Genomic DNA, 72089 nt, shown 5'->3' on the forward strand with positions numbered 1-72089 from the left:
GACGCCATACTTAACATGGCATACGTGGGACTGGCGTAAGGTTACCCCTCATATAGCAGGGGTAACCTTACGCTTACGCAAACGACGTAAGCGACGGTTACGCAACGCGATTTTGTTCGGGAATTGGCGTATCAGGCTCGATTGCATAAACAAATGAGACCTGAACGTAAACGCCACCTAGCGGCCGGCGGCGAATTACATTTAAGATCCGACAGTGTAAGTGACTTACACCTGTCGGATCTACAGCGTATCTATGCGAAAATGATTCTAGGAATCACTCGCATAGATACGCGGGTCAAAAAACAGGGATACAACGGAGTTTCCTGAGATACTCCATCGTACCTCTTCTGAGAATATGGCCCACTGAGCTTTGTGTGACAGAACAATCTGTTTTTTCATGCATATAGTACTCAAATTGCTGGTACTTTTACCATAAATGACATGCTGCAGGCTGGGGTGCCGTCAGCAGCAGATACATTAAAACAATGCCAATACTGCAGAGCCCTCTGTTCAACCCTAAGTAAAGCAGTGGCATCCACCTGTGGGGATTGCTGCTCCTTCCACTTTTTTGCAAGCTGACCCTACCCCTGGACAAAATCTACCCTCAGTGCTGATCTGCTTCTCCGCCTTAAACTTTCCTTCGATCTATTCGCTACAGACAATCGGCCACCTCATCATCCACCTCTTCCTCATCTCTGAAGTCCACTTTGCAGTAAGTTACAGCTGCTGAAATGTCAGTTCCTCTTACTACTACCTGCCTGCTGTTTCCAAACTGCTATGTGACTGAACTTTTTTCTCATGTTCATAGTTCATGGAGCTATCTTCTTCACTCTTCTGCAACAATTCAGTAATTGTGTGATCACAATCATCCTATGTGCACCCTCTTGAAAGTAATATCACTTTGTAAATAAGGAGGTGATTGTCCTGAAATTGGCACACACACCCAGGGCTTTTTTTCAGGGGGAACTTGGGGGAACTCAGTTCCACCACCTCTGGCTCAGACCCTTTGGTGCCCGCTCACCACAATCACTTGTAAACACAGAAGTGACAGCTTAGTAACCCCCTAAACTCTGCACTCTGTATGTAATGCAATTCTGGTATTAAATGCCCCTTTAACACCCTTCTACTGTTTGTGAATTCTGAACGGGTCGTGGTTGAGTTCCTGCACCTATTTTCTGAGAAAAAAAGCTCTGCACACACCTGATAACCCCCTGTCAGATAAGAGTTGCAAAGGATGTTTGGCTGGTAAGTACAGTGGGTTGGTAGGTGTAGGAATTAATACCAAAATCATAGAAGTGAATGCATTGTTATTAGAGAAAAATCACCTTCAGAGAGGTATGTAGTGAGGGTTCTTTGGGTAACAAAAGTAACCTTTGGTGGCTGCTTTCAAATATGACTTTTATTTTTATACTTGAAATTAATTACATTTTTTTTATAAGCACATATATCTTATGCATCTTACTGTTCTTGCATGTCTAGTGGGTAGTTTTTTTAGTATTGTACACACTGCTGCCTGCAGCTACTTATCATGTTGTAGCTAACTAGTTCATATACTTAAAACAAGCACTACTTGGATTTTTTTTATATCTGTACAGGTGTTTATTCTGGTTGAGTTAATGAAGGAGTAGAAAGTGGACATTTGGCAAAGTGAATCTGTCTCTAAGTAAATCAGCCAATCATCTGCAAGGCAAACCCTGTTATTTGGAACCTTACATATGACTGGATAATTAAAGTGAACACAGCTGCACTACTTCTTTTCTGAGGAGGAATGAGCTTGGGTTTAACTTGGGTTCGCTTCAAATCCATGTTTGGATAAACCCAGAAGGAAGCTGTCAATGCTGGGCCAAAGAACTGTGGCCAAGGATACCTGAAGCCCCAAAGCCACTAACCCAATATGGCCATGTGGCCATATTAGGTCAATGATGTCAAAAGCATCCCCGCCCCTTTGTGTTCATGCAGCTACTTATCGAACCTAAGGTAAACGCAAGCTCCCTATTTCTTAGTAATTTAGACCCACTGGTTTGCATGTAAATGGTAATAGTAATGAGTGAGATCAAGTTTTACAATCCTGCAAGTGTGTGTGTGTGTGTGTGTGTGTGTGTGTGTGTGTGTGTGTGTGTATGCATTTATTTGTGTGTTGTTTGTCCCTACAGTGTACCCGAGCCTTATGTACTGTTTAAACTCCGCCTTCACATGTTTTTTTTTAACCACAGCAGCTAATACATAGTGAAGAAATAATTCTTTCAGAGCACTACTTTTAGGCTAGGTTCACACTTTTGTGGGTGTTTTAAGTTGCAGGAAGCGCACCTGTTTCCACACCCGCAACCACCGGCAGCCAAAACATGTTGCTTTTTTACTGACGCATGGGCTGCCACACATTCTTAATAGCACCCTCAAGCATCTAAACACGCAGCACATTGCACAGTGCCATGCAATCTCCCTGTTGCTGCATTTTGAAAAGGTGTAGGGACCTTTTTCTTGCATTTCCCGCAGGTACAGCCGCCCATTCAAGTGAGTGAACCAAGCCTTAATCATATGTAGGTAGTGCATATAATAAAATGTGACTGAGATTTTGTTACAACTTTGTCTCAACTGGAGCTCAGCCAGTTAGTTTTAAAATGTTCATTTTCTAAAGAAAGATAGATGCTGATTGGTTGTTTTGGACAATGGCACCAGCTGAGAACATATCTCTACCCCTTTTCATTAATTCACCCCAATATGTCTGATGTGTGCAGGGGATTAAGAAAAGTCGAAGGATTACTGAATTAAAACTGTTTACTTTTTTGTTTACCAAATTATCAGTGGAAAAAATGAGAAAGGCTGACCACACAGAGACAAAGACGTGCTTTAATACTGACAGGCTTTATTATTATACGATCAGGGAGTAGCTGTGTACTGCATGATTAGTAAAATGATAAATTATCTTTCAAAATAGAAGATATTTTGTTAATTCATCATCATAACACCTCCTGTCAAAAATGTTTTTTTCAAAATATATATAGGGCACATTGGACTTGAGTTACTAAAGGCAAGTGGGCTATTATCGTTGCAAGTTTCACCCTGCAAGTGAATATTCCCCAGAGCTTAGTGAATGCAGTGAAATTCGCTTTGCAAAGACTACCCAATTATGTGCAAGGAAAATAAATAAAAATGCATTGCATATGATTGGATGATGGAAGTCAACAGAGCTTCACCCCATTCATCAAAGTGACACTAAACACACAGTGTTTATTTTGCATTGTCCATTCTATTTTTTTGTATATGAATGATGGCACTGTAATTATAAAAGAAAAATAAGTACCTTTTTCCTAATTGATACACAGCTGTCACATGGCCCAGATCTTTCCCAGCCTGTCTGCAGGGAAACATAAGCAGGAGGAGCTTCTAGTCCTCTGCTGTTGGTCACATCATATGTTCAAAATAAAAATAGCAGCCTTTGGAAAACAGAGTAAAAATAAATAAATAATATCAATCAACCTTTTTAAATTGACATACAAATATATATTTTAAATCTTTATTATTTTGTGTAAATAACATGGTATGAGCGGATTTCTGCCAGTCACAGGCTCTCTGACACACCCCTCTAGCCTGTGTCTTAGAATAAGAGGGAGGCGAAACCTCCATCAATCTACATGTAATATGAAGCCCCCATTGTGTTCACCTGGTTAGTGGGTATTAAGGAGGAGGAGGGAGGAAGTGGGCTGTCATTTAACACTGTGTATACGCCCACTTATGTGACTCTATGGTCACATGGGCTGCTCAGATGTGATAGGGAGAAAATGCTCAGTATAGATATTGACTCAAAACTGAGCATGTGCAGAGTTGCCACCACAGCTGTAAAATCCCTAGCTCAATTGGGGACATGAACAGAAGGTGGAGATAGAGAGCAGCAAGATCAACCAGGTTTTTTGCTGAATACAAAAAACAATTCCCATAGTGACTAAGTGAGTATTTGAGTTTCTTTTTGATGTGGGTTTAGTGCTCTGGGGAAAAGTCCGTTGAAGAGTGCACCTGCACAGTGAACAGTCTAATTGCCTTTAGTAAATTAACCCCCATTCAGTTTCATAATACCTATGTCTATATGACCCTCCCCAGAAGCCTTCTGCCATCTGACATATCCCTGGCCGTCCCGGGTCTAAGCAATATTTACATTTTGCTTAGAGACCATACCATCTGCGTTTTTTTGCATAGATCAGCTCCAACCATTGAGAAAGATGACTGTCCATGTCTTAGCAGTGCAGGGAAAGGGGGGGACATATCAATGTGTTTATCATTAATCTACAATTTTCTATAAATGCTTTCCACTTTCAAGTAATTTTTCTTTACAACGCAGTGCAATTATATTCCAAAATGAATCATAGATGTAAGTCAGGAGCCAGCTATGATCTTCTCTCTTCAGTTTTCCAGATGCAATAGACTGGTGCCATATTGCTGTACGCTGGCCCGTCTGAGCATCATGCTGCTTTTAAAAGACCAATAAATGACTGGTGAACCCGGCTGTCATTTATACCCGTGTACCCATAGCATACATCTTAGCAGTTTCTGTCAATGGAGGAGAATAAAGCTTGCCCATTGAACTTCTTGCACGAAAATAATTCTTCCGAGAATAGTATGATTGGTTTCTGTTGTATCTTCCTTCTGAAAGGAAAAATAAATAATAAAAAAAGAATTTATATACAGCCAAAAAGTGAAAAAATTATTTATCAATTCAAGGACAAGAGAGAAGAGTAACTGTTTAACCCCTTCATGCCTAAGGTCGCGTACACACGGTCGATCCAAACCGATGAGAATTGTCCGACGGACCGTTTTCATCGGTTCACCGCTGAATCGGCCTGATGGTCTGATGTGCGTACAGTATACACCATCAGTTCAAAAACCGATCGGGTCAGAACGCGGTGACGTAAAACACACGATGTGCTGAAAAAAACGAAGTTCAATGCTTCCAAGCATGCATCGACTTGATTCTGAGCATGCGCGGGTTTTGAACCAATGCTTTTATGTACTAACCTTCGGTTTGGACCTATCGGGCAGCGGTCCATCGGTTCGATTTTAAAGCAAGTTCTAACATTTTTGACCGAAGGACAACAGACCGATGGGCCGTACACACGGTCGGTTTGGACGATGAAATTGGACTTCTGGCCGTTTTCATCGGTTTGGACCGACCGTGTGTACGCGGCCTAAGGGTAAAACAAATCTTAATGCCTAAGCACAACTGTGCAACTTTGACATTTGTTATTAAAATCGTACATATCATCACAACTACTTTGTATATCCAGATGGATTATACCTTGTTTTTTTTTCAGGACAAATTGGGCTTTCATTTGGCAGTAAATGGTTATGGATATCTCCTGATTTTTTTTTATTATCAAAGGAATACTGGCCCAAAATTGTTAAATTAAGTTAAATTTAGCTATATATTTCTTGTTACTACCATAACCTACCACCAAAAAACAACCCGAAATAAATAATACTGCTCCTGACGATCGCAGCTATGCCACATATGTGTATGTTATTTGTTGTTTTGTACACGTAGTACAGGCCATTTTTTGTTTTGCCCTACCTAAAACACACTGACATTAACTGACACACGCTAATTTAAGGGGAAAAAAACCCTGCCCAATATATACTGACATTGACCTTTGACCTTGACACTAACCCTGACACTGACCTAGATTAAACCTTGGTCTAAGTATTTTCTTTTTTTTTCTCCATTCACAGAGAGAGAGAAACACAGGGGCGGGTTTCACAGAGGCTACCACAGCGATTAGGTGATTCTGAATTGGGAGGTCTGGGTCCTGATCATTAGTACAGGGCCTGGGGCTATTGGTGAGACCCCAGTCTCTTTGCTGGGAGCATGCTTTGCAGAAGGGCTGCATGCATGTGTTACGTCGCAAGGAAGAGGATAAAGTCTATGTGAAGTCAACAACTTAATTTTTTAGTTCTGCATAGAGTGGAGAAGAGTAATGCCGCGCACACACGACCGTTTCTTGGGATGTAAAAAATTAAATTTTTTAATGGTCTAGAAAAACAAAGTTTTTTTCAACCCGATTGTTAAAATGGCCTTGCCTACACACGATCGTGAAAAAAATGCTCTAGCAAAGCGTGGTGACTTACAACACGTATGACGGCACTATAAAGGGGAAGTTCAATTCGGATGACGCCACCCTTGGGGCTGCTTTTGCTGATTTCGTGTTAGTAAAAGACGATTTGCGCTTTTCAGTCTGTTACAGCGTGATGAATGTGCTTTCTCCATTACGAATGCTAGTTTTACCAGAACGAACGCTCCCGTCTCATAACTTGCTTCTGAGAAATTAGAGCATGTTCTAAATTTTTAATGGTCATTTTTTACGTCGTGAAAAATGCTCCGGAGGTCACACATGAATGTTTTTAATGACATTAAAAAAAACTTAATTTTGTACAACCCGAAAAACGATGTGTACGCGGCTTTAGAACTCCTGTTGAGTGTCAACTGTTATCTGAGGCTCCACTAGAGAAAGTATTATGTCTTTCTGTCCTGCTATCAAAGGTTTCACCAGACAGAAATAAAAATCTGGCAAAGTACAGCCTTCCCCTACTCTACTAAAAAAACTATTTTTTTTTTGTCTGTGTTGCTGTTGGAGACATCTCCTAATTTTGTGTTGAGTATGTTGTCAGTGGGGCAGAAAGTGAGGGTTGATATCTATAAGGCCTTGTTTAAACTTGAGATTAGGGGGCTGTAAAAACAGTCGACTGAGTTGAACAGACACTTTAAGCTTTGACGTTACAAATGGCCTATCGCCAAAAGGTGAGGACTTCTCAATACTCCCATGTGACAAAATTGGGTGCTTAAAGGGATTGTAATGGTATTTTTCCCCCTAAATAGCTTCCTTTACCTTAGTGCAGTCCTCCTTCACTTACCTCATCCTTCGATTTTGCTTTTAAATGTCCTTATTTCTTCTGAGAAATCCTCACTCCCTGTTCTTCTGTCTGTAACTACACAAAGTAATGTGAGGCTTTCTCCCTGGTGTGGAGAAAGCCTATTGAGGGGGGAGGGGGGAAGCAGGAGGGTCAGGACACTCTCTACTTTGCAGATAGAGAAAGGAGCTGTGTGTTAGTGGGTGTCCTGACACTCCTGCTCGCCCCCTCCCACTCAAGAGGCTTTCTCCACACCAGGGAGAAAGCCTTGCATTACTGCGTGTAGTTACAGACAGAAGAACAGGAAGTGAGTATTTCTCAGTATAAATAAGGACATTTAAAAGCAAAATCAAAGGATAAGGTACATGAAGGAGGACTGCACTAAGGTAAAGGAAGCTATTTAGGGAAAAAAAATCCTTTACAACCCCTTTAAGCACCAAGCACTAGTGCTCTCACATGAGAGGTAGAGGAGTGAGTTAATTTCCTATACTCAGAACTTCAGTACCAATTATTACTCATCTTTTGCAGCCAAGGTGGACAACAGATCACTTTAAAAGAGCACTGCCAAAACAAAGATAGCAGGATTTGTAATTAACATGCTGTCTTGGCGTCCTAAATGTCACAACAAACAAAACTGGCTGACTTGTGACAGAATATATTATAGAGCTATTCTTTAATTCAGCATTATTCAGTGCAGTCATTGTAATTAGATGCCTCCCCGTTTTTTGTTTTTTTTTGGTGTTTGTTTTGTAAAGCAGAGGCATAATTGCTTACTAGAAATGTGTAGAATGTTGGGCATTGCTAAAACATGAGAGATTCTAAAAACCTGACAAAATGTTAAATCAATGCAACTATATCTACCTTTGCTACTTCTTACAGCTTGTCAAAAACAGCAATCATGCTGAAAGACATTTATCTTGGTAATGTTATATGGATTTTTGAAAAATAATCTTAGTAAACAAGATTCTAAACATTGACAGGAAACACTTTCCTGAACAGTTACAGAGAAATGGTGTGAATAATGCATTGGCGCAGGATATCAGCATGCTGTACATCAAGTTCAGTCCAGCATTTATCAAGGCAATTGGTAGTACCAGTCGGTAATATTACAGAAGTATGAAGTCCACCATGACTTGTATATAAAGATATATTTCAACACAGTTTGTATGTAAAATTATGCTTGAACATAACTCAACATGAAAATATGAAACATGTTTATTTAATAAGTAATGATGTCAGCATTTATATCTGAAGATTATTGACGACACACCAAAAATATATATTTTAAAAGTGTTGATATTACTTTAACATAAACTTAGGAACTTAAAGAGTAACTCTACCTTTTTTAAGAAAAAAAAAACAATCCACTCTGGGTGATCAATGTACAGTGCAAGGCTTTTAACCTCCCTAGCGGTAAGATTATTTCAGAGTTTAGGTGCTGAAAGCGGTACCATTATTTGCAAGGAAATTTGGCATTTTATATTGTAGGCCTGTAATTCTTAGGAATAACTCACCTAAATCTGACCAAACAAGAGTCTAGTAGGCATCCTGGGTATGACATTTTTTTAAAAACAAAATTATAAATTATAATATAATAAATAATTATAAATAATTATAACAAATAATGATATAATTATAATAAAAATGTAATCAACTCAAAATCACTGAAATTTGCTCAGTTGCAAAATTGTCGCTGTCATTACTTTTATTTTTTTATGACGAATTTCCCCACTAATCGCTATCGCACAATTCTGCAAGTGATTATAATTTATTATCGCTGTTTTCTAGCTGCTCTAAAACTATTTTTGACATAAAGGGACACTTTTGGTTGCTATGGACAATCTACAGTTTGTAGGCAGAAAGAACAGTTTTTATTATATAAAAGAATATGTAGGGCACTGGGCAGACCACTAGGGACAAGGGGTGTGTGTATTTTTTACATACAGTACTGTAATCTATAAGATTACAGTATACTGTATGTAATGTGTTTGTTTAAGTTTTTGAATTTGGCGCCGTTCTCCGCCCCCCTGCGTCGTAACGTCGCAGGGAACAGAGATCAGCGGCACACAGAGGCACTGTGGGAATCGAGCGAGCACCCGCTCGCTCACACAGCGCAATGGCATCGCTGGATCCAGGGACAAGGTAAGTAAACCATGCCTGTGGATTCAGCGAGGTCGAGCCCGAGTCTGACTCAGGGTTACCAATCACAGCAAAAAAATGTAACCCCGAGTCGGACTAGGAAACACCGCCAAGGGGGTTAATAAACTTTGCAGCAGATTCCAAACTTTTTTTGCTCTGAAGAAATAGCTGCTTGTTTGACAATATCCTGTGCAGACTGATTCTGAATGGGGGGGGCCTGGTTCATTATAAACACCTTGTACACTCTCAGTGCTCTCTAAAGAAAATTGCAGTGTCTGCATCCCTTTAAGAAATTAACCTTTGGGGAGTATCTCACCAAAAAAATTTTATTTAGTTGCAGAGGATGCCTACAATCTGACTTGTATCTTAAGCCCTGTACACACGGTCGGACTTTTGGCCAACCAACTTCAAAATCTGCAACTTTTCAAATTTGTCCGACCGTGTGTACGCTCCATCAGACAAACTTTTTCTGATTTCATTCAACAAAAAGTTGGGTCTGCGAACGGACCAACTTTTTGGCAACAAAAGTCTGATGGTGCTTTGTGTTACCGTGTGTACAGCAATCCAACCAACTTTTGGACAAAGTGCAAATACGAATGCTCAAAACCAATGTTAAAAGCAAAAAACAATAGCAGAAGTTAACCAAAGGGTGGCGGTAAAGAGCAGAAAAGAGCAAAAAAAAAACACGTGATGTTAGGAAACTTTTAGAAAAGTTTGCAGAAAAGTCTGACTATGTGTATGCTATGGGTGTGGCCGGACAAATCAATTAGGAAAAAAATCCAAGGGAAATTTTGTTGGATGTCTGACTGTGTGTATGAGCCTTAAGTGCAAAGTACTGGGAAAATCAATAAGCCAATAACCAAAGAAGTTTTTATATTTTTAAAGGTGTTCTGTATACCAAAGGAATCCTGTGGTTATTGTACAAAAAAAACATTTTGAAATAAAACCATCCCTGTAAATGAAAATCCAATTGTGTTAATCTACTGGATCTTCTGCGGCTCTCACTGGTTCCTCCTGCTGACCTCAATGCATTACAGAAGACAATAATGATGTGGAGGTCCAAAGGACCAACCAATAAAAGCTCTGGAGGACACATGATCGTAATTTCAGATGGAAAAAGTCAGATGGACTTCTTTCCATCGGATTTTGTGATCGTGTGTAGCCCCATTGGAGTTTTTTCATCGGAAATACCAATGAATTCCATCGAACTTTAGATATAGAACATGTTCTATATTTTTCCGATGGAATTCCGATGTGATTTGACCGGGCAAAAGCCTGTTCGTGTGTACGTGGCTTGACAGTCCTGGAAGTGGCAGTTTCCCTTCAGATTTTTGTAGCAGATTACTTCGGATTAAGGTGGTGCTTTATGCGACAGGCAACAGGAAAACAAAATATTTACACTGTCCTTTTACAAGTATGGTTTTTTTTCAAAATCACTTTCAGGGTCACATTGGAAAAGTCACATAGGACATTGTGATGAATATCTTAGCTACCAATAAATGGAAAACACATCTGGATATAAGAGCATTGACACAGAAATCAGTCTTTGTTTTAAACCTAGCAGTTTTTGTTAGCAAACCTGGTGGTTGCTATTACTGACCTTCTCCAGAAAATTCTAGTTGCTTGGCTGTTGCTGATCCCCTAGCTTTCTAAATTACTGAACATAAACAATAATGTAGATGTAGACTATGAACAGAAAACCCACAAGTCATAATCTGCATTCTTGTTCTGGATCAATAATTCAAGAAAATAAAGTCAAATAGGGCAGCTTGACAGTTGGGCAACTGGCAGGAGAATAGCAATAATAGCCTCCATTTTTATCTAATGAGAGGTTTCCTTTGTGATGTGTGTTCTATAATATAAAACGTAAAACCAAATCTAAAGTTCAAATATTACTGGAGTTACTTTAAAATTCAATTCTGTTCTATGATGACCTCCCCTTAATAATTAATATTGGGTAACCTGTAGCTCACAAGTTATTACAAATGGCTATTTTCAGAATCATTACCTTCTATAAAAACTGTTGGAATCTCCTGTGCCAGAGAGTCAGGAATATGGTGGCAACGTTATTTGAAAATGGTATGTTAAAATAAACTGATAGGTATCTTACTTAAATGGACAGGTCCTTTTATTACTAGAAAAATAGACGGATACATTTCAATTCTAAAACCACTTATCTTAACACATTACCAATAAAACAAAGTATGAAACACTAAAGAGTGTATAAATATAATTATGTTCACCTTGAAAAAGATAATGACAAGATATGAGCAGAGCACCACATAAAAAACACCCCAGTGATCCAATCATTCCAAGCCAGCAAGACCAACCAAACTTGTACTGGATTCCAAGGAAAACATTGTGTAATTCTAAGCTTGAGCGTTCCACATAAACATCAATCGCATACCATACTGAGCCAATGATCCCAGGGACACCTGATGGAACAAGCACAGAGATCATTTCTATTTAATATAAACCTATATTACTGATACTCTATCATTGTATACCCATCATTTTTTATAAAGATAAAAGTTTTGATGACCAACATACTCTTTAATATAAATGTTTCAGTCAGGGTTTTAGGGTTTTATTGTAATACCAGGTTCTTGACATCTTAATAATGAAACAGAAATATGCTCGAATTTGCACCAACATCAGATTTCTTCTTGGTAGCCCTTTAACCACCATCATATTATTCTTAAAATCCCCTTCCCTACATCAGATTATCCTTATTACCATCTTCTGCACCACCATATTATCCTTATTACCCTCTTCTACACCATCATATTATCTTTTTTATTCCCTCTTTAGCCACCATCTGATTAGGCCATTACCCCCTTTCCTACATCTGATTATCCTTATTACAATTTTCTACACCATCATATTATCCTTATTACCCCTTCTACACCATTATATTATCATAATTAGCCCACTTCACCCACAATCAGTTTATCCATATTACCTTTTTATACACTAGGATATTATCCTTGTTACCCCTATCTACAACATCATAGTATAAAGCCTTGTACACACGATAGGTTAACCAGAGGACAACGGTCTGAAGGACCGTTGTCCTAGGTTAACCGGTGAAGCTGACTGATGGTCCATCACGCCTACACACCATAGGTTAAATAACCGATCGTGTCAGAACGCGGTGACGTAAAACACAATGACGTGCTGAAAAAAATGAAGTTCAATGCTTCCAAGCATGTGAGCATGCATGGATTTTTAACCGATGGTCGTGCCTACTAACGATCGGTTTTGACCTATCGATTAGGAATCCATAGGTTAGTTTTAAAGCAAGTTGGCTTTTTTTTAACCTATGGTTAAATAACCTATGGGGCCCACACACGATCGGTTTTGACCAATGAAAACGGTCCTTCAGACCGTTGTCCTCTGGTTAACCTATCGTGTGTACGAGGGTTTACTATTACCCTCCCTTGACCCACCATCAGTTTATCCATATTACCCCCTTTCCCACATTAGATTATCCTCTTTGCTCCTCATTTTCTCACCATCAACCTATCCCTATTACCTTCCCACAATCATATTATTCCTACTTGGGGAAGTTGAGGGTCACCCACCCACATACAGGTAGCAGAAGAGAGTATCAGCTGTCATTGGAGCAAGGTACTATAGTAAATATTTAATGATGTATGAATGATTACAGAGCTGCATTAATTTGTGCCTTTTATATCTGACTAGAGTTTAACTTTTACTGCTGAAAAAAATAATCAGGTCTCTTGTCGTGCTAGACAGGGCTCATGCAGCAGAGCTGTGCATCTCTCAAAATTTGCTATAGAAATGTACAAACCCTTTATATTTTCAGGGACAAAGTTGATGATTATGAATAGGATAGATTGCTTGCATTTAGGTTTTCTGATGTGATTATTGCTGCACCAAAATATCACTTGAAAAAGTTTTGAACCTTTACCCTTCTACGAAAAAAACAACCATGACAATTTTCATTAAAAAATAAATTGTTTCCAATAATTCTCATTGGTAAATTCCAGGTAGTGCATATCAAACAAATACGAATGTCAAATAGAGAGAATGATTATCCATCAAGATCAACCAATAATAGCATTCAAAACAGGAAGAGGCCTAAGAATAGGCCTTTACGCCTACCCCTACTTAAATAGAAGAATTCCCAGGATCCAGATAACCAGTCTGGGCTAGGGATGAGCCGAACACCCCCCCCCCCCTGTTCGGATCGCACCAGAACCTTTGAACGGACCGACCGTTCACACGAACATTTAGAACCCCACTCACATCTATGGGACTTGAACGTTTGAATTCAAAAGTGCTAATTTTAAAGCCTAATATGCAAGTTATTGTCATAAAACCTCTTTGAGAACCCGGGTCTTGCCCCAGGGAACATGTATCAATGGAAAAAAAGTTTTAAAAACGGTCGTTTTTTCTGGAGCAGTGATTTTAATGATGCTTAAAGTGAAAAAAAAAAGAAAAATTCCTTTAAATATCATACCTGCTGGGTGTCTATAGTATGCCTGTGAAGTGACACGTGTTTAGAACTGTCCCTGCACAAAATGAGATTACTATAAGAAAAAAGTAATTTAAAACTGCTTGCGGTTTTAATGTAATGTCTGGTCCCTGCAATATGGATGAAAATCATTGAGAAAATAGCACAGACACAGACAGTACACACACCACGTAGCTTTAGGTGCACACTGCAGAGGACACAGGCAGTACACACACCATGTAGCTTTAGGTGCACACTGCAGAGGACACAGGCAGTACACACACCACGTAGCTCTAGGTGCACACTGCAGAGGACACAGGCAGTACACACCATGTAGCTTTAGGTGCACACTGCAGAGGACACAGGCAGTACACACCATGTAGCTTTAGGTGCACACTGCAGAGGACACAAGCAGTACACACCACATAGCTTTAGGTGCACACTGCAGAGGACACAGGCAGTACACACACCATGTAGCTTTAGGTGCACACTGCAGAGGACACCACAGTGAGAATACTGCAGCTAGCACAATCACCTGCCTGCCTGTCAGTAAATTAGGAAGAGCGGATCTAGCTAAACTATACAGTGTATAAATATATGTACAACACCTGGGATGCATATATATCCTCTACACACTGTAACTTTAACTGACTAGCCTGCCTGCCTGCTCTATATACCTACTAAAAATGACACTCTCTCTCTGTCTTCTCTCTATTAACCACCGCAACACACTACACAAGGCCGACCTGCAGGCAGCCTTTTATAGTGTGGGACATGTACTAAACCCCCTGAGCCATAATTGGCCAAGCATGCGGGTCATAGTGCATGCTTGGCCAATCATCAGCCAGCAATGCACTGCGATGCCGCAGTGAATTATGTGATGTGAAACGCCACTCGAATTTGGCGCGAATGGCCCAAAACTTTTGTAATTCAATGAACGATCGAACGTACAATGTTCGAGTCGAACGTGAGTTCGACTCGAATACGAATCTCATCCTAGTCTGGGCGTGCAGTCAAGAAAGAAAAAGAAAGGAGAAAGGGTAAGTAATGAGTTTGGTGCGATGATGATGCTCCAATCTTGGACTCCAAAAGCACCTTCAGACTCTACAAGTGCCCTATCAGGTAGTTAATCCAAGGTTACCAAATCTTTTCAAACTGTGGAATTTCATCATTGAGGATGGCTGATAGTTTCTCATTGATCATTATGCAGGATAGCTTGGCCTTAACAGGTCTAACTGTATCATGGGGGACCTCCACGACTAAGCTAACGCAAGCCGCCAAAAAGACAAAAGAGGAAACTTTCTGCACACATCGTGAAGCTTCCAAAATTGTGCAGCCCAGCAGTGTCTCTTGTGGATTCTTTTTACGGTTCATGCCCATTAACGTGTAGAAAAAAATGTATACCCTTATTCAGAATCTACGGACTTTTGGGCACTCCCACCAAACATGGAGGAACGATCATTAAAAAAAAATGTCAGTAGATAGAGACACCAATTTTTAACATTTCTGTTTAGAGGCACCCTGTCACATTTTAAAATGTTAATTTAAGCACATAGTTGTAAAGAAGAAGATTCATACTTACCTTTCCTGCCTGCACACTGCTCAATGCTGCTCTGTTGCAAAGAACTGGTCCCCCCAAATCTGCTGGGAAACTGGCACTTCCATGGGTGTTGATTTCCATGGTCCCCCACAACTCTCACTGGGTTCTCCCTCTGACCTTACATTATTCAGAAGTGAGTAGATTTGTGAGGTCAGAGGGTAGGAACCAGTGAAGGTTTCAGGGGGACTATGGAAATCAACACTCTTGGGAGAGTTGGTTTCCCAGGGTAACGGTGCTTTGCAGGAGTAGTGTTAAGCAGGACAAGTGGCAGGAAAGGTAAGTATGTGCCCTCTTCTCTATAGTGCTTGGATAACATTTTAGAACTTGACATGGTCTCATGGAAGCAAAAACTTGGATTAGATTTTTTTTAATATAACAGGATTACTTTAAAGCCGTGTACACATGATCAGTTTGTCTGATGAAAACAGATCGATGGACCATTTTCATCGCACAAACAGATTGTGTGTGGGCCCCATTGTTTTCTTTTTCCATCGGTGAAAAAAAAAATAGAAAATGTTTTACATTTTTCCTATGGATAAAAAAACGATAGAAAAATCTGATCATCTGTGTGGAACTCCATCGGACAAAAATCCACGCATGCTCAGAATCAAGTCGACGCATGCTCGGAAGCATTGAACTTCATTTTTTTCGGCTCGTCATAGTGTTGTACGTCACCGCGTTTTGGCACGATCAGATTTTTGACTTATGGTGTGTAGGCAAGACTGATGAAATTCAGCATTCATCGGATATCTGATGAAAAAATCCATCGGATCAGATCCGATCATGTGTACAGGGCTTAACAGTTTTGTCAAATTATGAAATGGCTTCCAGTGAACTGATTTTTAATCCCAGTCCAACACTTAGTGGAACTTTTGATCTCCAGATCATAAATAGGCACAGTTATCTTTGAAAGTAAAATAAATATGTTATATGTCGCAATAAAACTCATCAGAAGCTGAAAACAAAGTGTCCATATTTTCTATGAGCTTTCATACCAGTTTAAGAGAATCCCTGTAGAACAATCTGTGATTTTTTGAAGAATATCATATGCAAAAAAATGAAAAGGTTGCCATAACTTCCTAGAATATATTTCTTTAAAGGGGCTTTTAAAGATCCTGATATTTAAAGTTTCAAGTAAAATATCTTTCTCAACCGCAAATCCCCAGAGAAATGTATGAAAACATTTTTTCCCCCTTCATTTACTTTTCTAACCATCTCCGACTGAAGAAATAAATTGTTCATAATAAAGTATTCACTTCAGCTCTCTTCTTTAACCATTACCCTAGAGTGAAATGTGTTCCTATTTATTGTGATGTAAGACGTTGGGCATGTTTATCATGAAAAATATATGAATTGTCTTAGGCTATATGTGCAGCAGGTGTTAGTGAGTGGAGCAATTGTAATGCATGTAGAGCACGCGTAAAGCAATTCCTTTAGGCGATAATGTGTAATTAAAGTGATATTAAATGCAGAAAAAATGTAAAACAACTATCCTGAGACATCATAAATGGGCAAAGAATTCTGTAAAGAGCTGAAGGTTTTTACATGTTATACAGCCGAATCGGCGCATCTACTTTAATTTGAAAGAGCCAGTTCTGCAAGGATAGGCTCAGATATCAGTAGTTATTGTATATAGACTATATTTTATGCATTTTGTTCCTAAAAGGCTTTAATCACATTTACGTTATTAAAGTTAACCTGTACTTTGCACAGTTACACAACAGTAAATACTCCCCTCCTTAACTAATTCATTGGAGGTGCTCCCTTGAACTCTTGTGCCAACTTACAGAGGGCTATGCACACTAATTGTTCCCCCCTGCTACTTGAGCCTGGTAAATTTATACAAGGCAGGATGAAGTTTTAAGTGTCCCCCATACCAAGAAGAATTGTGTATTTCTCAAGACTTCAGTTACATACATGGCAGGAGAGGGAGCGCAAGGATAGTAAGTACATGTTGCCTATGGGCAAAATACAGGCCCACTTTAATAGGAATGTGGAACCTAATATTAGTGTTGTTGCACATACAGTTACATAACAGGAAAATAACTAAACTTTTGCAAATGCCAAAGCGGGGTGGGGGGGTGGTATGGAACCGCTCTTGGCAAAAATGTGGCTGACCAAAAATGGGTTACTTAAAGCGAGTTGTGATAATGACATTAGGCTGTTTTTTATTTAAATCCTTGCCGTACATACCGTTTTATCTACATTTTCACGCGGCTTCCGTGTATGTAATCTGCGGGACTGGGCGTCCCTAATAGATTGACATGCTTCCAACCGGCGCATACAGCACGTCACGAGTTGCTGAAAGAAGTCGAACGTCAGTGCGCAGGTGCCGTATAGAGCCGACTCGCAGTCCGGCTTCTTTCGGCAACTCGTGACGCGCTGTATGCGCCGGTCGGAAGCATGTCAATCAATTAGGAATGCCCAGTCCCGCAGATTACATACCCGGAAGCCGCGGTGAAAATGTAGATAAAACGGTATGTACGGCAAGAATTAAAAAAAAAAACAGCCTAATGTCATTATCACAACTCGCCTGAATGTAATGTTAAAAAAAAATTTGGGGGTTAACCCCCGCTTTATTAAAATGTGAAGGTCAACACAAAAACCATTGGAGTTGTGTTACTAAAACTGGAGAGTGCAAAATCTGGTGTAGCTCTGCAAATTTAGCTTCCAGGTTTTGTTTGTCAAAGCTTAATTAAACACGCTGAAGTTAGAAGCTGATTGACTACCATGCACAGCTGTATCAGATTTTGCACTCTGCAGTTTTAGTAAATCAACTCCAATGTATTCTTGTAGTGACAAAAACCAGTCCAAGGCTGGCTTCACACATATGCAAATCAGATACGGATTTCCATGCATCCAATTTACATGACGGCCAAGTGTGACCGGCTCTCAATGAAGCCAATTCACACATGTCCGGGGCGGCCACAGTCCTGATTGAAAAAGGGTTTGGTGCGTCTTTGAGTCCGATTCAGGTGCGAATTCAGGCTAAAACTGGGACCTGAATTGCATTATAGGGTCGAGGGTAAAAAAAAGTATATATAGATATACCTATATATATCTATATAGATATATATATCTATATATATCTATATATATATATCTATATATCTATATATATATATAGATATATGAATCTCTCTCTCTCTCTCTCTCTCTCTCTCTCTCTCTCTCTCTCTATATATATATATATATATATATATATATATATATATATATATATATATATATATATATATAATTGTATTATACATATCAGTAGACCATTGTAAACTTTACATACAAAACACAGAGAGTCCGAGGATTCAATGAGAGATAGTTGGGTCTGAACGCAATCTACTTTTGCTGAACTGCCTCTTTAGCTAACCCATTTAAGTAGTCCTCTGAGAATCCTTTATCATGTATTAATGTGTATTTGAAAAACAAAAACCAGACATAAAGCAGAGCTTTAAATAATTATGAACTATTTTAAATAAGTTAAATGGACACAAAACAAGAATTGTTCCTGTTTCCTTAGAGCCATTAAAATCCAGTACAAGCTAAAAACTATATGTGACCAGCTTTGTAAGAAGTGCCACATGTTTACATGGATGAAGAAGCAAGGTGTTTCATATGAAACCTATCAGTTTTTTTTTAATTGCTTCTGCATTCTGTTTAATGGCTCTAATAAAAGATACATTTGAAAAAAAAGGACTTCCTTGAAAATGATTTCTACTTAGACTTGTCAGTACTGGAGGACAGAGGCTTTAGAGTCATCTTTTTTACATGATAGACTTTTAGTGATGGCTCCTTCTTAAACTGTACAACTACAGTTACTGCTCAGTGAGTGGCAGCACATTTGCTATTATCTACCTTAATGGATTCTGTGACAATGGATATATGGGAGCTGCTATTTCTGATTTTTTTTTTCTTTTTTTTATGCAAGCTCCAGATCAGTCATCATGACCCTGGCTCCACTACTTCGTGAATCATTGACCTGAAACAAGTATGTAGAAAGGTAGTTCAGACTTATGTAGTATTTTTTTTATTTTTTGACAGCCACAGAGCCTGCACCATTAAAAAGTAGTCAAAAGCAGCAACACTCATAATTCTATAATCTCAGGGTAATTTTACAGAATGTTACCCTATGGCTTGATTTGTTTACAATGCAACTTTCCAAAAGTTGTTTTTGCAAGTATTTTGGCATGTCCGTCACCTCATATGACATGGGTGGAATGTGGTTGTTAAGGCTCCATACATTTTACAGTGCAATGGAAGGTAGACAGTATTTATAACACAACAGTGGATAGATTTCAGGTAGTGCTAGGGTTACAGTATCTGGATCACATGATACCTGCTGGCAGCTATTACTTTAGTCATGAGTAAAAAGATTTGCTTTAAGGTCAATCAGCTGCCCTCTTCATTTAATCTATACATAATTCAGAAAGAGGCACATGTCTGTTCACATTTGTTAAATCAAAGATTTTATGAAAACCTCACCTCTTGGATCTCAAGGGGGTGTATCAGGGATAGGAATGATGTTCTTAGTGGCTTAAAGTTTGGGAATGGTCAACTATATCATCAACTTATGGGTACATACACACATTTTGCTGAGTGCTTTCTGATCATTTTCTTTTAAAAAAATATGTTTTTTTTAAATGTCAACAGTCAATATACCTGCTGTTATCCATTATGGCTGATGGTGATCATCTGGTTTTAACAAGCCGGTCAATCATTGATGCACTGATATGCCAATTCACATTCTGAATGCATCCTAAGCTTACCTCCAATGACGAGTGTAACTCCAGCTACATAACAGATTTTTAACTTGATTTGTGATTCATCTGTTAGGAATTTTATACAATCAAGCCCCAGGAGGAGGAATATGAAGCCAAATCCTGCCAGAATATCTGCTGTTATCATGAAGACACGAGTTGCCACTAATTTCACTGAAAAACAGAGCCAAAGGGAATACGACTTACTAAATAGTATAAAACTGTTTAGTAAATTGGAATATGTTGCAATCATCATATCCTGCTACACAGGACTCTGGAATCAGTTAACAAACTTTAAATTAGCCCTAAAAGCAACAACCATACACAATAATTACATGGAATCCAGAGCATCCGAATCTGATTAGCCCCTGCATGACCTGTACGGCTTTTGTGTCAGCTTCAGTTTGACAGGGTTTTTCCAATCAAAGCATTTTATGGATAAACAGTTCCCAAACAGAGAGGTTGTCTGATGCACTGACATGTTAAATGCTCTGCAGAAGTAGATAAATACAGATAAATACGATAAAGGACTGCTGAAGAACCCCTATTAAATTATATTGAACAGTAGATGGCATTATTTTTCCATATCCTTTTGTACCATTTGCCCTACCCTATTAGATTGTAAGCTCTTCTGAGCAGGGCCCTCTTAATCCTTGTGTATCTTATTGTATTGTAACTGTATTGTCTTCCTTTTATATTGTAAAGTGCTGCGTAAACTGTTGGCGCTATAAAAATCCTGTATAATAATAATAATAATAATAATAATAATAATATTTAAGTCATATAGTTTCACACCTTTGCTCATACACACTCTTATGAATATTTCTGTACTTTACATGTATGTATTCATACAGGAAGGTCCATAGACAAAGAACCTAGGGCCAGATTCACGTAGAGCGGGCGCAATTTTACGTAACCGGTTTACGTTACACCGCCGCAATTTTTCCGATTTAGTGCCCGATCCACAAAGCACTTACCTGGAAATTTGCGGCGGTGTATCGTAAACAGGTCCGGCGCAAGGCGGCCCAATTCAAATGGGGCGGGTACCATTTAAATTAGGCGCGCTCTCGTTCCGGACGTACTGCGCATGCTCCCGTTGCAAATTTCCTGACTTGCTTTGCGCAAAATTACGACGTGCCAACGTTTTGTGAATCGCGACGTGAAAAACGAGTTACGCCGGCAAAATAAAAAATGTAAAAATAATTCAAAAGCGACGCGGGAAAGACAGGCATACTTTAACATGGTGGAGTATTTTTACACCATGTTAAAGGTGCACTATCTTTGCGACGGAAATCTAACACTCGCGGCGACGTAATGACGGGAAAAAGCTTTGTGGATAGCCGTAACTCCTAATTTGCATACCCGATGCTGGTTTACGACGCGAACTCCCCCCAGCGGCGGCCGCGGTACTGCATCCTAAGATCCGACAGTGTAAGTCCATTACACCTGTCGGATCTTCTGCCTATCTATGCGTAACTGATTCTATGAATCAGTCGCATAGTTAGAAACAGAGATACGACGGCGTATCAGGAGATACGCCGTCGTATCTCTTTTGTGAATCTGGCCCCTAGTACTCAGATGACTTTATGGTGCAGGAAGCTCCACCGTAAATGGGTATAAATATATCTTTGGATTCAAAGAGGTTAAATAACAAAAACTGCAACCTCTACAGTCTACACTTCACTACTGATGTATTGCACTTTAGAAAATTACAGTAAATTTGAAGTGCGCTCACAGAAGGATGTTTAAAGGAATAGCCTGGAAGTTGGCCAGAAGACTGACCAAGAGGAGGAGGTAAAGGGATTATGGCTTGCACTTTTGTAGATTCAATGGCTCTGAATTGTTACATAGAGGTGTCTGTGCTTTTAGCTTGGGTTGATAGTGGTAGTAAAAGGAAACCGGGTCAAAAGACCAGCATCTAAGGTATTCAACCTGTTCTTTCCAGAAAGAGAACAAGTGTTGAGCTGCGAAAATGATTCTGAAATGACTTAAGAGTTCTGTGAATAACTAATCAATATGGCCTCAACAAGCGATGCACCCATCAATCAGTGCAATGATCATCTTCACACAAAGAGTTGTGAATAACAATATATAATATTATCTCAATTGGGTTTACATCACCTTAAAGGGTCGATTCACCCAAAACTTATATTTCACTTTTTGGTAGTTGCTGCAAGGGTAATGAAAGAGAGTATCCTATAGTCTCTGCATACTCTATTGGTGGCAGCTGGAATAAATTTACATGCATACATGTGCGTTTACACATATTTTTGTGCTTATGTACATAACTTATGCCAGTTCCACCCTCTTTCAATACAGGTTTTCAGCGTTTTTTTTTTCTTTCATGTCTGTGAACGCTGCTCTAATGTATGGAAAAATGCCACATGGACACATTAGCTGAAATACAGCTGCAATCAAAAGCATTCAAAAACTAAAATGCTCATATGCATGCACAAGGCTTAAAAAAGATGTTCCTCTGCAGTTAAAGTATAACTAAAAGAAAAACCTTTTTTAAGTTTTAGTTAGAGTGGAGAGGGATTAGAACACCTGCCAGGTTTGTATTGCTGTCTGTGCACCAGGGATGCTGTATTGTCACTGGGGATTCCTAATTTTGGAAGGATTTCCTCAAACTTCCTGCTTTGGCTCCAGGACAGGAAGTGAAGGAAAATCTCCCCAATGGATAACAGATGGTCAAAAAATGACAGGGGTTATACCTTTCCCTTTACGCTGTCCAAAATGAAACAAACATTGGGCCAGATTCACAGAGCAGATACGACGGTGTATCTCCTGATACGCCGTCGTATCTGTTGTTCTATCTATGCGACTGATTCATAGAATCAGTTACGCATAGATAGCCATAAGATCCGACAGGTGTAATTGTTTTACACTGTCGGATCTTAAGATGCAATACCGCGGCCGCCGCTGGGGGGAGTTTGCGTCGTAAACCAGCGTCGGGTATGCAAATTAGAAAATACGGCGATTCCCGACGGTTTTTCGCGTTCGCTACGTCGCCGCTAGTCTAGTTTCCCGTCGCAAAGTTAGTCGTCGTTTTTGGTGCCTTAACTTTACACAGCAATCGTATTGCTGTATAAAGTATGGCCGTCGTTCCCGCGTCGAAATTTAAAAAATAACGTCGTTTGCGTAAGCCGTCCGGGAATACGGAATTACGCTACGCGCGTCGCCGTTCGAAAAAATTACGTCACTTTGCGCAAAGCACGGCGGGAGTTCGGAAACGGAGCATGCGCGGTAGGTCCGGCGCGGGAGTGCGCCTAATTTAAATGGCACACGCCCATTTGAATTGGCAGCCTTGCGCCGGAGGCCGCCGGCGTAGGTTTTCATCGCAAGTGCTTGGTGAATCAGGCACTTGCGATGAAAAATTGTGGCCGTGTAACGTATCTACGATACGTTACGCCGCCGCTCTTCTATGTGAATCTGGCCCATTGTCTTTAGTTCTATTTTATGGTTCTATCCAGCAGTCATACACACCAAAACTCCAATATTAGGCAATAGCTTAGTAGAGCAACAGTGGATCTAGTATAACAACTTGATACATCATTTGTTGGCTGTAGTGGTATATGTGACCATAAGCCGAGGTCTATCTATTAAAAGGAAGTTATCTGCTCCTCACTGGGGATGAGCTTCGAGTTCGAGTCTAACTCATGTTCGACTCGAACATTGCCTGTTCGCCTGTTCGGCGAACAACGAACAATTAGGGGTGTTCGCGGCAAATTCGAAAAGCCACGGAACACCCTGTTAAAGTCTATGGGAGAAATCTAAAGTGTTAATTTTAAAGGCTAATATGCAATTTATTGTCCTAAAAAGTGTTTGGGGACCTGAGTATCAATGCAAAAAAAAGTTTTAAAAACGGCCGTTTTTTCAGGAGCAGTGAATTTTATAATGCTAAAAGTGAAACAATAAAAGTGTAATATTACTTTAAATTTCGTACCTGAGGGGGGGGTGTAAAGTCAGCATGTGAAAAAGCGCATGTTTCCCGTACATAGAACTGTCCCTGCACAAAGTGTCATTTCTGAAAGAAAAAAAGGCATTTAAAACCGGCTTTGCGGCTCTAATGAATTGTCGGCTCTGGCAATTCAGAGATGATTCATTCATAAAAAATAAAAAATAAAAAAGCTGGAGGTCCCCCCAAATTCCATTAACAGGCCCTTCAGGTCTGATATGGATATTAAGGGGAACCCCGCCGTCAATTAAATTTTTTTTTTACGTGGGGTTCCCCCCAAATATCCATACCAGACCCTTCAGGTGGTGTAGAGCTCATCCCTCCTCTACACTTCAAAGTACTCAGATCACCGAAAACGGCAATTCTAAATACTGTATATTTTTTTAAATCCGGCGAAGTGACGTTGTGGCGTCAAATCCGTGTTTACAGTCAGGAGGTTGGAACAAAGCTGTTTACGGCTTCATTCCAGTCTGTGGCTAGGTGTCGGAAGAGGTGCATCGTGGATTGGGTCTCCTGGTAGGACGGGAGGCCCGGTCAGAGCGGCGGAGGTGGCGGGAGGGGGGATGTCCCCTCCCGCTCCTCCGGGATAACATCCGAACAGCTTTTAGCCGCATCAGTTGTTATAGCAGAAATTTAATTTCAATGTCAGACTGTAAGCCCCATGTAAAGTCTGACCTGCCTACTACCTGAACAAGTTTATTATAAGTGTCTGTTATGGACATTGAGCTAACGTAGTAGATAGGACAACCTGACACTTCTGCCCTGATAAGGGAAAAAAATGAAAGAAATAATTAAAAAAAAAACATGTATTGCATGAGCAATGAGGGGTCAACATTATAAGAAACACAAAAATGGAAATTCATATTTCAGAGATGCCTATCCTGCCTCCATCTAACAACTGTACTTTTTTCTCCATCAGCTCATTCCCCACAGTTATTACCTTTTATATCTCGTCTTCTCTTTTAGATTCCTCCCTTTTAGATTGTAAATTCTAACAATCGGGGTCCTCTGATTCCTCATGTATTGAATTGTATTGTAATTGTACTGTTTGCCCTAATGCTGTGCAAACTGGTGGTACTATATAAGTTTTGTATAAAAATAATAATTTTAAATTACTACTGGTAATTTGTTATATGTAAAAAGTATAGTACAACAGTCAGAAAACTTAAAATCAAACCTCTTAAAGGAACACTAAAGGCAGAATTTTTATTTTGGTAAAATAACAAACATGTTATACTTACCTCCACTGTGCAGCTCGTTTTGCACAGAGTGTCCCTGAACCCAGTCTTCTGGGGTCCCTCAGCGGCTGTCTCGGCTCCTCCTCGCGAGAGATTTCCACCTCCATGCGAGCTCCCTCGCATGGTGAAAAGCTCTTGCGAGCGCGCTCCCGTGATACAGCGGTGCCCATAGCCGCCGACTGTATCACTCGGCTCTGCCCCCCGGCACGCCGCGTCATTCGATATGATTGAGAGCAGCGCCAGCCAATGGCTGCGCTGCTATCAATCCGTCCAACCTAGCCAATCAACGGCCAGGCTGGGAACCGAACAGGATGACGGGGACGCGCGCGGGACCTTCGAGGGGTGAGGTAAGTAAAACGGGGGCTTGGGAGGGGGGGGGGGTAGGATGCATTAAGGTGAAAAAACATCTACCTTTACAACCCCTTTAATGAAGTAGCCTTATTTAGTATGTAACCAGTTGTCATTAGGGTAAAATCGCCCATGTAACCTTATTTATAGGGTGCATGGAAAATGAAATAAATGTTTCAGGATAAATTATAGATATGCTTTCTTGCAATTTAGAATTTTAGTAGGAAGCCTGGCAGCAAACTTGATACAGATAGCTTACTAGTGCACCTCTTTCCAAACATAAAGGACAATTTTGGTTGCGGCTCCGAACCTCAGAGATATTCACTGTATTACTCAAAGCGGCTGGCTTAATCCATTGATCTGCCAATCAGCAGGTCTGGCATTCAGTGAAATTAGATGTCTGATACAAATACAATTTGAAGTCACCCCTGATTATGATAGAGCGGCTTTGCAACTGAGAACCTTTATTCAATCCAATCCACTGCACCACACTAATTTGAAGTACTACAATTGGAGAGGATGTAAATTAAAATGTCTGAGAACTCTTTCAATTCTGAAAGTGATTTGTGGGTTTTTGTTGCTGGTTTCATAAATCTTGATATCTAACATCTTTAGATGTGACATACACACAGTACAAATACAAAGGTGACAGCTTTAATTCCACTATCCTATACTTTTATTAATGCATAAACTGATTTATCAAACGCAAGGCAAATTAAATTGTGATTTGGGGTGTTACTGAGGCTTAAAGGTACAAAATCAATACTATTACAGTAAGTAAGAAAATTAAGATTAACAAGACTCAGTATTTGGTAAATATGAATTTATGTGTTCAGAGGAGAATTTATGAGAGCAAGGAAAACACATCCCCGTACCTGCTTTGTACATTAACCACTTGAGTCCCGGGTGCCATTTTAAAACAGCGCAGGGACATCTGATATTTGCCCCAGTGCACTTTTCATAATGGTCCCTGGGCTCAGCAGCTCCTGAGGGTCCCTGCAGCATTTAGTGTTGGAACCACCATAGGTAATAAAGCTCCCCTAAAGTAAAATTTACCATTCCACTACGTCACATAAAATTCACACTAATTTGATATCATTTTAATCAGCAAACTTTTTTGGTTATATTTTGCACTAAAAATAAAACAAGAAAGTAAAATTATGAAAAAGGATTAAAGGAAACCTGTACTGATCAGAATTTGTCAGCTGTGACCAGTGGCCTCCTTCTGAAAATATTAAAAGCATGTCCGTCTCCAGCTTTGGTACTTTCTAAATCACAGAACAAGTATGCATACTGTAAAGTCAGATCTCTTGATCTGCATACATTTTCTGTGTCTCAGAAAGTTTTGAAGCCTTTGGCTGACCATGAAAGTCAGGCAACTAGCATGTTCTGAAAATGCTAGTCGTTTTGTGGCCATGCCAATGCTTTGAATTCAACATTTTCAAAGTCACTGGTTCCAAACATTTTTTTTTTTACTTCAATTTGCTCTACACGTGTTCCAAGTCTTTAATTCAAAATGATTGCCGATTAACAAAGCCAGAAAACTAGCATTTTCAGAAAGAGGTCAGCATTCATTTATCATGTCAGCGGTATATGGTTGTTACCACCTGGGCCTGACCTTTATAATGACTGCCCATGTGAAAGAGAAATAAGCTTTAATATGTAGAGGAGTGAGGCCTCGTACACACGACCAAGTTTCTCGGCAAAAAACAGCAAGAAAACTGTCGAGGAACTCGACGAGCCAAAAAGAGAGCATGTTCTCTTTTTCCTCGACGGGAATGGAGAAAATTGGCTTGTCAAGTTCCTCGACAGCCTAACAAAGAACTCGACGAGCAAAACGATGTGTTTCGCCCGTCGAGATCCTTGGTCGTGTGTACGAGGCCTGACATATCCAATGTGTATGAGTGTTAGAACCATGGGAATCTCAATAAACAGGGTCATATTTATAAAGACTTTTGATGCACATTAGACAGATAAGATTTGCCCTATTTCTAAATCGCATTCGCCACTCACATGTGAAAAAAAATATTCACCATTCACCAGCTTTTGTTCTTTAACCAAAAAAGTGAGAGAAAGTACTTACTGTAACTTCTTCCCAATTTATAAAAGAATGAATGTTACAATCACTGCATGTACATTGAACATATTTACTTAAAAGCAATTGTAAAGGGAAAAAATCTATTTAAAAAAGAGCAAGCATGTTATATTTACTGCTCTGTGCAATTGTTTTGCACAGAGCACCCCCGATCCCCCTCTTCTTGCCCCTCCCTGTCAGTGCTCTGGGCTCCTCCCCCTGAGTCCCCTCATAGCAGTCTGCCTGCTATGGATGAATGGGAGCACTTGTGTAGGCTTTCTCCTTAGTGTCCTCATTTTTTCCATTGAGTCTCGGTCCCACCCCCTGCTTCCTCCTCACTGGCTGTGATTGACAGCAGTAGGAGCTAGTGGCTCCAGCTGCAACCTCTGAGCCAATGAGGAGTGAGAGAGAGCAGAGATACTTCTCTCAGGCACAGCGCTGGATCGGGATCAGGCTCGGGTACATCTTGGGGGTGGGGGGGAAAGCTACACTCAGAAGGTTTGCTACCTTAAATCATGGAATGCATTAAATTAAAACAAAACGATCTGCTTTAGATCCACTTTAAATTCTAGATTGCTTAGGTTCAAATAACAAATCTCTAAAAGAATTATTAATTGTCTGTGACAACTCACTGCTTATGGTGCTGAATCTGTGGATATAATAATTTACAAAGCTGGAGGAACAACAACTTTTAAGGTATCCCCATCCTTAAAGTGGATGTAAACCCCCTCCTATACCCAGTGAAGTGAACACAGCCTTAGATGATACACAATAATGAAACAAATCTCCCTACAGACATTTTACATCTATATCTGCTGTCTTTAGTTTTTTATACACTTTAAAAAGTGCACAATGTGTTCTAAATCTTTATTCCTGTTTCAGCAGTAGGCGTGGAGTCTGCGCATACACTTTGTGTGAGCTGATTGGAGACAGAGGAACACAGAAACTGGCAGAGCTGTACTGTGAGTAGACCAGCTCTCTGCTGATCTATCTCTAAGCACCCTCCCTGACACAAATTTCAAGCTGCTTTTTTCTCCTGTGTCAGAAAACTTGTCAGAAGTTATCATGCTGATAGCAGAATAACGGAGCAGCAGAAAGACATGGGACATACGGCTTTGAAGATAGATAATAAAACACTACAGAAAGATGTGCCCATTTTAAATTTCATGAATGGGGTTACAGCCACTTTAATGCCACTGGGCACAGTTGGTGCCAAAGAGTCTGGACTCAATAGCATTGAGACTAGTGCTTTGGGGGCTGCTTTTTTGGGGACCAATCTCAAATCAATGAGTGGAGGGTAGGCTGTTATCATCATAGTTACAATGGACAATGGGTTTGCAATAGCAATCTGCTATCTCAAGCTAGTGAATGTAGAAAGAACAAGTGAACTTTGGTAACTGTGCAATGAATGCAACATTCATCCTATTGAAGTTGAACAAAAGGTACAATAATCACCTCACCCTAATAAAGAATTGGTGCTGGTGAATGCAAAAAATATTTTAAATGACAAATATGTCAACACTCCGCTTATAAAAAGGTCAATGCTACTTGGCAAATATACAGTGAGGCCCGGATTCTCAGAGGACTCTATCGTATCTATGCGCCTGATTCTTAGAATCAGTTACGCATAGATATCCATTAGATCCGACGGGCGTAAGTCTCTTACGCCGTCGGATCATAACTGCAATTTTCCGCTGGCCGCTAGGGGCGTGTAAGCTGATTTACGCGTTGAAATATGTAAATTAGCTAGATACGCGAATTCCCGAACGTACGCGCGGCTGACGCAGTAAATTTACGCCATTTACGTTAGGCTTTTCCCGGTGTAATGTTGCCCCTGCTATATGGTGGCATAAGTGCGGCGCAACAATGTTAAGTATGGCCGTCGTTCCCGCGTCAAAATTTGAAAAAGTTACGTTGTTTGCGTAAGTCGTTCGTTAATGGGGCTGGACGTCATTTACGTTCACGTCGAAACCAATGACGTCCTTGCGGTGTACTTTGGAGCAATGCACACTGGGAAATTCCACGGACGGCGCATGCGCCGTTCGGGAAAACGTCAATCACGTCGGGTCACAGTAGATTTACATAAAACACGCCCCCCTGATCCAAATTTGAATTAGGCGGGCTTACGCCGGCCAATTTACGCTACGCCGCCGCAACTTAGGGAGCAAGTGCTTTGCCCGTCTAAGTTGCGGAGGCGTAATGTAAATCGCATACGTTACGCCCAGGCAAAGATACGCAAATGTACCTGAATCTGGCCCTGAATGTACAGTGAGTGCTGGGAAAAAAATGTAAATGCCTCTAGATTTATTTCCTCAGTAAGGGATACTGTTGTTCAGATGCAAGCAGCACCTACAGTAGTTTAATATTATACATTTCCAAAGGAAAAAAAAAGGAAAAAAGCTAATACATACAATACTAATTCCCATCCAAATCCACCAGGTGGAGTTATTTGTTAAAACTCCTTACCAAGACAATATAATAGGTCATGTAATAGTTCAATTCCAAAATGATATAATAGCAGCTTAATGTTCTCTCAACTGCCAGACAGTAGGATTTACCAGTACTTACCTGGATGCTCTGCATATATGGAGTCGTACTCATCACAGGTCTGAATTCCATCAAACGCATTAGTCACACATTCCCACCACAGTCCACGGCATTTGGTACTCACCTTTTTTAGAATAATAAAGGTTAATTATTTTGTACAAAACAGCAGTAGGTATTTATTAATTTAAAGTGTACATAACAGATAAGTGTAACAAAAAGCAAATAGTTCGATTTTGCATTGTTTAAATAGACAAGTCAAAATAAATTCAACATGAATGGTGGCTTTAGGCAGTACCAGGACAGATTTGTATAGTGCCCAGGGCAAAGATGCAGAACTGCAACCCCCTCGTCATGCATACCTTACAATAGGCCTATCTGTCCCCTTGCTCTGGCTGCTCAGGGTTGACATGAAGTGGGCACTGCACATACATGCAGGTTGTTGTGCATTGTACGGTGTGTTTTTTATGTCAGCTGTGAGAAGATGCGATGGAAAGTGGGCATGCTGAAGCACAGTGTGATAGCAATGCCTGTCAGACCAGCCATGGCATGCTGGTTGCTAGCAACGGATTTGGAGCGTGCGTGCAGTGGCCTTACCACTGTGCCAGGGGTGCATTCCCCTCCTGCCAACCCCTTGTCCCAGCCCTGGTTATAGAATCTAGAGGGAAAATCTCTGGATTATGAAGGGTTTATGCCTCTTCCTTTTCTTCCCAGCTCTCAAGAGTTCCTGATCAATTTGCTACTTTTTACACGTTACTTGTTCTACCACCCCCCCCCCCCCATTTACTTTTTGTTGCACCATCCAATTTTTTTAAAGATTTTAATGACACTTAAATAAACTCATTGGTTAAACATTTGGCTAGTAGACTTACATAAGCAGCTATATACATTTCAAAGTAAGCACAATACGTGAACCTATCTAACAAGTCATACCCTAGTGTTCAACGCATAAATGAGGTTTCTGGGCGCATTGAACATCCAACAAATCTTTCTTTTGTGCCATCTGTTCTGATAAGGTGCATAAAAGAAGGCCCGTGTTACCATTTTACTTTTTAATACTACATTAATTAAGTACCAGGTATATAGACACTTTACGCTGTGCTTTACCTCTTGTACATTCACATCAGTTCCTGCCGTTAAGGAGCTTACAATCTAAAGCCTTGTACACATGATCGGATTTTCCGCAGACAAAGCCTCTGACTTTTGTCTGAAGGGCGTTGGCCAGGAACTTGTCTTGCATACAAACGGCGCACAATTGTCAGCCAACAAACACAAACGTAGTTACAAATTACATGGTATTTTCAGCTCTATAGTGCCACCTTTTGGGCACCTTCTGCTAATGTTATGTTTGGTGAGCATTGCTTCCGAGCATGCGTGTTTGTACTTTGGACTTTTGTTCAACGGACTTGTGTACACACGATCAGAAAATCCGACAACAGACCATTGCCTGTGGAACATGTCAAAGCCTGCCATCCAACATTTGTCCGATGGAGTGTACAAACGGTCCGATTTTCGGTCAACAGGCTGTCGTCACACAATTCTTGTCGCAAAATAGTGTGTAAAAAGCTTTAGATTCCTATATCACATGCATACAATGAGGGGGTAGGATAGGTTAGGAGCCAATTAACCTAACCACATGTCTTGAGGAACTCAAGTACTCGAGGAAACTCAAATGCTTAGGAAGAACATGCAAACTTCATGTAGATAGTGAAAGTGACCAGCTCACTAATTAATTAACTAATTAATGAATGAATTAATTAGCTAATTAATAAAATGTGCTAAGCAAAACAGTATGTACAATCAGTATACCATGCTACTGAAGTAAAGGCAGCGTATGAATGGATATTTATTATAAGAAGGTTCAGAAGGGTCAGCATATGGAATTGTGTACATGCATTTACATATGCACACTGTGACTTATTTTTTTTTGTTCACCCTTACTGAGTTTTTTCCCTTTTAATGAGAGTACACACTTTATGTGGTTTGGTTCCAACATGAGTTGTGCCTGTAGGATCCAAAGCATTAGGGACAATCACATTTTTGTTTAAGGCACCTGACAGTCTAGTGGACTATAATCCTCACAGCAAAACTTTACCTATTAGTAAATTCACCGTACACTGGTGCCTGTGTATTGTCTGGGCACATAGTAAATCTTGTGAGTTTACATTCACCTTGTCCATATACAACTGGTGTGCCACCAAATGTGCATAGGTTTCAGCAATATATGCCGAGTGCGTGAGGAAGTGCGGGCTATGGGATCATAACAGCATTTTAGCTCAACTGTTAGCTATATTTTTTTATTATTTGAAGCGTCTCCTAAAAAAAAAAAAATGGTTTAGAGAGAAACTTAACCCTACCTACGTAAAACTAAATGTTATCACTCTAATAATTGCCCATTTATGATAATTAATATAAATACTAGTCCTTGGAGTTCAGAGTTACTTCCTTGTAGCGGAAGTTTCCCATGCGTCACTCTGCTTCCGCACTGCCATCTTGAAACTCCTGTTCTTGTTCCTTCCTGGTTTTCAGAAGCATGCACACCACAAGTTTCCATGCATGCACAGACACGCCACAGGTCTCTGCTAGATATTTCTGACCCATCCTGAGAGGGTGTCACTATTACACATAGCTCTCAACTGTCCCTGATTTTGAGGGACTGTCCCTAATTTGGAGCAATGTCCCTCTGTCCCTATTTCCCCTTCATTTGTCCTTCATTTTGGTCTGATCTATATAGTTGTATATAAAATGCACTATTTATCTTTTAAAAAGTGTTTCCCAGTGCTAAACCTTTCATCCAAATTATAAATTGCTACATTTAAAATTTTAAAAGCCAATAAAAAGAAATAGAAGTGGTAAAAAAAAAAGCCCTTGTGGATTTAATTAAAGCGGATGTGCCATTAAAAAAAAATATTAAAAGCCAGCAGCTACAAATACTGCAGCTGCTGACTTTTAATATTAGGACACTTACCTGTCCTGGAGTCCAGCGCCGTCCGCAGCAGAGGATGAGCGATCGCTCGTCTCTCTGCTGCTCCCCCCGCCATCCTCAGTGAGGGAACCAGGAAGTGAAGCGCTCCGGCTTCACTACCCGGTTCCCTACGGCGCATGCGCGAGTCGCGCTGCGCCCGCCGATTGGCTCACACGCTGTGTGCTGGGAGCCGAGTGTTCCCAGCACACAACGGGGGACAGACGGGAAGTGGGGAAAAACCCGTCTTTTGCCCGAGACGTGTGGCCGGAAGTGGGTGCAAATACCTGTCTTTAGACAGGTATCTGCACCCCCCTCCCCCTGAAAGGTGTCAAATGTGACACCGGAGGGGGGGCGGGTTCCGATCAGCGCGAGTTCCACTTTAGGGTGGAGCTCCGCTTTAACCCTTTTTTGGTTAATTCTCCTTTAAGGGGGTGTGGCAGGGGGCGTGTCCTATGCCTACATACATTTTTTACTAGGTGTCCCTCATTCCCAACTCAAAATGTTGAGAGGTATGCTATTACACGCTGCACTCACAGTGTAAAGATGTAAAGAGCGGCTCTGATGTCATCAAGTCCGCTTTGCTCTCAACAACAACGAGGACCACCAACTGCTTGAGAAGATCGTAAAAGACCCCCAATGATAACATGACCATCCTGAAGACATTGGGAAAATTATGGCTTAAAAAATAACATACATGCAGAGGTCTGGGGCATAATTGGACAGACTTTGGCGTTTTGCTTTAAGAATGTAGCACAATCAGAATAATTTAGAATTTTGTACTGTTTTGTGTTATGGAAACAGCACTATATTGCATGCATATAATGTAATCTAAACATAGTTAACAAGAAAGTATTGCAAAGGAAAATTTTCTTGCAATATTAGTTTCAGCTCAGTGGTGACCATCATGTAAACTGCACAACAAACAGTGAATATTGATGCTTTAATATGCATCCTGTTGCTAGATATGCTGCATAATGACTGCATTGCCTGACTCCATCACATTTTATTCATCCCTTCATAGCAGGTGTATTAAATAATGCTTCTCTGGTGTAGCCTGCTAACCCACAGAATCAATAATTATATTGCTTACTGCAGCAAATGAACACATTCAAATCCAAGCACCTTGATGAAATTAGTGCTGTAAATATAATAGCTAACTGGCAGAATACACCGTTAGCCCAACAGAGAGCAAACTTCCTTTGCAGCTTCTTATATTTCTCTGCGGCTCTGCAGGAGCTGTATGGCCATGGGTCATTTACTCGCCTGTACATAGTAAAAAAGTCTCTGAGGTCATTAGGCAGGGAAGGAAACCCACTCTATCACACATTAATGCCCCAGGCTTGCTCTTAGAGGGCCTGGCATTCATTTCAGTTTCACATACGTGAGAACAGTTGCTGTCATTAACTAAGCACCCTGCTAATGAGGCACTTTCATCCAACAATTCTTAAAAGGTGCCTTTGTCTATAGCAAGCAAGGTGAATAACCAAAGGAGACACAGAAATGTCATAATTGTACTTATTTTAAGTGTATGTAAACCCTAAAGTCTCGTACACACTACCGAGGAACTCGACGGGCGAAACACATCTTTTTCCTCGTCGAGTTCCTTGTTAGGCCGTCAAAGGAACTCGACAAGGCAAGTTTCTACATTCCCGTCAAGGAAATAGAGAACTTGCTCTCTTTTTGGCTCGTCGAGTTTCTCGACAGTTTCCTCGACGAAAATGTACACACGACCGGTTTCCTCGGCAAAAAAATACCTTGGTCGTGTGTACGAGGCTTAACACTTTTATTTGTTCCCTTTTGGTCTGTTAATAATACTATTAAAAGCATTTTGTTATATCTGCTCAATAAATGCAACAAAAACCCGGTTGATCCTGCCAGAAATTCAGCAAGCTCCTAACATCCACTGAAATCTCAAACACTGTTATCGGTCCTAACCAGTCAACTTATGTGAACTACAGAACATCTCCCCATATGCTATGACAATGAGGAGAGGGGGATATGCTCTGTAATTCTGCCATATTTACTGTCCTAGGGTAGCAACACTGCTCCCCTATAGATATAGTACACTGAGTAAATGTTGTCACAAGGTGAAAATAAATGAAAAGGGTAAGTGAGCAGACTAGGCTGCAGGGATGCCAATTTATGGACAGTTTGCAGAAATCAAACAATTTTTATCTGTCCATAAATATCCAAGAATGGTAACGGCTGCCCATAAAAAAGAAGGCAGCTGGTCAACTGAATGGTGATTGGGCCCTGGTGTAGGGGGGAACTCTGAGGACTCTGATGTAAGGAGGTACTCTGGGGACTCTTGTGCAAGGAGGAAGTCTGTGAAGTAAGGGGACACTCAAGTCTAAGGGGGGCTCTGATGTAAGAAGGGACTCTTGGAACCCTGATGTATAGAGAAATGCTAGAGACTTTATTATAAGGGGGACTCCGATGTGAACACAGGGTTCATCCTGACTGCTTCACTCTATATGTTGTTTTGTATGTTACTTACTCCTAACCCCTGCACTCTATACATTATGTTGTACATTACACAGTCCTCACCAAGGTGTTCATTGTCCCAACAGTTTCTGGTTTTTAATGACATTCTTCTTTAAAGTGGTCTCAGTAAATCAGTCCTTTTTGTATGCATGAAAGCATTTTCAATGGAAACGTTTAATTAAAAAAAAATGATCCTTTGTCCTGAGGTTTATATGTGTCTGTGAGGCTGTAAGTTGTGGTACAGTAATTAGGAATATTTTGTGAGTATAAGGACTGTTATATGTGTGCAGTGTATATAGTGACTACTAGGCACAGATTCTGTTTAATGATCCCCCTTTAAGTACTTCCCACTTTTAGCCAAAATCTAGCCATACAAAATGATCGCGTGGTTTATTTTTCCAATTTATCCCAGGGTGATCCAGGTCTTTCATTCTAGTCATGCTCACAATTTCTTAATTTTTTATTGTAACACCAAGCAGATTACTTGTTCTGAGTATTGTTAATGTTTACATATTGTTTATACTGTTTAAATATTGATTGTCTTAGTTTATAAAAGCTTACAATAGGAGTTTCTGTTATATTTTAGGATGTCAGTAAAAAAATGTGCTCCATCAGTAACTTTTCCATGTTTTGACAGTAAAAATTAGGTGCTGGAGGTTGGCAACCCTTCTAGGCTTGATGTTGATCATTATTACTGCTATATTGCTTGTCATGAATAGAAAGGTAAAAAACAAGTTGTAAACCTGGTTATTAGAGGCTGAAATACAAGACATCTAAACATAAAATAATGTGAATTAAACAGAAATATTACTTTATTGTTTACAGAATGTAATATGGACACAGGAGAGGGGGTAGGCCTTATGACAAATGGGTGGCATTACCAATCTTAACACTGAGGCCCCGTACACACGACCGAGTTTCTCGTCAGAATTCAGCCAGAAACTCGATCGGAGCCGCATTCTGCCGAGAAACCCGGCCGTGTGTACACTTTCAGCCGAGGAAACCAACGAGGATCTCGTCGGGCCAAATAGAGAACATGTTCTCTATTTCCTCGTTAGTCAACGGGGAAACTTGGCTCGCCGAGATCCTCGGCGGCTTCACAAGGAACTCGACAAGCAAAACGATGTGTTTTGCTCGTCGAGTTTCTCGGACGTGTGTACGGGGCCTGACAATTTGTCAAAATCAGCAGGACAGGAACACTAATAAGTTGCCAGATTTTTCCTTACGAATTCACTCCCTCTGTAGCTTAGACAGCGAGATATCTCTTCTAAAACTGGCGGGATTTAGCAGCAATCAGATTAGCGACAGAACGGCATCCCTCTGCAGGTTGGACATACAGGTGCCTTTTTTACGATCATGACACTGGTATTTTGTTGATATCAGCAGAATTGCCCATGTGTCATCAGCCTAGCAGTTATTCTTGGGCCCACTATTCTCATAAGCCCAAGACCTGCTACACCTCTTGCACTATGTGCAGGTAAGTTTTTTTAACTACAGTGTATTTTGAATCACTTTGGACAGTATAGGTCTTTTAAGGGCAAGAAATGTTTTACCTTATTGCATTCCCTGCATTAAGGGAAAAAAAAAGTTCTAGTAGTTGTATCGCTCACCTCCCTCCCTTTACATCTATCAACATTAAACCTCATCTGCCACTTAGTCGCCCAATTAGACAGAGCATTGAGGTCGGCTTGTAAATTGGAGACATCCTGTAAGGACGTTATTCCACGGCATAGCTTGGTGTCATCTGCAAAGACAGAAATGTTACTTTTGATCCCAGACCCTATATCATTTATAAAGATATTAAAAAGTAAGGGTCCCAACACTGAACCTTGGGGTACACCACTGATAACCTTTAACCATTCAGAGTAAGAATCATTTACCACGACTCTCTGAATTCTGTCTTTTGGACAGTTTTCTATCCATTTACAAACTGATATTTCCAATCCTGTAGACTTTACTCTACTCTACTATGAGCTGTGTGTGGGGAACTGTATCAAACGCTTTTGCAAAATCCAAGTATATCACGTCCACTGCCACGCCTCTGTCCAAGGTTTTACTTATCTCTTCATAAAAAGAAATCAGGTTTGTCTGACAACTTCTGTCTTTCATGAATCCATGCTGTCTGTTGCTTAAAATATTTTTGTTCCAGCAAGAACTCATCTATGTGGTCTTTTATTAAACTCTCCAGTATCTTCCCAACTATAGAAGGTAAACTAACAGGTCTATAGTTACTTGGTAAAGACTTTGTTCCCTTTTTAAATATGGGCACCACATTGGCCCTGCAGACATAGAAGACAAGGAGTCAAAAGCATCGGTAGGGCCCCCCAGAAGAAGAGGTTTAGGGGCGCTCCGGTAGGGCTCAGAGCGCCTCCAAACCTCTGGAAGAAGAGGTTTTGGGCGCGCTCTGGTAGGGCCCCCCAGAAGAAGAGGTTTGGGGGCATATATATTATTGAAGAAAAAAAAAGAATACAAAAATGATATAAAAAAATGTATAATCTCTTTTAGCAGTGTTGTATACAATATGCAAACTGAGCCATAGACAGTTTGTAAATATGTTAACAAATTAATGACTTTTAAGTTCAAGTCCAAGGTTAATTTTCTGGGGTTGATGTCTTATGCATATGCTTATTTATTACGCCAAAATACTTTATCCCAAAGCAATCAAGTTTTATTTTATTATTCTGACTGATATAACTAAGGAAGGTTACTGCACTTGGCATATCACCATCAATTTTTGCTTTTCTGCATTATAGAAGTTTAATATTTGAGTAAAGTTTAAAGTGAAAAAAATCTATTGAAGTATGTATGCTTAACTCAAAAAGTACCTTATATTGCTCTCAGTCGCCTCCAAATCTCCAATGTTTTTCTTTTTATTTGCTGATGTGACCTGATTTCCTCTAAGAGTGTGTCTACATTCACTTTCCATGATCCCACTGTATGTAGGAATGTAGCCATCGCCTCTTACTTACTCCCAAGGTGGACTAGGGACTATGCACTATGGCAGGCATCACTGAATGGCGAACCGCTGTCCGCAACCAGACTGACCCACTGTTCTGTCCAGACTGCTGCGGTGCCGCCACTTAGAAGCCTGTTGTGCCCTTCAATCATTACCACTGTCATCCTCATAGCCTGCAGCGGGACTCGGGAGGCATGACAGTTCTGGAAGAAGGGTTTGCTTCCCGAGATCACAGGCAGGTGATTAGTTACTAGGGAAGTCCTAGCAACCAATCACTAGCTTGCAGCTCCCACCCTCAATGCAGACCAACTGTGACTCCTGGTCTTCCTCCTGTCTGTAGGACGGGGGGATGTGAAGAAACGCTGCTTTGCGACAGTAATAGGCAGCTAAGTACAGTAAGGGGGAGCTGAGAGGGGGCTGAGGACTGTAATGGGGGGCTTACCACAGTAATGGGTAAGTTAGGGTGAATTATGGGGGGCTTAGGTCAATAAGGGGGCACTCAGGACAGTAATGGGGGACTCAGGAGAGTAAGGGGGAGCTGAGGACAGTGATTGGGGACTGAGGACAGTATTGGGGGAGCTGAGGAAAATGATGGGGGATGAGGACAGTAAGGGTTGCTGAGAATATTAACGGGGGAGCTGAGGACAGTAATGGCGGGCTGAGGACAGTAATGTGTAGAGGGGATTTTGAAGTGAAGGGGAGGGAACTGTGATATTAAGAGAGGGAATGTGATATGAGGCTCATTTCACATCTTAGCATACACATTTGTGCACGCACGTCACAAGTAGGGTAGCCTATTCATTTTAAAGGGCTCCCCTACCCACGAAAAAGACAGCACCATGCAGTTTGGTACATGTGAAAATGTGCCATAGGGGACGATGTGTGGGGGTGCCTTTAATAATTAATGACACCTGCACATTCCTCAGCCACAGATATGTGAACCTACCCTAAGAGGAGAGGGGGTGGTGACGTGAAGGATCTGCATCATGGCACAAACATGCGATTTGGACCTCTGCTGGAACAATAATTTCCTTACTTTTATTTCAGTGCCCCTTGACTATGGGATGTATGGTGTGCAAAGAACAGTGCACATGACCACAACTTACGCGGGCTGTTAGCTGCTAGCTGTTAGCTGTTAGCTGCTAACAAGTGGAAGTGAGAGAGGGAAACGCAGAGGTTTGAGAGCTCATTTAGAACATTACAAGAAGGCAGAAAAACACAGTAAGCAATGATTTCATGAAAAATGGATTACAGGGCCATTAGGTAATGGATTGATTTTGTAGACTAAGGAAATCGTTTAGTTTCATTTATAAAAAAATAAATAAAACCGCCAGTTTTTCTGAAATGAGAAAAGGACAGTAGTAAAGCTTTTGTCTCTTTCGTAAATCACCCAGACATAAGTCTAACATTACGGAACCCAAGTATATCTAAAGAACTGCTTTGCAACCAGATCTCATATTGTGCCTGTATTATAGAGAGGCTTCTCACTACATAAACATACTAAATTCCTTGATTATTATGCTTTCTTTGGAACGAATGTTTACATTGTTGAGGACAAATAAAGAAAAGCCAGGGCAGGGGAAAAATGAAGAGTGGAGTCCTGTGTTTATTGACTTGAAAAACATAGCCCAGCTGCTTTCATACTTTACCATATTCTGTAGTCAATAATATATATCTGTCATATTGACAACATATGCTTGAATAACAAATCAAACCGGTTTTATAAAATGTACGATTGAGTCGCATTTTTACCACCCCCACCCTCCAAAGCTGCAGTAGGCATAGGGGTGTTTACATGGCGTGGTAACGATGATTTGAAATGTAGCAATCAGCGGCAAGCAAACCTGCCAAAATGTGACACATTCAGGCAAACAGGGAAGCGCCAAAAAACATCCCACATTGCACACGGTTTCAACGCATTTGTCATCAAAAAAGGCGTCACATCACTTCCTCACTGTCCGTCAATCACCTCTGGACCACGATCTGAACATAAAACATAATTAGGAGGAACGGTGGTTTTTTACATTTGTCTCAATCGCCCCTTATTTCTTTTAAAATTAGCAAATAAAATAATTTTTTTCTATGGGTTCTTTATTAAAAAAAAAAAAAAAAGACAATTGGATAATGCAATAGCCACCCCACCGGTGGCTATTGCATTATCCAATTGTCTTTTTTTTTTTTTTTTTTAATAAAGAACCTGGAGCTTGTGTTTATCTGGAGCAATAAACACAAGCTACATATAAAAAAAAGTGAACGGCACTGCAGTAGATTTTTAGCACATGCAATCAGGCCCTACATATAGAAAAAATAAGTTCAGGATGACTGCCCTTTTATTAAAGAGACAAAGTGATATACAAAGAAAATCTGGAATAAATGCAATTTCTGGCTTTACTGTTAACAGGCTTCAGGCCTCGTACACACGACCGGAAATGTCCGCTGAAACTGGTCCGCGGACCAGTTTCAGGGGACAGGTCTGATCGTGTGTACAGGCTAGCGGACAGATTTTCAGCGGACAAATGTTTCTTAGCATGCTAAGAAACATGTCCGCTGGAAAGCTGTCCGGCGGACATGTCCTCTGGTTAGTACACCTAACCAGCGGACAGATATCTCCCGCATGCGTCGAATGGATTCGACGCATGCGTGGAAGTATTTTACTTCCTGGTTTGGTGACGTGGCGGCGTCAACGTCACCGCTACGTCACCGCGCTGTCTGTCCGCGGGGATTTCGGTTCAATGGTGTGTATGAGGCCTCACTGTTAGCGGCCGTCCTCAGGCTGGAACATCCATATAACTATACCATACAAGTATATATAGAAAGAGAAAATATGCACCAGGAACCAATTAAGCAATAAATACTTATTTAGCAAAACAACTTTAAGAATTAATTTGTATCTCAAATCTCAGAGTATGAAAAAATAAATATATATTTATTTGAAATTATGTGCAATGATTTGGGTAATATAATGCAATGGGTGGTAGTGTTTTTGAATGCTTTAATTTTTCTTTGAATGGTGCCGTTGACATCTGGGTAAACCAGAAGTGATGTGATGTCATCGCTTCCAGGTTATCATAGTGGATCAAAACTCACCCTGGCTTTGTTAGGCTGTCCGACCAGAACGCAGATGTGCAAGCTATGGGCTCCCGTCTCCTAGTGGGATAGGAGAGCCCCAGCAAGCCGTGGAAGGTGGCGGGGGGAGAGGACGTCCCCTCCTGCTGCTTGTAATAGCAATCAATCGACTAGTTAGCCACTGCGATTGCTATTACACGAGAGCCGACTGCCGGCTCTAAAAAACGGTATTGGGATGATGCCTGTGGCTGCAGGCATCATCCTGGTATAATTACTGAAAGTCCAGCGATGTACAGGTACATCGCTGGTCATTAATCTCTTGCAGACCGCCCCACATACATTTACTGCAGGGTGTTGGCTCTTCTGTGCAGAATCACGTACAGGTAGGTGATTCAGCACTTTCGGGTCTGCGTTGCTCAACAGAAGCAGAGCGGCGGCCTGTTAGTAGGGAAGACATAGATCCTGTGCTTCTTCTAAGCAGGAGCACGGATCTCTGCCTTCCCACAGTTAAAGCACCCCCCACACAGTTAGCAAGCACTCCCTAGGGACACATTTAAAGGAGAAGCTCATTTGGCTGTACTTCTCATATGGGTCACAGGAGTGCAGTTCGTTTTGCACTCCTGTGACCCATTTTCAGCAGAGAGCGGGCTGAAGTCCACTCTCTGCTGACGTCACCGATTTCAGTCCAGGGACCTCGTCATCACGACAATAAAGCCTGGATCTGCCAGGTGCCTGGACTGACACCCCACTCAGCCTCTCAGCGAGCCACTGAGAGCCTGAGACAGCCACTCCGCCCCCACCAAAGCTCAGCACTCCAATGAGTGAGAAGGGGGAAGAGCAGGGAGCTGTGACTGACAGTCAGAAGCTCTCTGCTCATGGAGCTCTGAAAACTCAGTGCAGAGGTGCTGGGGGACAGATGCTGCATCCACCTAGGTAGGTATGAATCTCATAAATAAAAAAAAAAAACGTTACTTCGCTTTTAACCCTTTGATCGCCCCTGATGTTAACCCCTTCCCTGCCAGTGCATATTTTTTAGCACTGATCACTGTATTGGTGTCACTGGTCCCCAAAAAAGTATCAAAAGTGTCACTTAGTGTGCGATTTGTCCACCTCAATGTCGCAGTCCCACTATAAGTCTTTGATCACCGTCAGTACTATTAAAAATAAAATAAAAAATTCCATAAAAATACCCCATATTTTTGTAGACGCTATAACTTTTGTGCAAACCAATAAATATATGCTTACTGGGATTGTTTTGACCAAAAACATGTACTAGAATACATATTGGCTTAAATTTATGAAGTAATTCGATTTTAAAAAATTTTTATAGACTATGTTTTCTAGCAGAAAGTAAAGAATATTGGTTTTGTTTTTCAAAATTGGCAGTTTTTAGTGTTTATAGCGCAAAAAATAAAAACCACAGAGGTGACCAAATACCACCAAAAGAAAGCTCTATTTGTAGGAGGGAAAAGGACTTCAATTTTATTTGTGTACAGCGTTGCACGACTGCGTAATTGTCAGTTAATGTAAGACTGTGCCGTATCGCAAAAAATGGCCTGGGGTAAAACCTTCCGGGGCTGAAGCAGTTAAGTGGATTAATAATAATGTAGGCTCAGTTCATAGAGTGAGGTACAAAGTGCAGTAATCCATGACAAGATATCATAATTCACCTTACAGATATATGATTTCATAAAACTAAAGCCTGGCTATTATAGGGCACTATATTTGGCATGTCGTCATCGCTCTTTGCAATGCCTTAACAAATAAGCCCCATTGTGTCTACTACCACTCAGACCTTTTTTAGAAACAATCATAATTAAAATGTCTAAAATATTTAAGGACTAAGATCTTCAAATACTGACTTTAATGTACAGTATATAAAGCTTCTAAAAAAGTTAACGCACAAGTCTCGAAAAAAGTGACCTTAATCCCAAAGGCAAAATAGTTGTTTGTCGTAAAACGTCTTACCTCCAGAGAGTCATCTGCATTTTCCATCCAGCAGTCAGTCCAAGTTGCCACAATAAGGAAGCCAGCAGACACAAAAGCTAGGCAAACCCCCACATACTGGGACAAGGTCCGTAATATACCAAAACTGGCACTTGAGGAGGATCCTTCAGCTGACTTCATGTATGCAATGAAAGCCTCAGAACCTGCTTTTTAAGGCTTATTATATATTTCAGTATTAGGATACCAGTAGATGTGATCCAGAGCAGAAAGAAAAATAGTAAATGTGGCTGCTTGGTAGGTTCCTCTCCTTTACTGATTATGAATCCTCAGATCCCTGAACACCACCTAGTAAGGTCAACCATGATATATTGCATTTGTTCGGGAAATCTAGGTACATTTTAAGTATGGTTAGTTGAAGGGGTAGGATGGGGGATAACTAAAAACAAAGACGTTCCCATTACAGAGATCTGTTAATTATTGACTGGCTACTACATGGCCTTAGAATACATTGGTTTTTAATGCTATGACAAGTCGAGTTCAGCTGGGTTACAAGCCTGAAAAAAATCTAAAGATATTAGAATGAGCTGAAACTTTGCAGTATGTCAGGTCAACAGTTAAAAAGTAAACAACATCAAGTACAGTACATACAAACAATAAATGACAATAATGCAATTTTTATTCAATGTCAATGCTTGTTTTTGTGCTAAAGTCACTGCTTTTATCGCCTTTGCCATTCTCCCAGCACAGATCAGCCACAGAAATCTGTGATGACAAATTCTCTTTGTTTTTATCTAGCAGGCTTTTCTTTTCGTTAACGGCTATAGATCAGAATACCAACTTTCTGTTATGCAAACATGTAGGCTAGGTTTTTATATGCTGTTTGCAGTATTATATCAGTCAACATCCCTAGGTCCCTATGTCTTACGGCATATTGGGGGATGAGGAAAACTCTGATTTTGGAAGAATAAGAAGTAAGAAAAGTAAATTAGGTCTTTCTTGACAGTGTTGCAGAGTACTTCTTGTCACAGGAATAGAAGCTATGTGATCTTTAGGTAAATAAGAATAGAGACACCACAACCAACAACTAGAAAAAAGTACATTTAAAGTAGAACTAAAAGCAAAACTTTTTTTTTGCATATACAGTACACTATATTGTCAAAAGTATTGTGACACCTGCCTTTGCACGCACATTAATTTGAATGGCATTCCAGTCTTAGTCCGTAGGGTTCAATATTGAGTTGGCCTACCCTTTGCAGCTATAAAAGCTTCAACTCTTCTGGCTGTCCACAAGGTTTAGGAGTGTGTCTATGGGAATGTTTGACCATTTTTCCAGAAGCATATTTGAGAGGTCAGGCACTGATGAGGATGAGAAGGCCTGGCTCGCAGTCTCCGCTCTAATTTATTGGGTTGAAATCAGGATTCTGTGCAGGCCAGTTAAGTTCCTCTATCCCAAACTCGCTCATCCATGTCTTTATGGGCCTTGCTCTGTGTACTGGTGCGTAGGAAGGGGCCATCCCTAAAAAGTTGGGAGCATAAATTTGTCTAAAACGTCTTGATATGCTGACGCTTTATGACTTCCCTTCACTGAAACTAATGCTGCGTACACACGATCATTTTCCGGGTTGAAAAAAATGAAGTTTTTTTTAATGTCATTAAAAACGATCGTGTGTGGGCTTCAGAGCATTTTTCGGGTTCTGAAAAACAGGCAAAATTATTTTTTTCGGGTTGTAAAAAATGGTCGTGTGTGGGCTTTAACGACATGAAAAATCCGCACATGCTCAGAAGCAAGTTATGAGACGTGAGCGCTCGTTCTTGTAAAACTACCGTTCGTAATCGAGTGAGCACATTCATAACACTGTACCAGACAGAAAAGCATCAATCGTCTTTTACTAACACGAAATCAGCTAAAGCAGCCCAAAGGGTGGCGTTATCCGAATGAAACTTTCCCTTTATAGTGCCGTTGTATGTGTTGTACGTCACCGCGTTTTGCTAGAGCATTTTTTTTTCATGATCGTGTGTAGGCAAGGCCGTTTTAATGATCTAGAGCCTGAAAAACATAGTTTTTTACAACTCGAAAAATGATCGTGTGTACGCGGCATAATGGGCAAAGCACAACCCCTAAAAAACAATCTCACACCACAACCACCCTCCACAAAATGATTTGGACCAGTGCACAAAAAAAGTTCATAAAGACATTGATGAGCAAGTTTGGGGTGGAGGAAATTGACTACCCTGCATAGAATCCTGGCCTCAACCCTACAGAACACCTTTGGGATGAATTAGAGCTGAGACTGCGAGCCAGGCCTTCTCGTTCACTTCAGTGCCTGACCTTACAAATGCACTTCTGGAAGAATGGTCAAACATTCCCATAGACACACTCCACCTTGTGGACAGTCTTCCCAGAGAAGTTGAAGCTGTCATAGCTGCAAATGGTGGGCCAACTCAATATTAAACCCTACGGACTAAAACTGGGATGCCATTAAAGTTCATGTGCGTGTAAAGGCAGGTGTCTTAATACTTTTGGTAATATAGTGTATATAGGAAATCCCCCCTGTCAAATGTTTTACCATCAGTGTCCTATTGTGGAGATTTCTCTTAACTCCTGTCCCAAAGCCAAACAGAAAGTGACAGCAAATCCCTCTAAAATGAGGAAATCACTGGTTGTCCCCAGGGTCACCAGAACTAGTGTCTTCATTAGATTCCTGTTCTGGGGACAACCCAAAATTTGGGATTTTCTTTTACTTAAAATTTCGGTGATAAAGATAAACATAAGAAACAAAAAGGTAAATTGCCCTATCAGGGGCACAGACAGAAATAAAAACCTGACTGGAGTTTGAATTCCTCTCCACTTGATTCAAAAGTAAAAAAAAAAAGTGTTCTGTACACTTTATATGAGGAAAGGGGAAAAATAGCACTGGACCCCTAAGGTTATCCTATTAGTATAAACAAATAGCCAGTCCCCCTACCTATACCTAGCCTTTGCAGCAAGTAGCAAATGTCAAACAAAACAAAAGAAAGTTCCCAGCTCAACTTACAGACCAGCCTGCAACCAACCAAACTATCCTGTCTAAGAGTATGCGTTAAAAACAGGGGTTTAGTTTGCACACATTTTCAAAAACATGCATAAGCTGCAGAGGCACTTCACGGCACCACAGTATTATCTGCAGTCTTAACTCTAAATTTTGACTGTCTCCATAGCAGAAGCACATGTATTATAATGAATAGACAGATGAGCCTGGAGGGAACCCACCCCTCCTTAAAAGGCACTAGGGCACACTGGATACCCAGCATATAGCACAATGGCAGCAAAGGTGTTCAGTGCATCCCCTCACCAGTATCCTATTGGTATTGCTATCCTAAGGTATTGATGTTGACATAAGTGATCTGGTTCCTAGGCAGGCAGCTTCTACACCCCAGAGAATCTCCACGATCTCCTGGGCTTTTAGTGTAATGTAACATAAATGTAAATTAAAGTACCACACCACTGCCAAAAGGTCCAAATACAACTTTATTCTCATAAAAGTCTTGAGGACAATCCAAAGAGTACACGTTTCAGGAGTCCAAAAATGCCCTCTTCGTTAGGACGTGAGACTGAAAACAATGTGAAAGTACTAGAAGTGAACTTGAACTTTAAAGGGGTTGTCAAGGTTAGTTTTTTTTCACCTTAATGCATCCTATGCATCCTACGTCTTGTCAGCAAGACCCCTGAAACATGTTAGCTACTCCTTGTATTGGACCTTTTGGCAGTGGTGTGGTACTTCCGTTGGACACAATATCACAATATATATTTATAATCTCTTTCAGTTTTAAATGCATAGGGCGGAACTTCAAGCTTAATGATGAACCTCTAGCTGATGTCATATTCGGAACCAAAGTGCGCGGTGGCCATCTTTGGAGAGAGAGCTTTCTGAATTTCTAAGGGTAAATTACAGTTTTATGTTATGTAAATGCAATTTTACCTAATTTTCAACTGAATAAACATTCTGTCACTATGTGGGGTTCCACTTTCTTCTGTATATAATATCTAGAACAGGCTTTGGGCCATGATCTTGGGGGCGTTGGTTTCTCCATATTAAGGAGCTGGAGGAATATCAATTGGTAACATTAGAGCTGCACTATACTGGTCTTGTATATATCTGCCATTTTTTTTACTTGTTAACACAAGGGGTCAAAATCATCTGGTGAGTGAGGTGTTGAAAACTTGTGGTTTATCTTTCCCTGGAGGATCACTATGTTGGAGCACTCTTTTACGGAGAACTACAGTCACTATTTTATTGGATTTTTTCACAATACACAGACACTTATGAGTGGACTGTTTATATATTTTTCCATGTATATATTTTTAGGGCGGTTATTTATATTTGGTGCTCTGAGTAATTGGCTGGGAAAAATAGAAACCAGGGTATTCTCAGGAATCCATTTGTCATATTTCTATCCTCACAGCGCGGGTTTCTACCTAGCTATGCACATACACATACAGAGAACCCAGCAATGGCCACTGGTCTTACATTGTTCATTATGACATTAGTGAGAGAGGGGCATTGACAAGGCTAGTTGAGGATCTTTAGGAGTAGCAGTTGTCACAAGCAAAACCATTAGGAACAAAGACAGTGGGACCAGGGCCGATTCTAGGGTCACAGGCTCCTGGGTGCAGAAATATTTCTGGCGCCCCCACATGGGCGTGGTTATTTTACTAACCCCTCCCCTGTACAAATGTTTATATGGCAATGACTCAACCGCAGAGATGCTCCCCCATGAAGTCGTCATTAGCCTGGGATCCTTACATGATCAGTTAACAATAAACAAAATACAGGAAGAGAAGCAGAGAACTTAATTGGGACCTGGAGGGGGGTCTTTCTGATGGACACAGAGAGGGCTTCTGTTAGAGAGTCTGTTAGAAAGAAACCCCAGACATATTACAGAAATGATCCAGGAAATGGTCAGAGACTGCAGACATAGTACAGGAGATGGTAAGAGACAGCAGACTTAGTACAGGAGATGGTCAGAGACTGCAGACATAAAACAGGAGATGGTCAGAGACTGCAGACACAGTACAGGAGATGATCAGAGACTGCAGACACAGTACATGAGATGATCAGAGACTGCAGACATAGTAAAGGAGATGGTCAGAGACTACAGACATAGTACAGGAGATGGTCAGAGACACATCAGTTCCCGACAGAGATATACCTTTGCTCAGAACACTAGTTCTGGACGGACACAAACAAGGAGAGAAGGAGAACTCTGCCACTTCGGCCCTGTGCACCCTGCCTAGGATCGGCCCTGAGTGGGACCATTAATTAGGGTACGTATTACTCTGTGTTGCATCATGCCATAAAAAATAAGCAACGTATTCTTCATCTGCTAGGGTGGGTAAATATATATATATATATATATATATATATATATATATATTTCTAGCATTGCCTGAAATTAGGCTTTATGTCAATGTGGGGGGAGGAGGTGGTGTGTTGTACACACTAATGGCTTCAGCGTATGTGGAAGAATGTAGTCACCCTACAAGAATTTCTAACCATTTGACTATTATCCCCAAGCTGAGATTCATAGGAAGATATTTAGGCATGTTTCCCTTGTGTGCTAGATCTTGATCTGGCACTCCATTTATTATAATAATAATAAAAAAAACACACAGATAAGAAATGTGCAAATAGCCAGCAATTAATTTGTTACATTAGACAACACAAAGCAAATCCCTAACAACTAGTCAGATATTAGCATTTGTTAGTCATATGCTGAGCTGATTTATTCAATTCTGGTTAGATGATCTGGGTTAAAGAAAACCACTGTGATTTGTACCATCCTAAGAGATAATTTAATAATCAAATAATTATTGCTCACTTCTTCTAGTTAAACCAATGTTTACAAAGAATCCTGCACTGAACAAAACTCACTATAGTTTCTTGTGGCAACGATCTTATACCCTTTAAATTGGTTGTAAACCCCATTCATGAAATTCAACCTAAGCACATATATTTGAAGTGTTTACTTATCACTCTCCAAATCTCTTAGTGTGGTTTATCTCTGGTGCTTTGCTCCTCTGGTATCAGCAGAGTCACTTCTGACAAGTTCTCCGACACATGAGATAATAGGTGCTTAAAATTTGTGTTGGGAAGGGAGATTAGAAGAGAGCTTGTCTTCAGATTACAGCTCTGCAAGTTCCTTCCTTCCTCTGCCTATGTGGAGGGGGGGGGGGGTATGCCTTTATCCCGATCAGCTCTCACACAGTGTAAGCCCAGACTCCCCACCCCCTGCTGAAAGAGGGAGAAAGATTTGTAACACGATGTGCACTTTTCAAAGAGTGTAGAAAGCTGGAGACAGCAGATATACAAGTAAAACTTATGTAGGATGATTTGTTTCATCTCTGTGTATCATCTGAGGCTATTCACGTCGCTGGGTATAGGAGAGGGTTTACAACCATTTTAATGATGAAGCTGTCTGATTTGCCAATATGCTTAGCATATCTCCTAAAGCATACATCTAGGATAGTTGGCTATCTATGGCTACCATAACTTAGATGAGTATCAGTGAGAGCCATGCTAATTATGTGCCCAGCCCTTGCAATACTATGGGGGTGATTTACTGAAACTAGAGAGTGAAAAATCTGGTGCAACTCTGCATAGAAACCAATCAGGTTTTTTTTTCCCATCAAAGCTTAATTGAACAAGCTGAAGTTAGAAGCTGATTGGCTACCATGCACAGCTGCATTGGATTTTGCACTCTCTAGTTTTAGTAAATCTCCCCCAGTGTGTTTTTTTATTTTTGTCACATAAATTACAGAGTAACCCATGAAGTATTTCTTTCACTAAGAGCAGTTTATGTTTTTATCAAAATTGGATTTGGAGTTCACCATGGGGCTAGTGTTTATCAGAGGTCTTCTTTAAGCTTAGCTATGTTAGATATATTTTAGCATCTTCCCAGCTAAAAAATCAGCAAGCACAACCACTTGCTATATTTTTATCACAGAACATGTTCATTATGATGCATTTCATATTCACTATGCTTTACCTAAGAATTACTTTTTAACATGTTGTAATATAACAATACATCTACTCCATGTAACAGTAATTACCTATGTGGCATTTCATTAACGCCTATGCTTTCTAGTGCCAGTGAACAACACCTTTTCCTGGAAAAATATAGATCCCTGGGACTAATGCAACATACTGTAATTCCAATTTAATTTCCTTCTTACTAGATAAAAAAGAAGATGCAATGGATTTACATGAATCCTGGTTTGTATCAAAACCCTATCCACCGTTTGACTTCTCATAGAAAGCTAATACATCAACAGTTTCACTGATCTCTACCTAATTCTTTTACCCACTTCTCTCCCAGAGATTCAAACCCAAAGGTTATAGAGGTATCTCGGCTTCACCCAAATTATTATTTCTATTTGTTTTCTAGATAATGATTTTCATAAGGAAAGAAAATAAAAAAATGCATATTGCTGGGATTTTTTAATATGGGATTTATGCAGAGTATTTTACCCCAAAATATAATTCACAAATCCTTCTAACTACAAGGATACTTCATGTAGCAATGTTTTAAAATCTTACTTGGATAAATAGTTAAAGGACAACTATGCTTGTTTTAATAACAAATCAAAGGGAATCAGTGCCGGTTCACACAGGGGCAACACGACTTCCAGCATGACTTTGGGAGGCAACTTGGACACGACTTGAGTATGAATCATCAGGCAACTTACAAGGCAACTTCAAGTTGCCTCCAGGACAGTACAAGGCAACTTCAAGTCGCCTTCAGGACAGGAGGCTTTCCAGTGGCCAATGAAACAACAATCAGCTCTGTGGGGGGGAGGGGTTTGCCTGAGAAATGTATGTTATCTTTGTGTATTGTTGTTTCAGTTAAGACAGTGATCCGACTTCTGAGGCGACTTCCATTGAAATCAATGGGTACAAGTTGCCTACAAGTCGCCTAGAAGTCGAATTGAAGTAGTACAGGAACCTTTTCTGAAGTCGGAGCGACTTCAGTAGTGTACATTAAGACGGCTACCATTCACTTCCATTAATTTTCTCAACCACACGACTTGAGACGACTTGGGGCGACTTCAAGTCGGATCCCAGGTCGCCCCAGTGTGAACCGGCTCTAAGAGCCCATTCACACAGGGACGACTTTGGATCCGACTTCAAGTCGCCCCAAGTCGCCCCTAGTCGCGCTGCATGAGAAAATCAATGTAAGTGAATGGAGCCGTCTTCAAAAAAGGTTCCTGTACTACTTCAATCAGACTTCTAGGCGACTTGTAGGCAACTTGTACCCATTGATTTCAATGAAAGGCGCCTCAGAAGTCGGATCACTGTCTTAACTGAAGCAACAATACAGGAAGATAACATACATTTCTCAGGCAAACCCCTCCCTCCCACAGATCTGATTGTTGTTGATTGGCCACTGAAAGTTGCATTGTACTGTCCTGGAGGCAACTTGAAGTTGTCTGATGATTCATACTCAAGTCGTGACCAAGTTGCCTCCCAAAGTCGTGCTGGAAGTCGTGTTGCCCCTGTATGAATGGGCTCTAAATATAACAAAATAACAATTCCACCTAAATTATTTTCTATTAGAGAGAAGCCATTATCCCAAAACAATTTTAATAATAAAAAAAACATTATACCCTGTATTTTTTCTACATTATACACTACAATAGTTATATCTGTTTTAAAGCCTTTGGGGATAGACAGAGAGACAATTAACCACAGAGTCTTTTTTGTTTTGTTTTTTCTTTTAACTTAATGTGCTTACAGTGCAATTTTCAGTATCTTTACAAGTCTGCAAATTACTTTATATACAGTAGCAAAAGCTCTTTTTTTTTTTAAAAAAAACTGTACCATTTATCATATAAAAGCAGCCCTTTAACTCCAGACAGGTGACTTTGTCTAGGCTGAGATGATGTCATCAGTCTGCTGCAGACAGGAAGCAGCATTCACTAATGCCCGGTACACACGATCGGATATCTGATGGAATCTAATCGGATGGATTTTTTCGTCGGATATCCGATGAAGCTGACTTTCATCAGTCTTGCCTACACACCATCAGTTAAAAATCTGATCGTGCCAAAATGCGGTGACGTACAACAATACGACGAGCCGAAAAAAAAATTAAGTTCAATGCTTCCGAGCATGTGTCGACTTGATTCTGAGCATGCATGGATTTTTGACCGATGGAGTTCCATACAGACGATCACATTTTTTTTTTATCCATAGGAAAAATTTAAAACATGTTCTATTTTTTACACCAATGGGAATAAAACCGATGGGGCCCACACACAATCGGTTTGTCCGATGAAAACAGTCCATCGGTCTGTTTTCAGCAGACAAACCGATCGTGTGTATGCGACTTAAGTCTCCTTTCCCAGTGATGAGACTAGAACATTGTAATTTTATAGCAAGTCACAAGGTGACAGGCTGTAGTGGGGCTGATCTGTCAGGATTTACATGATAGTGTCATCTCTCAGCCCCCATATCACCCAGCATCTGAGACCAGGATATGGAAATTGACATTAAATGATTCCTAAACAAATATGGTGATGTCCTTCTCTACAGTAAAGCTGAACTAAAATATACTTGTAAAGTTACACCTACATAATACTTAGTAGACATGTACTTAATGAAAAAAAAGTATATTCAATGCTAGAACCACTTTAACTAAGAAAGAATAGCATACGAAGACTGCAAGGACGTTCGTTTTTGCTAATTATCTGGCACTTAGGTCATAGAAGCTTTATCTTTTATATTAAGTGTTTAAGCTTTGCTAGAAATTTTACAGGGATAGTGATATTTGATCATTTCTAGTGGTCTTTTTTACTGTTTAGAGATACTTCCGTAGGGTGGAAAATGTGTATTAGACTGACTACTAGTTTGGGGTTAATTTCTCTGCATCCCTTTATGGTCATTTACAGTTTATGCCCAGCCAAAACTTTTTTAATATATATATAGATATATAGATAGATATATCTCACTGTGTCCCCGCTGCAGACTTTCCCTCACTCTCTGTCACCAAGATAGCAAGCAAGGGTAAATCTCTCAAACAGAGCCCCAGATAGCAGTTAAAACTAACAGCAGTTTAATCCTTTTCCTTTGGCTTGACATACATTTCAAAAGTTTATTTTTAATATATCTTACCTACACTTAGGCAAGAATTACCACATTGTGAAGCAGAACCCTTCTATTTAAACCTTAGTAGAAGTGAACAGGGCCGGTGCTAGGCAATATGGCGCCCTAGGCAAGACCAGCTATGTGCGCCCCCCCAAAAAAAAGAATGTCCCTCCTTGGTGTCACTGAAATAAAAATGTCCCTTCATTTGTGGTTTCACTGGAAGGATGAACGTCCTTCTGTCTGTGTTGTCAAGCGAAAAATTGTCCCTAGGTCCATCATATGTTTTGTGCACCAGTAAGTGGGGTGGTAGGAAACTGGCAGGGGGGATGAAGATGACAGGGGGTATGTTGGTAGGAAGTTGACAGGGAGGATGAAGATTACAGGGGTGGGTGGTAGGAAGATCACAGGAAGGATGGAGATGACAGGGGTGAGTGGTAGGAAGCTGACAGGGGTGGGTGGTAGGAAGCTGACAGGGGTGGGTGGTAGGAAGCTGACAGGGAGGATGGAGATGACAGGGGTGGGTGGTAGGAAGCTGACAGGGGTGGGTGGTAGGAAGCTGACAGGGAGGATGGAGATGACAGGGGTGGGTGGTAGGGAGATGACAGGGAGAGTGGAGATGACAGGGGTGGGTGGTAGGAAGCTGACAGGGGTGGGTGGTAGGGAGATGAAAGGGAGGATGGAGATGACAGGGGTGAGTGGTAGGAAGCTGACAGGGGTGGGTGGTAGGAAGCTGACAGGGGTGGGTGGTAGGAAGCTGACAGGGGGGGTGGTAGGAAGCTGACAGGGGTGGGTGGGTAGGGAGATGACAGGGAGGATGGAGATGACAGGGGTGGGTGGTAGGAAGCTGACAGGGGTGGGTGGTAGGAAGCTGACAGGGGTGGGTGGTAGGAAGCTGACAGGGGTGGGTGGATAGGGAGATGACAGGGAGGATGGAGATGACAGGGATGGGTGGTAGGGAGGTGACAGGGAGGATGGAGATGACAGGGTGGGTGGTAGGGAGGTGACAGGGAGGATGGAGATGACAGGGGTGGGTGGTAGGAAGCTGACAGGGGTGGGTGGTAGTGAGGTGACAGGGAGGATGGAGATGACAGGGGTGGGTGGTAGGGAGTTGACAGGGAGGATGGAGATGACAGGGGTGGGTGGTAGGGAGATGAAAGGGAGGATGGAGATGACAGGGGTGGGTGGTAGGAAGGTGAAAGGGAGGATGAAGATGACAGGGGTGGGTGGTAGGGAGGTGACAGGGAGGATGAAGATGACAGGGGTGGGTGGTAGGGAGGTGACAGGGAGGATGGAGATGACAGGAGTAGGTGGTAGGGAGGTGACAGGGAGGATGGAGATGACAAGGGTGGGTGGTAGGGAGATGACAGGGGGTGATAAAATGTATGACAGGCCTTGGAGGTAGGGTGGTGGGATGCCAGGAACAGGGGGATGATGAGGAGCATGATGACAGGGGACAGTAGGTGGCATAGCATTAGGTCTGTGTGTGAGGTCAGCAGGGATGTTCGGGGCCCCCTCGATCAGGCAGTGACATCACAGGAAGGATGCTGTCAGTGTCGGGCAGTGGACTGTCATTCACAGTACCTCTCCGATGATCGCTGCCTTGGCAGGTCTTCCACACTACGGCCGTCCATCCAGGAGAGGAGGTCAAGGAGCTGCTCAGCGGCGGCAGTCATTATTCGCGCTCTGCACATGGTAGGAGATCCGCAGAGTGCGGGAGAAGGGGGAGGAGCCGGGGGAGGGGGAGCACATGGATCCACCCACTGACTGGATGATCGAGGCTGTGCCAAGCTCCCAGCGCCTCCTCTCCCTCCACAGGACTGTGCAGCGGTAAGGACTACTACTGTCTGTCACACATTGAGGGAACCAGCGGCCGTGGCTGCGCTCTAGGCGGCAGTGCGCTCTAGGCGGCTGCCTAATTCGCCTAGTGGTAGCGCCGGACCTGTAAGTGAATCAGTGACAATTACATTTCATACAGTGCCTTACAAAAGTATTCACCCCCCTTTTGTGTTTTGTTGCCTCACAACCTGGAATTAACATTTCTTTTTAATTTGTTATTGTGAATCAAACATCAAAATAGGACAAAATAACAGAAAAAGTCAATGTGCATAACTATTCACCCCCCTAATGTCAATACTTTGTAGAGCCACCTTTTGCGGCTATCACAGCTCCAAGTCGCTTTGGATAAATCTCCATGAGCTTGCCACATCTTATCAGTGGGATTTTAGCCCATTCCTCCTTGAAAAACTGCTCCAGCTCCTTCAAGTTGGATAGTCTGCACTTGTGAACAGCAATCTTTTATGCCCTGTACACACGATCGGTTCATCCGATGAAAACGGTCCGATTGGATTTTTTTTATCAGATATCCGATGAAGCTGACTTTCATCAGTCTTGCCTACACACCAGAAAGGGGTATAACAGGCATGTAAGACAGGCTGAGATCAGGTGTCACTGGGGTCCGATGTTGTCCAGCGGTCTGTATACGATGGAATCAGCTGTAGATGACAAGGTGACAGCAGATGGAACAGCCAGGCAAGGAGACGGGGGCTGGCGCACCGAAAATGACGTAGCGTGGTGACGTGGTGTGGCTAGCAGACAGGGACCAATGGGATGACTCGTTTCACAGCATCAGCTGCTTCTTCAGATTCTTGATGCCCAATCGAGGAGGACGTCATGGATCTGAAGAAGCAGCTGATGCTGTGAAACGCGTCATCCCATTGGTCCCTGTCTGCTAGCCACACCACATCACCGCGCTACGTCACTTCCGGTGCGCCGGCCCCCTGTTTGCGGTCCATCCTGAGATGCACGCCGCTCTGTATGGCGCCTTAGTACGGATTATCGTCTCCTCGCCTGGCTGTTCCGTCTGCTGTCACCTTGTCATCTACAGCTGATTCCATCGTATGCCGACCGCTGGACAACATCGGACCCCAGTGACACCTGATCTCAGCCTGTCTTACATGCCTGTTATCCCCCTATATTTGTGAGTAGCCATTTGGCTGTGTGTGTTGTATTTTATCTATTAAAACATACTTACTGCACTTAGATCTGGCGCATCCCTGTTTTTTCTTGTTTACCAATTTCAGAGCCAGCTTCTGCTTTCTGGGACTGCTGCCACCAAGTGCTATTTTGGACTCTGTTATGAACTATTATATGAACTAGCCACGTCCTTACTCATGATAATGTAATTAGGTCTATGGTCACTGCTGTCTGTTACCTACCTTCCCTTGCGCCATCTGACAATATTTTTTTATTTTGCCTACACACCATCAGTTAAAAAAACGATCATGTCAGAACGTGGTCACGTAAAACACAACGACGTGCTGAGAAAAAAGTTCAATGCTTCCAAGCATGCGTCGACTTGATTCTGAGCATGCGTAGATTTTTAACCGATGGACTTGCCCACTGACGATTGTTTTTTTCTATCGTTTTTTTTAACCACCAGATAATTTTAAAACAAGTTCCTAGTTTTTTCACCGATGGATAAAAAAACGATGGGGCCCACACACGATCGGTTTGTCTGATGAAAACGGTCCATCAGACCGTTTTCATCAGAAGAACCGATCGTGTGTACGCGACATAAGTCTGACCACAGATTTTCTATTGGATAGAGGTCTGAGCTTTCACTAGGTCATTCCAACACATTTACATGTCGTTTCCCCTTAAACCACTCAAGTGTTGCTTTAGCAGTGTGTTTGGGGTCATTGTCCTGCTGGAAGGTGAACCTCTGTCCTAGCCTCAAATCACACACAGAGTGGTACAGTTTTTGCTCAAGAATAACCCTGTATTTAGCATCATCCATCATTCCCTCAACTCTGACTAGTTTCCCAGTCCCGACTGCTGAAAAAAAAAACCACAGCATGATGCTGCCACCACCATGTTTCACTGTGGGGATGGTGTTCTGTGGGTGATGTAATGTGTTTGATTTGAGCCAGACATAGCGTTTTCTTTCATGGCCAAAAAGTTACATTTTAGTCTCATCAGACCAGAGCACCTTCCTCCATACATTTTGGGAGTCTCTCACATGCCTTTTCGCAAACTCAAAACGTGCCATTTAGTTTTTTGCTGAAAGTAATGGCTTTCATATGGCCAATCTGCCATAAAGCTAAACTCTATGGAGCATGCGGCTTATTGTCGTCCTATGTACACATACTCCAGTCTGAATGAATGAATGACTTGTATAGCGCTACACATGCGAACTGAATCGCCTCTAGGCGCTTTTTCCAGCCAGTGTCTGCTTGGCTGGTGCGGTCATTTTACCCCGTAGGATTTCGACACGCTGGGACACACAGTCATACACACAGATACACATATATATACTGGGACACATTTTTGGACAAGATCCAGCATGTCTTTGGAGTGTGGGAGGAAACCGGAGTACCCGGAGGAAACCCACACAGGTACAGGGAGAACATGCAAACTCCAGGCAGATAGTGTCGTGGTCAGGATTCGAACCAGCGACCCTTTTGCTGCTAGGTGAAAGTGCTACTCACTACACCACTGTGCTGCCTTGTCTCTGTTGTGGAACTCTGCAGTTCCTCCAGGGTTATCTTAGGCCTCTGTTTTGCCTCTCTGATTAAGCCCTCCTTACCCATTCCATGAGTTTTGGTGTGTGGCTGTCTCTTAGCAGGTTTGCTGTTGTTCTTTCCATTTGGTTATGATAGATTTGATGGTGCTCCTAGGGATCATCAAAGATTTGGATATTTTTTTTTATAACCTAACCCTGACTTGGACTACTCAACAACATTGCCCTTTACTTGTTTGGAGAGTTCCTTGGTCTTCATGGCAGTATTTGGTTAGTGGTGCCTCTTGCTTAGGTGTTGCAGCCTCTGGGGCCTTTAAAAAAAGTGTGTATATGTAATGACAGATCATGTGACACTTATATTGCACACAGGTGGACATCATTTCACGAATTATGTAACTTCTGAAGGTAATTGCACCAGAGCTTTTGATGGCTTTAAAAAAAAAGGGGTGAATACATACGCACATGTCAATTATCAGTTTTTTATTTCTGAAACATAGTTTTATGTATATATTTTTCAAATTTTACTTCCCAAACTTAGACTGTTGTGTTCTGATCCATCACATATAATTCAGATTAAAAAAACATTGAACTAAAGGCTATAATGTAACAAAATAGGTAAAAAGCCAAGGGGGTGAATACTTTTGCAAGGCACTGTATGTACATTTTCTTACACTAAGACGGGATTTACACACACTTGTGAATCTATACAAAATTTCACTGATTGGACCTCCATGCATTTTAATTGAACACCCCTGCTTTAGAAAATACAGCGGTGTAACAATGGCCAGCAGCAGAACAGCTTTTAACAGGGAAAATAGTCCTAATTGGTGTATACCTAACTTTTATTTATTTTTATGGCAATAGGGTGGTGTGATGAATGTAAGTGATATTATGTGAGGTGGTTTAGGTGTACGTTGTTCTTTTTTGTCAACACAACACCAAAGTATTCTCCCAAAGGAAACTATAATCTTCTCTTCTTCGCATTCTGATAATGCGCATTGGCGTAGGCTTATTCCATTGTTGTCACCATTTAAAAAGACACACAAACAATACCAAGCACTCACAGTGTGTGCTAGATAAATAGGAATTTGTGTAGTAAAGGGACTCAAGGGAGCAGCTATGAGCCAAACAGAGAAAAGAGTCTTGAATGCTCACAAGTCTTTATCTTTTATGGTAAAGTTCAAAGGGGAGTCCACAGGTGTAGGGCTCACATAGGGGGATAAACAATTTGTGGGTACAGGATTGGAATAGGAGACAATGCACAATCCGCATCTTCAGAGCATATCAGATTAGGGATGGATCTGTAATTGCAGTACAGGATTAGTAAAATATCATGACATTTGTTTGTAAACAATATCCACACTTACATTTAAAAACAGAGATGTGCAGCTTCGAGCATTCAAAAAAGGCCTGTTAAAAAAGCAATAGCAGTCAGTAACAATTAGGAAATATGTCCTGTGAAAAAAACACATGCTGCCTGTTATCACTGTTGTGCACATGGATATAGACAGGCTTTTAAAACGCTGAAGGACACCAGCAGCATTATAATTCCTTCCCTTCCTGACCACTCACAATTGTTTACAGCATTTTGATACCTGCTGGACATTCAGTAATGCCGCATACACACGACCGTTATTCATGTCATGCAAAAAACAACGTTTTTCTCGACTTGATTTGTCGTGATTCCTCTCAAGCCTGCCTTGCATACAGACGTTCGGGAAAAAAAATGCTCAAGCGAAGCGCGGTGACGTACAACATGTACGACGGCACTATAAAGGGGAAGTTCCTTTCGAATGGCGCCACCCTTTGGGCTGCTTTTGCTAATTTCCCCATCTCATAACTTGCTTCTGAGAATGCACGTTTTTTCCCCCTCGTAAAAGCGTACACATGACTGTTTTTCAAGAACGATCTGAAAAACGTTTTTTTTAGCCCATTCTTCTCCTCGAGAAAAATGCTCTGGAGCATACACAAGACTGTTTTTCACGACCAATTTAAAAAATTGCATTTTTCTCGTCATGAAAAACGGTCGTGTGTACGCGGCATTATGGTTTACTCAAGAGACCAGCCAGTGCCTCCAAGTCCTACACTAATCTGTACTAATGAACTCAGTAACATTTCCAATGCTTTCTCTGTCACAGCTAAGCACATTGTCATTGCTGGGAAATTAAAAATATCCATTTGAAGATATAATATAATGCTATAAGTATGTAATGATCAATTTTATTAAAATAAAAGAGGAATGAGAGAGAAATTATATTAGTCTGGATGTTTGTAAAGAAACCAAGGTGTCTAGAGTTTTGTTTATAATGCAAATAACCTTTCTCTGTTCCGAACAAACTGGTGCTTGTCAGACCATGTGCAACAGGGCGTTCTATAGATACACCTGGTAGGATGTCTACAGAAGTTTCTGCAGGCACCACTAGAAGTCACTGTTTGCTCTCTTTTTTCCTTTGTGCCAATCTGTAAGGCTTTGTTTATGAATCCTCCTGACCAAGGGTTGAGGTTACATGAAGACTTGGTGGGAGAGGTCAAGGGGTCTCACCCAGGAAGCAGAACACAAGGCAGCAGAATCAATACTGTATGTGAGGGGTGAGTGCAGAGGCTTTACCCCATTTGGGAGCACCCTTCTTTCAGTATGGGCAAAGCAGAAAGCCCCAACGACTTTCTGTGGAGGAACATTTCTTGGGAGCAGTTACAGAGAGCACAAAGATGTAGCCACCAAAGGGACACATGCAGTAGGATAAAGGTAGGCCTTAGGTTTGTAGTCAGAGAAAAAGTGGGAAAAGTGATCCACTTTCAGAACTTACTGTGGAAAATTATCTTGACCAGTGCAGCACCCCTGCTAATACGCATGTTGTCCTGACCGTTAGAACGATATGTGTAAGAACTGAACATTCATTTTTAAAGTTTGCCATATTTTGTTATACATTGTTTTACTATAATTGTGAACTGTAACTGAAGAAGCTAAATTGTAGTTTTATTTGTACATAGTTACCAATTCTAGCAAAGCATTGAAAGCAAGAAATGTCTGGTTAACTAAACTCTCACCGTCAACATTGACTATTTTCATCCTTATGTCGCTAGCTTTAGAAAATCGATAGGAAGATACGGTTGTGCTCATTTCTTGGATATCTTTTTATATCCCTTTCCTGTTTTATACAGTTCAACTATCTTTTCCCGCAGATTCTTTGACAATTGTTTTGCTTTTACCATGACTCAGAATCCAGAAACGTCAGTGCAGCATTGGATGAAAGATGCAAGGGTTTGGGTTTGTCAGGAGTCCAGAAACTCATTAACCTTTTATAAACACACACTAATTACAAGCAAACCAATCACAGGTTAAGATGGTTACCTTTAGGGTGCTTTCACACTGGGGAGGGGGCGGCGTCGGCGGTAAAGCGCAGCTATTCAGCCACTAGCGGGGCGCTTTTAACCCCCTCTATCGGCCGAAAAAGGGCTAAAATCACCTGCAAAACACTGCTGCAGCGGCGCTTTTCCAGCAGGTTCGGCCAGGCTGCCCATTCATTTCAATGGGCAGGAGCAGTGGAGGAGCCGTGTATACACGGCTCCTTCACCGCTCCAACGATGCTGCTTGCAGGAGTTTTTTTAATGTCCTGCCAGCGGGCTTTCACACTGGGACTGCAGGGGACTGCAGGGGAGCCATTTTTCAGGAGCTTTACAGACACTGGCCCGGATTCAGAAAAGACTTACGATGACATATCTCCAGATACGCCGTCGTAAGTCCAAATGAGGGCCGTCGTATCTATGCGCTGATTCATATAGGCAGTTACGCCTGAATTTGGCCAAGATACGACGTCTCTTACGCCGTCGTATCTTGGGTGCATATTTACGCTGGCCGATAGGGGCGCTTCCGTAGATTTACGCATTGAATATGCAAATGACCTAGATACGCCGATTCAGAAACGTACTTGCGCCCGTCGGATTTAGCTACGTCGTTTACGTAAGGCGTCGGTCCGGCGTAACTTTACCCCTCATAAAGCAGGGGTAAGTCATGTTAAGGTATGGACGTCAGAAACGTCGGAACAGCATCGTATTTTACGTCGTTTGCGTAAGTCGTGCGTGAATGGGGCTGGGCGTATGTTACGTTCACGTCGACAAAACATTGAGCCGACGTATCTTAGGGAGTATTTGCGACGTGACTCTGAGCATGCATGCGCATGCGCCGTTCGATCGGCCATGCATTTACATGGGGTCCCGTTTCATTACAATACAACACGTCCACTGCCTTGCTACTTTGAATTACGCGGGCTTATGCCGGCCCATTTACGATATGCCGACGTAACTTTGGAAACAAGTGCTTTCTGAATACAGTACTTGCCTCTCAATGTTACGTCGGCGTAGCGCATAGGAGATGCGTTACGCCTGCTCAAAGATACGACAATGTATCTGAATCGCGGCCACTATTTTTAACCCAAAAGCACCTGAAAGAAGCCCCAGTGAAAGGGGTCTAAATAGCTCTGTTATCATTCATATTCTCTGAAAAATGGCCAAGAAATCATAAATTCTGTCAGGGTATGTAAACGTATGAGCACAACTGTATATTTACTTTTAACTACTTAACCCCCGGTCAAAGACCAGAGCACTTTTTGCGATTCGGGACTGCGACGCTTTAACTGACAATTGCGCGGTCGTGCGACGTGGCTCCCAAACAAAATTGGCGTCCTTTTTTTCCCACAAATAGAGCTTTCTTTTGGTGGTATTTGATCACCTCTGCGGTTTTTATTTTTTGCGCCATAAACAAAAATAGAGCGACAATTTTGAAAAAAAATAATATTTTTTACATTTTGCTGTAATAAATATCCCCCAAAAATATATAAAAATTTTTTTTTTTCCTTAGTTTAGGCCGATACGTATTCTTCTACATATTTTTCGTAAAAAAAATCGCAATAAGCGTTTATTGATTGGTTTGCGCAAAAGTTATAGCGTTTACAAAATAGGGGGTATTTTTATGGCATTTTTATTAATATATTTTTTTTACTAGTAATGGCGGTGATCAGCGATTTTTTTTCGTTACTGCGACATTATGGCGGACACTTCGGACACTTTTGACAAATTTTTGGGACCATTGGCATTTTTATAGCGATCAGTGCTATAAAAATGCATTGGATTACTATAAAAATGCCACTGGCAGTGAAGGGGTTAACACTAGGGGGTGGGGAAGGGGTTAAGTATGCCTGGGTGTGTTCTTACTGTGGGGGGGGGGGGGGGGCCTCACTAGGGGAAACACTGATCTTCTGTTCATACATTGTATGAACAGAAAATCAGCATTTCCCCCGCTGACAGGACCGAGAGCTCTGTGTTTACACACACAGCTCCCGCTCCCTGCTCTGTAACGAGCAATCGCGTGTGCCCGGCGGCGATCGCGCCCGCCGGGCACACGCACGGGAGTCGGGGGCATGCGCCCCCTAGTGGCCGCTCGAAGAGCGGACGTATAGCTACGGGCTCTCGCCCAGGAGAGCCGACCTGCCGCCGTATAATGACGGTGGCTGGTCGGCTAGTGGTTAAACTTTATTTTTTTACATTGCTTCTACTTCTTCCTAACTTCTGGCCTGGGACAAAATTATCTTATACATCCCAGGGGTCTTCACAGGCATTTTTTATTTTCTTTCATCTGGAGGAGGTGAGGTTCTCAACTTAACACACACTTGTCTGTATGCCTGAGCTAAAGGCAGATGGATTTGTTTAAGTAAATGCTACCTGAATCATCTGCCCAAGATGGCCATGACTTAAAATACTAGGGATGTTTTTTGAAGTGATTTCCCAACAAAATAAAGCATGGAGACATGGATGAGTGGGTGAGTTTGCTTTGAATCTTAAAAATGAATTCAGAACGTTTTCAGTTGTTGATGCTTAGTTACAGTTAAGTTCCACTTGAATGTGTTTGTTATAAACTATAAGCATCAGAATGAGGTTTAGTTTGCTGTGCAATCAGCCAGAAGATACGGCAGAGTACCTTGTATATAAAGGGCTGGTCAGTTGTTTATTAAAAGGGTTTAAAGGCACAAACGAATTGTAGGGTAGAGCTACCCCCAAAGGGGCCTCTGGTATTAACATTTCCCCAACAAGTGGAGAGGCTGCCTGTCTCCACAAGCAACAGTCCATTGACACTAGCTCCAATAAACAGTCTTGAGGATGACTTTTATTGCTCAAAGAACTTCAACAGGAGAGGGAAACTGGGACATGGGATACTCCAAAATGCTCGGTAGTTAATAAATAGAAGACAATCTTTCCTAGGAGTAAGAATTAGTGTTGGAAAGTCTAAGGCCCCATAGCTGAAAACCATGGGACATGTCTCTCATGCCAATGCCTTATGCCAATGCACTACTTCCGGTACCTATTGCAGCTTCCAGTATACTACCAAGTCTCAAGATTCAGTTAAAGGTCGCTACTCACAAGTCCCAAAGACAGTTCTCTCCTTAGAGCTTCCTCCTAACATGATCTAGTTAGTGATACGGCACTTCTCAGAACCAGATCCCTGGTGGTGTGGCTCTACAATCGGCTCCAAGCAAAGTACACTTTTGGCACTGCTAAAATCCTCAAGAGCAGTTGTTTTTCTGTGGGCAGTCTGAGGGCAGCAACCCCTCTGGCTCTGGAACCCTCTGGTATCAAGTGTCTCAAACTATGAATCTCCATTCTATCTACTGGACAGTCCCCACCCCCCCCCAAGAATTGGCTTTGTGATGGATCTCGCATACCCCAGGTGGGCACATCCACCAGGCCTGTGTCTCCTGTCCTTACAAACGCACCCGCAGCCTGCAGATTCACCATAACCAGCCCTTAACCCCTCAATCACTAGACAATCCACACAGGTGTTGGGGGTTAAACATGCAGAGCATAAACTGTTTATTAAATACAGGACATACACTTTTACACACAGTTAGGGACACTCCCCTTAGCTTTGTCATAGAGGGGAGGGGGTAGGGGACAAGAAAGAACCAATGGAAACTGAACACTTGTACATTGAAACAGACTATAGATAAACATAAAGGGATTATGGTAAGCACATGGCCAATCCGCCCTATAGGCTCACTATGCAAGCCGCTTAGGGCCCCCGCAAAGCTGCGAAGGGCCCCCCAAATTACTAGAGGCCCTGCCTGGTAAGAAGTCATTTTCGCCCTCTCACCCCAGATTAAAACTCTGCTCTTTTGATGTCAAGAGACAGTAACATTCAAGCGCCCAGAAGCGATTCAGTTCGCATGTGCCGTGCTATATAAGTTTTTCATTCATTCATTCTCAACTCGCTGGCTGCATGGGAGAAGAGGCAAGAAGTCAGCACCCCTTGCTTCTCAATTTAATTTAAGATGTCATTTCCGAAAGCAGAACACCCCCTCCCCCCACTTCTCAACTTTCTTTAATGTGACATGTCACTGCCGTCAGCGTCTCCCGCTTCTCATTTTTAATGCGCCATGTCATTTTTCTTAGGGCCCCAGGGAGGGCAGGATCGGCACTGGGTAAGCAGGCAGCCTCTCAATACACATCCCCTGTGGAGAGATGTCTCCAGTTCAGACCATTTGTCTATGTGCAATTTACCAACACAATTAGACACAGCAACAAGAGGGGGGGATGGGGGAGAAGGGATGTAGCATTACATTCCATTATCTCAATGCCAGCTTGTCCCCAGGTCTCCAGTCTCTTCTGGGCCATAATCTGTGGGTAGGAGGCCAGCCCACAGTCCCTTCCAAAACACACAGTGACAGTGGCTTCCGTCACAGGCTTGAACCTGCTAAATATTCAGTCTCATTGTTTAGATTTTTTACCCTAAGCTCTGGAAGCTTTCACAGGCAGTTGGAAGCAATCGTGTTTCCAGCCTGTGAGACCCCTGAGCAGACCACACAAATGATCATTGCTCCTCTGGTTACAGAAGGAGCCAATATGGCTTGCACCCTATGCAAGGAGGGTGCTACAGCAATTTGGTTGGGAACATGCAGTAACTTAGTGAAGGAAGGTCTGTCAGCAGTGAGCTAGAAAGGTTGCCTGGGTTCCCCGCTCTCCATCTGGGCATCCATTCAATAGGCTTCAGCTGTTGAACGAGACCCAAATAGATGAAGCCAGGACCATGGGTGTATACAAGGACACACTAGCAAGTTAATGTCCCCAAAGGCCCTGAGGAAGATGGAACCTCTGTAGCTGGGCAGTAAACTGGGAGGGGGGACTTGGGTACTGTCGGCCATCCCTGAAGAGTAGAGGATTCTGGTGTAGGAACAGATATATCATGCTGTATAAGGGGGTGCTGGGACATCCTGGGTTAGACAGAGCATAGTCTTTGGTTGTAGGCCAATAGCAAGGGGACTTGGCTACAACTCGCAGCTAGAAGTGCTACAAATGTCCTTTCTTAGACTGACTATGGGAACAATAAGGTTTACCTTCTTATCTGCACTTGGGCAATATCAGTGTTGCAATATGAAAACAGCACACTTTGCAGTATTTTAGCCATGCAGAGTTTGGGAAAAAAAAACACTGTACAACATAATATAAACTCCAATTGCTGAGGATATCTTTAATCTAACATCCAGCTGTGCAGACTTCTGGGCTAGGCAGTGAGTTGATCACAGCAGAATAAAATGATACATCCGGGGGCATTCTGTACATGAACGCTGCCCTCGGTTTGACATATTCCAAGGAAGTGGCGTTTTAATCCCTTGACAGTTTTATGAACTCTTACTAGCAGCCGACTGAAATGTAAAGATCATTTTTAAAACTTTAATGAATCAAACACTTTGTATTGCAGTTATATATTCTATCAAATAATCATCAGTGATCGGTGAGTGTGTCTGGAATGTTAGGGGCTCTCAGTGTTCAGTGATGAGAAATGCAGATCCTAGACAAAGAAAACGCTCCTGCTGTTTTCCACACCCTGGAGCTGCATTGCATAGCTGGGTGTGACAGCTCCCACAGAACAGCAGTGGGAGAGGTGAGTCTGTAGAGGAACAAGTTCCAACAGCCAGATTCCATTTTGTGAACCACTGCGAACCAGCTTTTATCAGGAAAGCACAAAATAACAATCACAGCAGTATTTTCTTTAAAAAAAAAAAAGACCATCTCATTAATGTTAAACATGTCTTCTGAACGTGGATATAGACTTATTCACTAGGTACTGCTAAGTTCAGTAACCATTGTACCCAATTAGATTTCACTTTACTGGAGTAAGATGATACAGTATTTGTATATTTGAACTGTTTATTTCATGACTATGCTTAGTAAGTCTGCTCACATAATTTGTAATAAAAACATCTTTGCCATTCTTCCCTCCAACCACTTTGCATATTATTTTATATATACTGTGATTCTGTACTTGCCAAATATGCTGCAGAAATCTCCCTCCACTGAGTCTGGTTGCAACCATTTTAATCGTGGACAGCTGAAGCTGCTGCCTGTTCACTTCCTGGATTAACACAGACACACAGAGGCACACCTCCAGCTCTGCAGCTCTCATTGACCATCTTATGACTCACCCCCCCTCCCTTTCTAGCAAGAGTGAGAGGAAGAGCTGTGCATGATGTCATAAGTCTAGGCTAATGACCAGAAAATAAACAGGAAGTGGGCTGTATTTACTGGCACAAAATATTTTACTATCCAAAGCTAAAACAAGCCTCGTACACATGATCGGAATTTCCGATGGAAAAGTCCGACTGTGTGTTTGCCACATCGGATTATTTCCATCGGAAATTCCAAGGAAATTCGTCAGAGTTTAGATAGAGAACATGTTCTCTTTTACTTGGGAATTACCATGTGATTTTGGTCGGACAAAGGTCTGACCGTGTGTACGGGGCTTAAGAATTGGTAAGCTGCAATATAATGGGGAGATTTCCTAAAACTGGAGCACACAGAATTTGGTGGAGCTGTGCATAGTAACCAATCTGCTTCTCACTTCAGCTTGTTCAATTAAGCTTTGAAAATAAGGGCTGGTTCACACTAGTGCGATGCCAGACATCGCATGTGATTCGCACCATATTGCTGTGCAGATCACATGTGATGTCTGTGCGATGCAAATTCAGCCATACGGTATGGCTGAATTTGCATGGCATTCAGACCAAACTAGTGCAGGACCGTTTTTTTTGTCCGCACCGGAATCAGCTAGCATGGGTGTTCACACCCATGCCATCCGAGTCTGCAAATCGCGCTGTTTTTGCCAACTGATTGCAGGATGACGTTAACTTAACATACACTCCACAATCAGTTCGCACAACAGGTTATGATTTTGATGCAGTGCAAATTTGCAGCGATTTTGCAGTGAATTCGCACTGCATCTAGTGTGAACCGGCCCTAAAACCTGGAAGCTGATTGGTTACTTTGCAAAGCTGCACCAGATTGTGTGTGCACCAGTTTGTAGGAAATCGCCTCCAATGTGTGCTGTTGGGTTTAATATCACTTTACTGACACTGTAATCTATTTTCATTTAATCTTTCTTCTATGATAGTTGCGGTCCTTTGCACTGCTCTATGCATGCTACGATTCCCAGAGTCCTTACTCTATAGCAGGGATAGGCAATTAGCGGACCTCCAGCTGTTGCAGAACTACAAATCCCATGAGGCATAGCAAGACTCTGACAGCCACAAGCAGGACACCCAAAGGCAGAGGCATGATGGGACTTGTAGTTTTGCAACAGCTGGAGGTCCGCTAATTGCATATCCCTGCTCTATAGTCTGTCTCGGGAGCGAGCAAGAGTATGTGGTTACATTGTTACATGCAGTGGGACCATGAGGAACGAATGTAGCCTTCCTCTACCAGGAAGACAGATCACAGGAGCAGAAAAACAAAAGGAATTTGGAGGAGGCTCAGGGCAATTGAAGGTACTGTACCTGAATAGAATTTTTATTTTTTAAACCAGAGTTTAGCATTACTTTAAGTGCAATAACATAGCTCCCTGATTTCGATGGACTGTCCCTGATTTGGAGCAATGTCCCTCTGTCCCTCTTTCCTCCTCATTTGTCCCTCATTTTGGTCTGATCTATATAGTTGTATATAAAATGCACTTTTTTTTTAAGTGTTTCCCAGTGCTAAACCTTTCACCCAATTTCTAAATTGCTGCATTTGTAAGTTACAAAAGCCAATATAAAAGAATAGCAGTGGTAAAAAATCACTTGTGGGTTTAACCAATCATTTTTTTGTACAATTCTCCTTTAGGGGGGCGTGGCAGAGGGTGTGTCTTATGCCTACATACTTTTGCTAAAAAGTGTCTCTCATTCCCATTTCAGAAAGTTGGGAGGTATTCAATAACCTATAGCATCTTGTACTGGTCTACTCCAGCAGAGTGAATTCTGATTGGACGCTGTGGACTACTACTACTACTACACACATTGAATAGGGTCATATGTGTGTAATATGCCTAAAATAAAAGAAACAGCTTCTTAAAAAAAAGCTATTTGTTTTCTGTTTACATTTTTCCAAACATGAAGTCAAATGTAATGACAATTCACGTTACTGCTTATTTACTAATTTACATACACACATAGATTATCATTAACTGCAATTTAATGGTCAGTATTCAAACAAGCAGCAATCAGTCAAATCAGCAATCATGCCCTGGTAAAATAAGTTTAGAAATCATCTTACTAAATGCATGCTTGATTTAGTGCAAGCAATAACAGAACGTTTCAGAATACAGTAGTGTTGCTTTTTTTATTATTGTTTATTTATATAAGAGAATAAAGCATCCATCAGAGCAAAGTACAACAGAAAAGGTGCAATGTCTCGCCTAATATAAAGACGATGCAAAATGACACGGTAATGTAATATAAAGCGAGATTGCGGAAATGCAAATTAATATAACATCAATAATTTCTCACTTCCAAAAATGAGATTAGAAAAAGCAGCCCCAAGGGTGGCGCCAGTGGAATCGAACTTCTCCTTTATAGTGCCGTCGTACGTATTGTACATCACCGCGTTTGAGAACGACGAGATTTTGTCTTGACAGTGTGTATGCAAAGAAAGCTTGACAAGATTCTCGACAAGCTTGACAAGAACCTCATTGAGGAAAACAACGTTTCTTTTACGACGAGATTCTCGGTCGTGTGTACAAGGCTTAACATTTGACGTGTTTTGTCTGGTATGTTGTGTTCATTTAGGCTTTTATAAATTCTGGATATTAAACCCCTATTGCGTGGCGAAGTAAGACAAATTTGTTCAAATATAGTGAAAGGGGTTTGGAGGGTAAGTGAGAAATTATTTTGGTAGAAAAGCTTGATGTTGTAGTCAGAGAGTTCAGTTTCTGTAAGTTTATATTCTGCTCGCAAATCTGGAATGTATTATTTTTTATGAGAGATTTTAGGTTAGCTAGTTTGAGAATTAGTCATATAGTATATTGATTTGAGTTTAGGTCGGGGGGGGGGGGAGTCCCCTATGAAAGAGGCTAGGGGAGGAATCTCAGATGAGATGTTAAATATATGCTTTTGTCTCTGCCATAATAGTAGATTTTGGTGTACTACTTTGTTGAGGTGGCCAATTCTTTGAGCTTTGATGGATTTGGACCAAGGAAGGCCCTGAAGGTGGTACGGTAGGACAGATTGTTCATCAAATAATAGCCAAGGTATCTGGCGGGACGGTGAATACCATTATGCAAGTTGTGTATATCTAGCTGAAAGATAGTATAGCCATAGGTTGGGTATACTCAGCCCTCCCATCGACTGGGGTCTGAACATCAATGCATATCCAAATCTAGATTTTTTATTTTGCCATATGAACTTGTTTATCTCTCTCTGTATAGATTCTAGGGTGTTTTTAGGTACCAAGAGAGGAAGTGCTCTAAAGAAGAAGAATAATTTTGGAAGTATAACCATTTTTGTAGGAACTAACCTACCCATAAACAAAATATGGTATGTTGACCATGATTTGATTACATTTCTAATGTTTTGGAATAATAGATTCTAGGGTTTTTAGGTACCAATCGAGGAAGTGCTCTAAAGAAGAAGAATAATTTTGGAAGTATAACCATTTTTGTAGCAACTAACCTACCCATAAACAAAATATGGTATGTTGACCATGATTTGATTACGTTTCTAATGTTTTGGAATAATCTAGGGTAATTAGTGTGGTATAGGGTCTTGTAAGATGGGGTGATATGGATGCCTAAATATCTGAAAGATTCTAAACACCATTGAAAAGGAAATGTATCTTTTTATATAGCTGTCAAATCAGGGGGGCAGTTGATTGCAAGGGCTGAACATTTGGATACGTTTATACTTAAACCTGTGAGGTCGTGAATTTACTTCCTCTTTAAATGTAAGTTACGCTAGCTGAACCATCTAGCTGCAGCAGCTGTCAGTCTGTCTTAGGCCTGTTTGACAAAAGGCTTCAGCTTGTATAAGAGCAGTGTGAACAGCAAGCTTTTACAAAGCACTTGCAGAGCTTTCAGCAAGCTTTGTTAAATTGTATGTTACCCCAACACTTCATATTCCTGATATGTGCCTTGTGCACTGTGTACTTGTATGAAAAACTATCCTGTTCTCTTTGTTTTGCTTCCTTTGTGTGAAACACCAGATGTTCCTTCCAGTCTCTCTGCTTTCCTATTAAAAACTGGCCACGCGAAGCAGGAGAACACAATGTGGTCAGTTCTCTAGGCATGCTGGGAACTCAGCCTGCTCCCCTCCAATGATTAGACCTGTCCTGACACGCCCTTCCAGCACAGCCATTCACTGGGAATTTCAGTGTACTGCCCCCCCCCCCCCCCAGCTCTTATGCAGCTGAGAACAGAAGGATTTCTTGCTGTATTCAAAAAAGGTAATTTATTATGTTTATTTAAATCTATAAATATATATAAAAAAATGTTTGCCTTGCATTTGTATTTTAAACTGAATGGGTTGTTTTACAGTGAACATTTGCAATCATTTTAAAACGTTTAAAGTACCATTCAACTCCAGTTTGTAAATGTTGAACACAGATCCTAATGGGAGTGGTGATTGCCATTTTAAACAAGCTATTAGTAGGTTTCAGCACTATTTAATGCTTGTTTAACCCCCCTGGCGGTGTTCCCGAGTCTGAC

At 41.4% G+C, this 72089-nt stretch overlaps 1 protein-coding gene across 1 annotated transcript; it reads right to left on the minus strand.

Annotated features, from left to right (window-relative positions):
* Positions 1-3567: 3567 nt before the first annotated feature.
* CLDN16 (claudin 16) lies at positions 3568-44050 on the minus strand. Its single transcript, XM_040349572.1, has 5 exons — positions 43469-44050; positions 30054-30156; positions 19877-20041; positions 11277-11468; positions 3568-4638 (listed from the first exon to the last, which is right to left on the minus strand). The coding sequence occupies exons 1-5, from the start codon at positions 43625-43627 to the stop codon at positions 4505-4507; spliced, it is 753 nt and encodes a 250-aa protein (XP_040205506.1). The 5' UTR covers positions 43628-44050; the 3' UTR covers positions 3568-4504.
* Between the last annotated feature and the right edge of the window lie 28039 nt (positions 44051-72089).

Source organism: Rana temporaria, chromosome 4 (assembly GCF_905171775.1).
Source record: "Rana temporaria chromosome 4, aRanTem1.1, whole genome shotgun sequence".
In the NCBI taxonomy this organism is placed as follows: domain Eukaryota; kingdom Metazoa; phylum Chordata; class Amphibia; order Anura; family Ranidae; genus Rana; species Rana temporaria.

Bases quoted from the DNA above. Each gene is read 5' to 3' on its own strand.
- CLDN16 (XM_040349572.1), bottom strand. From the start codon at position 43,627: ATGAAGTCAGCTGAAGGATCCTCCTCAAGTGCCAGTTTTGGTATATTA. The intron at 30,157-43,468 runs GTAAGACGTTTT...ATTCTAAAAAAG, and splicing joins ATGCAGATGACTCTCTGGAG to GTGAGTACCAAATGCCGTGG. The intron at 20,042-30,053 runs GTAAGTACTGGT...TCTGTTTTTCAG, and splicing joins CATATATGCAGAGCATCCAG to TGAAATTAGTGGCAACTCGT.